At 39.4% G+C, this 68,552-nt stretch overlaps 2 protein-coding genes across 3 annotated transcripts; one reads left to right on the plus strand and one right to left on the minus strand.

Moving 5' to 3' along the window:
- Positions 1-6,809: 6,809 nt before the first annotated feature.
- CYP2R1 (cytochrome P450 family 2 subfamily R member 1) lies at positions 6,810-16,444 on the minus strand. 2 transcript variants are annotated; one of them, XM_017525611.2, is made up of 5 exons: positions 16,082-16,444; positions 12,456-12,597; positions 8,837-9,469; positions 7,923-8,252; positions 6,810-7,100 (listed from the first exon to the last, which is right to left on the minus strand). In XM_017525611.2, exons 1-5 carry the CDS (start codon positions 16,304-16,306, stop codon positions 6,925-6,927), a joined length of 1,506 nt encoding a protein of 501 aa, XP_017381100.1. In that variant the 5' UTR covers positions 16,307-16,444; the 3' UTR covers positions 6,810-6,924. The 2 variants fall into 2 exon arrangements, with proteins under 2 accessions (XP_017381100.1, XP_037593434.1); XM_037737506.1 differs by lacking the exon at positions 16,082-16,444 and adding an exon at positions 15,657-15,733.
- A 2,041-nt stretch (positions 16,445-18,485) lies between these two features.
- LOC108302186 lies at positions 18,486-37,113 on the plus strand. Its single transcript, XM_037737568.1, has 6 exons — positions 18,486-18,532; positions 33,134-33,596; positions 33,646-34,205; positions 35,645-35,708; positions 35,992-36,130; positions 37,073-37,113. The coding sequence occupies exons 1-5, from the start codon at positions 18,486-18,488 to the stop codon at positions 36,085-36,087; spliced, it is 1,230 nt and encodes a 409-aa protein (XP_037593496.1). The 3' UTR covers positions 36,088-36,130; positions 37,073-37,113.
- The last annotated feature ends 31,439 nt before the right edge of the window (positions 37,114-68,552 follow it).

The following is a 68,552-nucleotide window of genomic DNA, read 5'->3' on the forward strand; positions in this document are numbered from 1 at the left end:
TTTATATTCTTATGGTTATTTCAGCGATAAGTTACAAATATTAAGTGTACTCACTTGTTGAATCAGAAATTAGATTTCTAACATTTGAATTAGTAGCTTACCATTGATTGATGAGAGAGAAAAGGCATCCCTATTGCATAGCTCCAATGCATCTGTTACAATGTAATTTCAAAATATATATTTTTCCAGTATGGATTACTTACTAATTCATGTTAATTTATATTTTTCCAAAAGTGCCACATTGTCTTTTTACTGCAGCTAACTGTTCCAAATAATTGAGTTGAAAGCATAATGAAAAACAGTCTTATAAATTGTAAAGTGTAAGATAAATTATTGGGTGTGAATAAAGTCTCAGGATTCAAAATCAATGTGCAAAAACCACAAGTGTTCCTATAAACCAATAATAGACAAACTGCCAAATCAAACAGCAAAAGCTCTTTAGTTTAATGAGATCCCATTTGTCAGTTTTGTCAACTGGTATTTCTACCTTCTAGATCCTTGAAGAATTCCCACACTGTCTTTCTCAATGGTTAAACGAATTTACACTCCCACAAACAGTGTAAAAGTGTTCCTATTTCTCCACATGCTCTCCAGCAACTGTTGTTTCCTGACTTTTTAATGACTGCCATTCTAACTGACATGAGATTGTGGTTTTGATTTGCATTTCTCTAATGACCAGTGATGAGCTTTTTTTCATATGTATGTTGGTCATATAAATGTCTTCTTCTTCTTCTTCTTCTTTTTTTTGAGACTGAGTTTCGCTCCTGTTACCTAGGCTGGAGTGCAATGGTGCGATCTTGGCTCACTGCAACCTCTGCCTCCTGGGTTCGGGCAATTCTCCTGCCTCAGCCTCCTGAGTAGCTGGGATTACAGGCAGGCGCCACCATGCCCAGCAATTTTTTTTTTTTTTTTTGTATTTTTAGTAGAGACGGGGTTTCACCATGTTGACCAGGATGGTCCCGATCTCTCGACCTCATGATCCACCCATCTCAGCCTCTCAAAGTGCTGGGATTACAGGCGTGAGCCACAGCACCCGGCCCTAAATGTCTTCTTTTGAGAAGTGTCTTTTCATATCCTTGGCCCTCTTTTTGATTTTTTCTTGTTTATGTAAATTTATTTACATTCTTTGTAGATTCTGGATATTAGCCCTTTGTCAGATGGATAGATTGTAAAATTTTTTCCCCATTTGTAGGTTGCATGTTCACTCTGATGATACTTCTGCTGTGCAGAAGCTCTTACTTTAATTAGATCCCTTTTGTCAATTCTGGCTTTTGTTGTCATTGCTTTTGGTGTTTTACTCATGAAGTCTTTGCCTATGCCTATGACCTGAATGGTATTGCCTAGGTTTTCTTCTAGGGTTTTTATGATTTTAGGTATTATATTTAAGTCGTTAATCCATCTTGAGTTAACTTTTGTGTAAGGTCTAAGAAAGGAGTCCAGTTTCAGTTTTCTGCATCTGGCTAGCCAGTTTTCCCAATACCATTTATTAAATAGGGAATCCTTTCCCCATTGCTTGTTTTTGTCAGGGTTGTCAAAGATCAGATGGTTGTAGATGTGTGGTGTCATTTCTGAGGCCTCTGTTCTGTTCCATTGGTCTACATATCTGTTTTGGTACCAGTATCATGCTGTTTTGGTTTGTTTTGGTTACTGCAGCCTTGCTATATTGTTTGAAGTCAGGTAGCATGATGCCTCCAGCTTTGTTTTTTTTTGCTTAGAATTGTCTTGGTTATACGGGCTCTTTTTTGGTTCCATATGAAATTTAAAGTAGTTTTTTTCCAATTCTGTGAAGAAAGTCAATGGTAGCTTAATGGCAATAGCATTGAATCTATAAATTACTTTGGGTAGTATGGCCATTTTCACAATACTGATTCTATCCATAAGCATGGAATGTTTTTCCATTTGTTTGTGTCCTCTCTTATTTTCTTAAGCAGTGGTTTGTAGTTCTCCTTGAAGAGGTCTTTCACATCCTTTGTAAGATGTATTCCTAGGTATTTTATTGTCTTTGTAGCGGTTGTGAATGGGAGTTTACTCATGATCTGGCTGTTTGTCTATTATTGGTGTATAGGAATGGTCATGGTTTTTGCACATTGATTTTTGAATCCTGAGACTTTGCTGAAGTTGCTGTTCAGCTTAAGGAGTTTTTGGTCGGAGATGATGGAGTTTTCTAAATATACTATCATGTCATCTGCAGAGACAATTTGACTTCCTCTCTTCCTATTTGAATACACTTTGTTTCTTTCTCCTGCCTGATTGCCCTGGCTGGAACTTCCAATACTATGTTGAATACGAGTGGTGAGAGAGGGCATCCTTGTCTTGTGCTGGTTGTCAGAGGGAATGCTTCCAGCTTTTGCCCATTCAGTATAATATTGACTGTGGGTTTGTCATAAATAGCTCTTATTATTTTGAGATACATTCCTTCAAAACCTAGTGTATTGAGAGTTTTTAGCATGAAGGGGTGTTGAATTTTATCGAAGGTCTTCTCTGCATCTATTGATAATCTTGTGGTTTTTGTTATTCATTCTGCTTATGCGATGGATAACATTTATTGATTTGTGTATGTTGAACCAGCCTTGCATCCCAGGGATGAAGCCAACTTCTTTGTGGTGGATAAGCTTTTTGATGTGCTGCTGGATTCTGTTTGCCAGTACTTTATTGAGGATTTTTGCAACCATTTTCATCAGGGATATTGGCCTGAAATTTTCTTTTTTTGTTGTGTCTTTGCCAGGTTTTGGTATCAGGATGATGCTGGGCTCATAAAATGAGTTAGGGAGGAGTCCCTCTTTTTCTATCATTTGGAATAGTTTCAGAAGGAATGGTACTAACTCCTTTGTACTTCTGGTAGAATTTGGCTGTGAATCTGTCTGGTCCTGGGCTTTTGTTTGGTATGCTAGTAATTACTGCCTCAATTTCAATACTTGTTATTGGTCTATTTAGGGATTCAACTTCTTCCTGATTTAGTCTTGGGAGAGTGTATATGTCCAGGAACTTATCCATTTCTTCTAGATTTTCTAGCTTATTTGCATAGAGGTGTTTATAGTATTCTATGATGGTAGTTTGTATTTCTATGAGATCATAGGTGATCTCCCCTTTATCATTTTTTATTGTGTCTACTTGGTTCTTATCTCTTTTCTTCTTTGTCTGGCTAGTGGTCTATTTTGTTGATCTTTTCAAAAAGCTCCTGGATTCGTTGATTTTTTTTGAAGGGTCTTTCATGTCTCTATCAACTTCAGTTCTGCTCTGATCTTATTTATTTCTTGTCTTTTGCTAGCTTTTGAATTTGCTCTTGCTCCTCTAGTTCTTTTACGATGTCAGGGTGTCAATTTTAGATCTTTCCTGCTTTCTCTTGTGGGCATTCAGTGCTGTAAATTTCCCTCTAAACACTGCTTTGACTATGTCCCAGAGATTCTGGTATGTTGTGTCTTTGTTCTCATTGGTTTCAAAGAAGTTATTTATTTCTGCCTTAATTTCACGATTTACCCAGTAGTCATTCAGGAGCAGGTTGTTCAGTTTCCACGTAGTTGTGTGGTTTTGAGTGAGTTTCTTAATTCTGAGTTCTAATTTGATTGCACTGTGGTCTGAGAGACTGTTTGTTATGATTTCTGTTCTTTTGCATTTGCTGAGGAGTGTTTTACTTCCAATTATGTGGTCAATTTTCGAATAAGTGTGATGTGGTGCTGAAAAGAATGTACATTCTGTTGATTTGGTGTGGAGAGCTCTGTAGATGTCCATTAGGTCCACTTGGCCCAGGGCTGAGTTCAAGTCCTAAACATCCTTGTTAATTTTCTGTCTTGCTGATCTGTCTAATATTGACAGTGGAGTGTTAAAGTCTTCTACTATTATTGTCTGGGAGTCTAAATCTTTTTGTTGGTCTCTAAGAACTTGCTTTATGAATCTGGATGTTCTTGTAATGGGTGCATATGTATTTAGGATAGTTAGCTCTTCTTGTTGCACTGATCCTTTTACCATTATGTAATGCCCTTCTTTGTCTTTATCTTTGTTGGTCTAACGTCTATTGTATCAGAGACTAGGATTGCAACCGCTGCTTTTTTTGCTTTCCATTTGCTTGGTAAATATTTCTCCATCCCTTTATTTTGAGCCTATGTGTGTCTTTGCACATGAGATGGGTCTCCTAAATACAGCACACCAATGGGTCTTGACTCATTATTCAATTTGCCAGTCTGTGTGTTTTAATTGGGGCATTTAGCCCATTTACATTTTAGGTTAATATTGTTATGTGTGAATATTATCCTGTCATTATGATGCTAGTTGGTTATTTTGCCAGTTATTTAATGGAGTTTCTTCATAGTGTCAATGGTCTTTACAATTTGATATGTTTTTGTAGTGGCTGGTACCATTTTGCCCTTTCCATATTTAGTGCTTTCTTCAGGAGCTCTTGTAAGGCAGGCCTGGTAGTGACAAAAATCTCTCAGCATTTGCTTGTCTGTAAAGGAATTTTTTCTTCTTTGCTTATGAAGCTTAGTTTGGCTGGATATGAAATTCTGTGTTGAATTTTTCTTTAAGAATGTTGAATATTGGCACCCACTCTCTTCTGGCTTGTAGAGTTTCTGCAGAGAGATCTGCTGTTAGTCTGATGGGTTTTCCTTTTTGAGTAACCTGGCCTTTCTTTCTGGCTGCCCTTAACATTTTTTCCTTCATTTCAACCTTGGTGAATCCGATGATTATGTGTCTTGGGGTTGCTCTTCTCCAGGAGTATTTTTGTGATGTTCTCCATATTTTCTGAATTTGAATGTTGGCCTGTCTTGCAAACTTGGGGAAGTGCTCCTGCATAATATCATGAAGTGTGTTTTCCAACTTGATTTCTTTCTCCCTGTCACTTTCAGGTACACCAATCAAACACAGGTTTGGTTTTCTCACATAGTCCCATATTTCTTGGTGGCTTTGTTTTTTTTCATTCTTTTTTCTCTAATCTTGTCTTCATGCTTTATTTCATTAGGTTCATCTTCAATCATTGATATCCTTTCTTCCACTTGATCGATTCAGGTATTGATACTTGCATATGCTTCACAAAGTTCTCATGCTGATTTTCAGTTCCATCAGGTCATTTATGTTCTTCTCTAAACGGGTTATTCTAGTTAGCAATTCCTCTAACCCTTTTTCAATGTTCTTAGCTTTTCTGCATTGGGTTAGAACATGCCTCTTTAGCTTGGAGGATTTTGTTACTACTCACATTCTGAAGCCTACTTCTGTCAATTCATCAAACTGATTCTCTGTCCAGTTTTGTTCCCTTGTTGGCGAGGAGTTGTATTTCTTTGGAGAAGAAAAGGTGTTCTGGGTTTTCAAATTTTCAGGCTTCTTGTGCTATTTTTTCCTCATCTTTGTGGATTTACCTACCTTTCGTCTTTAATGTTGGTGACCTTTGGATAGAGTTTCTCTGTGGACATCCTTTGAGCTGATGTTGATGCTATTCCTGTTTGTTAGTTTTCAATCTAGCAGTCAGTCCCCTTTGCTGCAGCTCTGCTGGAGTTTGCTGAAGGTCCACTCCAGACCCTGTTTGCCTGTATCACCAGCAGAGGCTACAGAACAGCAAAGATTGCTGCCTGTTCCTTCCTCTGGAAGCTTCATCCCAGAGGCGCACCTGCCAGATGCCAGCCAAAGCTCTACTGTATGATGTGTCTGTTAACCCCTGATGGGAGGCATCTCCCAGTCAGGAGACATGGGGGTCAAGGACACACTTGAGGAGGCAGTCTGTCCCTTAGCAGATCTTGAGCACTGTGCTGGGAGATCCACTGCTCTCTTCAGGGCTGGCAGGCACAAATGTTAGTCTGCTGAAGCTGTGCCCACAACTGCCTCTTCCTGATCTTGTCAAATCCATATTCTTTATAGAAGTCATTGTTGTGTGCACTGACTCTAAGGCTGCAACTATTCATGATCCATGTTACGAGAGCAGGTACCCATAATTAACAACTTTAGAAGAAATGGTAATGTAAAAATAGCTGAGTTAATATACATTCCAGTTTGTTTAGGGCAGTCACAATTTACCCTTGTTGTCCTGACAGAATTATGAATTTACTCTCAAGTGTTCCAGTTTACACAGTTGCCCTGTCTCTAAAGCATGCTTTTGGATTTGAATATAATTACCTTTAGAAAAATAACAGTAACCCATGGAAGTGCCTAGAGACCTTTAAAATATGTAAAATAATTCCATCTTTAATCCTTGTGATTGGTTTTAGAAAGAAGTGGTGCCAGGGAAAATGTTCTAACAAAGATTCAATAGCCATGTATCATTTTAAAATTTAAATATATTATTGTAATGTCCTATCTACTTAACTGCTGCTATGAAGATGAACACTTAGGGTCACACAGACCCTCATTTAGACACAGTTCTTGTGAAGACAGAGCAGGAAGCAAGATTTCAAAGCACTGGCAGGCTCTACATTAAATACATATTTCTTCTACCATCTGTCACCATATCTAAAATACCTCTATAATCCAAACTCATTTATTTGGGTTTTAATTTCTTCTGTAGTATTCTATTAAACTGGACTGGTACCATAGAGTTCATTAATGACAATACCTGATCAGAAGGGAGCTGGTTTCTGGAACCAAGGCTTCCCAGGACAGAGCCAGATGGAGTAGTACCAGGTGAGTACCAGATGAGAAGTACCAGGTACTAAACAAGATGCTCTGCTTAGGGTGTCCCTGACCCTTCTTAGCATTTTAAGCAACACCCATTATTTGCACCTTTGTGTCTCTCAACAGAGAATCTTACCCCAGAAGTTATAAAATCTTGAAAACAATCACAGCTAATGCTTGTTACTGCTCTCATACTATTTTAAGACACATCTGTGTTCATTTGGCTTTATAACGCTGTAACTTTTATTCTAATACACACATTGATTAAATTAAACAAAGTTCAGGCATAAGGCAATATACAACCTTGTTCCCTAAAACATCCAGGCACTTTCAGCGTCTTTCAGCACAGATGAGGTATGGTTGGGGCTGCAACGTCATGCCTAACCTGGGCTTCAGATTTGGAACTAGTTCATGTGGAAAATGCAAATGAAACCTCTGAAGCAATGCTGTAAAAAACAAAAACATTTCCATCCGAGCCAACTGTTCTCCAAGACAATGTCTTCTCCCTAAACAGAAAAAGCAGATATAATAATTTTTTAAACCTCCAATATTTACCAAAATTAATGTCTAATATTTGGGTGTCATTCAGAAAATCTGGAATTTAAAGAAAGTGAGAGGGAATTATGTTTATTGAAGGATTTTCTTAAATCTCAAATAATAGAAATTGACAGTTCAGCTCCCAGAACCCATTCCTTTACTTCCTTTTGTCAGACAACGGACTTTTGTAAGACTTTAGTTCCAACTCCCACTTCCCTTGTATTGTACAGCAGAGCCTAAAATACGCCATGAAAAATCTAATTTGAGGTGAGATATTTTGCTCAAGAAAAGACCACTTCATTTCAACTAATTGTGTAGTCTTCACCATTGAAGGGGAAGAGTTCCATGGGTTTTGTGTACCTTTTCAAAGAAGAAGCAATATTTTCCTAGTTGAAGAGGAGGTACAATAACCAGAAGCCAAGAGAGTGAGATTCTAGTTTTACTTAAGTGACTGTGTTTTTTCCCTCTCTGGGTCTCAGTTTCTCAACCTACCTGTCACTGACTTCTCAGTTCACAAGTTTTGACTATAAGCCAAAGAGCCACAGGCAAAAAGAGTTTTAGAAGAAGCCAGAAGTTCTCAAAAGTTTATCTCTTGTTAATAAATTATGGCTTATTTTAAGCAAAAGCAGGTGTTAATTACTTCCAATTAAATCATTCTCTCCTGTTCAGTGCTATGTTTTTAGATTTAGAATATTTAATTCTATAGCAGGATGCTTCAGATTAAGATGCTATATCTAATGAACTACTATTATCCTTTATTCTAAAGTTATGCCCTGTGAAAGTTTGCTTACCTAGGGAAAAAGGAATCAAAGCTTCCTTCTTGGCAAAATATCCACTGTTGTCCAGAAATCGCTCAGGATGGAATACTTCTGGTTCTCTCCAGTACTTTTCATCAAAGTGTACGGAATAAAGATTTGTAATTACTGTTGTACCTTTAGGAATGGAATAACCACGTACAACTGTATCTTCAGAGGTTGCATGGAAAATCCCTAATGGAACTATGTTACAGAATCTTAAAACTTCATGCAAAACTGCCTCAGTATAAGGCATTTTGCATTTGTCGTCCCAAGAAGGCTTCCCACTGGGGCCCATAATTAAATCAATCTCTTTCTGAACTTGTCCTGTCAGAGAAAAAGTATTCGAGTTATTATGCAATTCTTAGAATTACAGCTAAAGTTATTTCCCTTTGGAATAAAATAAAGGATAACCTATAACAGACAACAGGATATAGATATACCCAGATTCAGATTTTTTATTATCTGGGAGTTCCACTGAAATATATGCTAATAGTAGCCAGTGCTCTGGGTAGCTGTACTGTGCAAAACATATTAGAAGTAATAAGAATAAACATTAAATAAATCTAGAATTAGAGTAACATCACTCTCAGTAAGAAAAACAGTAGAGCATAAAATTAATTTTTTAATTAAAAAAAATCAGAGTTCAGGTTCCAGCTCCACCACTTGCAGATACTCAGCCTTTTTCCTCATTTATAAAATAGGCATAATAAGACCTATTTCAGAGATTTTTTTTTTACATGAATTGAGATATAGATTTGAAAACTTTTTTGTAAATATTACATATTTCTACCCTTGGCTGGCACAGCAGGAGTTCCTAAAGAAAACGTATTGTGCATGGCCAAGACTCAAAAACATATATGAACCCTACATGTAAGGACAGACCCTGAGATTATCAAGAGAATCCTCACCTTGAATATTAGGATAAAGGGCCATGAAAAGAATTGCCCACCGAAGCACATTGGTTGTAGTTTCCGTTCCAGCAATGATGAGTTCACCCACTGAGAAAATTAGGTTTTCTTTGGAGAAAGTAGACAATGGGTCATTTTTACCTTGATCCATCTCATCTAAATAAGCATCAACAAAATGCTGAGGTAACTGAGGCTTTCTGCTGACTGAAGCTTTTTCAATAAGTCTGGAGAGAAAATTATAGACCACAGCTGCATTTCTAAAGAGCTGTTGATGTTTTCCAAAAGGTAGGATGCCAATCCATGGAAAGGCGTTATACAAGAAGACTGAGGCACTGGCAGCTAGTTCCACATTTTCACTAAATAACTCAATCATGTGCTGAAAATCAGTGTCTTCGTAAGTGAATCGTTCTCCAAAAATAATCAGATTGGTTATGTTTGAAACAGCATTTGTTATTAATTGTTTAAAGTCAAAAGGTCTACCTTTGTATGTTTCAATAGCATCAATGAAAAATTTGGTTTCTTCTAAGATTTTAGATTCAAAAGACTTTTGGCCATATCCAAAATATCGAAAGCTGTTTACAGCTATTTTTCTGTGATCCACCCATCCTCGGCCGTATCTGGAATTGAGTAAGCCTGAAAAAACAAGGTATTAAAATATTGTATAATTTCTACTTCTCTGTATCTAACAGCTGAGAGGGAACAAAATTTTTTAAATGGATGGTTAGTCATTCTTCTCCAAATTATCCTCCTATATAACTACATGGTTGGGTCTTGTTCTCAGTAACTCATTAGCCAGAGTATTAAAACAGATAAAGTTTTTCTATTCCTTATCTGGGGACTGGCAGAAAAGACTTATAATTTTACCACTGTAAGAAGCTAGTCAGTCTTGTGTAATTTAACCTGGTAAAATAGGCCCAGGGTGACTATATTCTCCAACTTTTACTATAAGCCTAATTTACAAAAGACAAATGACCACGTGTTCTATGGGCAAAATTTTTTCTTAGACTAAACAAATACCTAAAAAATCATCCTTCTAGAATTATAAATTTTCCGCTTAAAAGAGAATGGCTTTTAGAACATATATTTCTTCCTCTTAAAGGGATATGGTAGACAACAAAGTAACTATGGCAGAGACAAGGGTACTCTGAATGAGTTGTCAATTTAGTGAAATGCTGAAGTCAAAAGGACAAAATGAAGCTCAAACTTTTCTAATGCTGATATTGCCTACCTTAAAATTTCAGAGTCTTCACAGTGTATCTGCTGTTTTGATGTGGCTACTATGGAAAATTTCCCCCTTAAATTAATTCAACATCTTCAGTGCACATATTTATGTAATATATACTTTACTCAAAATTTCACTCATTACTGGCTATCTATGATAAATCTCACATTGATATATGATTCTCAATGTTGGAGGTGAGGCCTGGTGGGAACAGATTGGATCATAGGGGCAGATCCCTTATTAATGGTCTTAAAACATCCCCTTGGTAATAAATAAGTTCCCACTCAGTTAGCTAATGCGAGATCTGGTTGTTAAAAGGTTTAGGTCCTCCTGCTACTCACTCTCTTGCTCCCACTCTTGCCATATGACATGCTGGCTTTCCCCAATGCCTTTTGCCATGATTATGAGCTTCAGAAGAAGCAGATGACCTCAGCAGAAGCAGATGCCAGCACCACGCTTCCTATAAGGCATGCAGAACCATGAGCCAATTAAATCTCTATCCTTTATAGGTTACCCAGCCTCTGGTATTTTTTTTATAGGAACACAAAATGGACTAATACAACCCAAAATGAAAAATGTTACAATCTCTTGTGTACATAAGGTGCATACAAAATTTATATTCTAACAACTTTGTACAATAGTTTTTGAATCTAGAGCTTATTAAAAAGTTATCATATGTAAGGAAGTCATTAGTGCTATGTAGCAATCTTATATTCCCATAGTCCCTTCTTTTTCTATACTCCCAGATGACTATTCATTCAACAAATATTCATGTAACATGTTTTTGTGGAACACCCACTATGTTCCAGACAATGTTCTAAGTGTCAGAAATATATCAGGAAACAAAAGAAGCAAAGATTCCTACTTTCTCAGAGCTTACACACTGATAGGAGAGACAGACAAAATAACAAATAAATTATATAGCAAGTAAAAAGATATAGGGTAGTCAGCAAAAGCCTCACTGAGAAGATGACATCTAAGTAAAGACTCACAGGAGATGACGGAGTGAAACAAGGAAATACCTGAGGAAAGACCACTGGAGTTAGAGGGAACAGCTAGTGCAATGGTGCCAAGATGAAACCAGCCCTAGAGAAATACGTGCACATGGAGTATATAAACAAGAAGATACAGAGGAGCACTGTTTATTATAACCCTACACTGGCCAAGCTGTTGCCTGGGCATGAGGCTGGATCTACCCAAAGGGCAACATTTTTCCATTCACACAGTGGGCTTAATAGTGGCCATGATTTTCTACTTCCGAGGTCAGTACATAGTACCTTAAAACAACACACATAATGTTCTGCTTAAAAAAATCTTAAGTTGAATGCTTTATCTTTATGATAAAAATAGTCTAAACAATAAATTTACAGCTTTGAAAAATATATACTTTGTCTCAAATATTACTTATCTTTCATTTGCATCATCTTTTTAAAGGTCTTCTATAATTGTGGCTTCTTCTTTGGTCTAATTGTTATTTAGAAGAGCATTTAAGAGGTTAGAGGTTTGTTTTTTATTTATGTTACTGTTTTCAAGTATCATTATACTTGAAAATTATAATGATATAATAATAAAATTAAAATCATAATGGCCTGAGAATTCAGTTTTACAATTGGTGTTTTCTCTGTATTAGTTGATTTGCTTTGTGATGTAATATGGGATTTTTATTTTTGTCTTTTTAACCAATGTCTTTATTTTTAGCCCATGTAAGCAAGATATTAAATTTTTCTTTGAAATTAAATGTGAAACTCACATTAGAGAATTTGGGATACCACTTTAGTAAAAATTCTTATACTATTAACTATTAAAACCACTGTATGTGATTTGAAAATTCCATTTTAGGGGGTCTGTTGCTGCTTTCTTCTTACCAATTTTGTCAACTTGCAGTCTTTCCCCCTTGTTGAATATGGAATCTCCAACACTGATCAACACTAAACAATATAGAATGCTAGTCCTTTACACAAACTGTGCAACTCTGCGCTTACTAATCACAGTGCTTAGCAGTCAAGAAAGCTGTTTCAAGTTCTGTAACCTTATAAGTAAAATGATAGTAAAAATATCATCAAGTACTCAAGATGGGTTCAAAAGGGCACTTCTGATTCAAGTCCAAGTGTGTGTTTATTCCTAACTTACTTCACAAAACCTGATGTTATTAGGTGCTGATTCTTTAAAACATTATTTATAGTACTTATTAGAGCTGACATCAATAGAATTAGCAATGTACTAGTCTAAAATATGAATGTAGTTCAGCCTGAAAGGTCCTCAAATACTAGGTTCTATAAGTAAATAGTTTCTTGTTAATCAGTACAAAATAATCCAACTCTATGTACTAAAACTTAAAATAAGAAATGTGATTTAAAATAACTTAGTAAATCACTAAATTGGTGAAAATAAACATACCTCCCATTTTTGTCATCTTCATGAATAAAGGAAGGCATGGTCTGTCTGCAAAAATTTCACTTTGATGAACAAGGCATTCCTTAACTATATCATAGCCATTTAGAACCACAGTTGATATGCCTCCAAGATCTAAACTGAAGATCTTTTAAGAAGAGGAAAAGAAAAACAACATTTAAATGGCAGAATATATTGAGAAATATAACCATGAAAATCTACAAGTGGTAACTGCAGCTCTTCCAGGATTTGTTAGGTCCCTGAAAATGTAAGCAGTTATTACTCAACTGACAATGTTCAGAGTATCCTCCTTCTACAAGACATGTAAAATTGTGATTTCATTATGCATTCAGTGCCTGAAGTCACAATCTTACCAACAGTATAATGAAAAGGGTATTGGACTCAGGAGGCCTGAGTCTAGTTTAAGGTTTGACATTAAACAGATAAGAGACTCTGGGCAGAACACTTAACCTATTTGGGCTTCAGTATTGCCAAAGAAAATATATTTGATATACCTCTCTTTTATGATTCATTCCATCCCAAACTGTTCAATGATATCTAGGAATCTCCTTTTATTTACAAGATGAATGAGGCTAGTGAGGGAGAGGATTGTCAAAGACCTGAGAGACAACTTTGAAGTATAAACATATTGTAACTAAGCCCATTTGTATTTGGCTCTCAATTCCACAAAGTTAATGGAGAGGGCCCTAAGGGAACCTGACCTTGGAGGAAAGGCATTTACCACAAAGGCTAGGTGGCTGCCTTTCAGTTAAGGGGAAGGCAAACAGGATCCATTCCATGCCTTGCTGGAGTTGTCTGCCCTGTGCCTCACCTCAGGCTCACTTACAATTTCACACCTCCTGCAGTCTATTCTAGCTAACCCAATATAAGGGCCTAGTCCAGTGAAGGAAGTTCAGTAGAAAGTTATATCAGCAAAGGTCATGAGGTCTGCCAAGTGGTAACAACCAACCAGCTGAGTAATGGGGCCACCAGCGTCTTTGGCCCAAGGGTGGGCCCTGCCAACTGAGCAGTAGGTATATCCAAAACCTTGGGAAAAGAACAGGGACTGCCTGCCATAAGCAGTGGTATTAGTCAAAAGTGACAATGGAAGAGTTCTAAGTAAAAGGGAATGGCTACTAGCCGAGCAAAGTGGGGACAAAGCAGTAATGTAGTCCTATTAAAGGAAAGTCTGTTTGCAGAAGTCAACTTTAGCAGAGACAATAAAAAGATGGGATTTTACAAGAATAGTAAAAGAGCCATGAACTTAAAGTTGTATCACTATGAAGGCAGAACAGAGGGCAAATGTATTTCAGAACAGAGCTTCAGGATAGAGCTTCAAGCTGTGGACACCAGGGATTACAAAAGTCAAGGAGGAGCCATGGCTTGAGAAAGCTGTTACACAATCCACCTTTACTCAAGAATCTGAGACGGTCCTCTATTTGAGGGTAGAACTGGAGAAATTTTTACTTGAACTAGTATCTATTTCTGTATACACGGTTTTCAAGGACTTTTGGTAAAGGTTTGTAAATCAAATTGTGAAAACTTAAACTGCTTTGATCTATCCAAGATTAGCTTATATATTCTTTGATTTATTTAATAATTTTTAGTGCCAATTATGGGCTAATTATAATGCTAGTAGAGATGTAAACAGGAATACACAAAACATTTTCCTTGCCCTCTTCTAGATCACTCCATGATCTTCATGTCTCTTTCCCTTGCCCAAACCAGCCCTACCCATAATTTTTCACTCTCCCAATTAATGACCACTCCATACATCCTTCAAGTTGTTGAGGCCCAAAACTTTGCAGTCACCCACACTGACTCATCATTTTCTTCCAAACTCCACATCCAACTGCTCAGCAGCCATGTTGTTTCTATAGTCTGTTTCTAATCAGACTATTTCTTATAACCTGCAGGTGACTGGTCTAAGTCACCTGCATTTCTCCCTTACGTTATAACCACAACTTTCTAACTAGTTTCCCTAATTTCACCCTTGTCTTTTTACATGTAATTCTCAACATGGCATTCTCTTGCTTCATGACCTTTCTTCTTGCTCTTCTCTTAGTCTAGAATGTTCTTCCTTTTGATATTCCCATAGCTTGCTCCTTCATTTCCTTTAAGTCTTTGTTCAGATGCTATCTTTGTGGCAAGGCCGGTTCTGATTAACCAATTTAAAATCTGACCCTCCCCCCCCCAGCATTCTCCATTCCTTTATCCTAATTTAGTTACTTCCTACTCTGTACTCTTCGAACATATTATATAATTTACTTAATTGTGTTTACATTTTGTCTATCATCCTCCCACTAGAACGTAAGGTACATAAGGGCAGGAATCTGTTTTGGTCACTGCTACATCTCTAGCACTTATGACAGTGCACAGCACATGACAATAGAAATATATGTTGAATTAATTAATAGTTGTGGATACATACATTTAAGCATATTATAACATCACGGTCTAAGTGCTAATAACAGACAAATGTGCAAAGTGCTGTTGATGAAAACCATTAAATGACTGCCACGCTTTTCTACCTTTGCTTGGTTTGTTTCCTCATTTGGAATGCATCCCTTAACTGCCATACTATCCTAACCATACCAAGTCTTTAGGGACCATACTACATGATATCTTTCTTGGGGCACTCTTTTTCTCTCTACTTTGAACCACACAGCACATGCTGAGAAACTCCGGCAGGAGCCTGGCCTGTAGTTGCATATAAATAAGTGTAATTCAAAACAAAATAGAGGCGCTCTGGCCAGGACCCTTGGAAACTGCTGCCCTCTCCAGACGTCGGCACACCCACAACCAAGCGGGGGTCGCCTTTTCCTCTGCCAGTCACTGGGCATTTCCGTGCTGCTTTCTCCTCCGTAGAATGGGGAGGAGCGAAGTACCGACCTCACCGGCTGGTTTTGAGTTTTAAATGAGTCACCAAGTTGGCAGTGACAGTGGCACACAGCAGGCGCCTTTTAAGCATCTGCTAAGGGGACGTTCCCAGCCAGTCAGAACGGCATTGGCGTCTGTGCTGTAGGACCCCCGCAGCGGATTTTAGTCATCAATTCATTCACACGTTCACAATCAATTCCCAGGCCCCGCTTCTCTGTCAGGGGTGTTCCCCTGCGTTCTCCATCCCCACAGCAAACGCCTACACCAGTCGTTCGTCGACTGCTAACACCGAAGAACCTGCTATTAACCATCTAGAACTCAGTAGACCTTGATTTTCCGACAGGCCGCGTGCAGCTTCCACAGAGCTGCACGGCCAACTCGCAAGCCGCCCGCGCCTGAGGGCCGGCATCACTCCCGCACCTGAAGCTGCGGCACCGCCCGCGAGCCAAACGGCGCAGGCGCAAGAGCAAGAGCTCGAGCGCTGGCGGGAAAATCAGGCCTGGATCGCCTTGGGGCCTTGGCCTGGAGTGGGGCACCGGCAGGGGCGGGACTTCCGTCCCAGGGGGCACGGCGTCGCGGACTTCTCCCTCCCAGACCCGGGAAGTGGGTTTTCCTCAAACGGCAGCCGGCACACGGAGAGTTCCTGGCTACTCGGGTCAGGAGCGGCCGTAAGTCTAACCAGGAAGGCCCCAGCCAGCCCTGGCCAGCCTGGCGGGGCGGCCCTCCCTGCCCGGGTCCCGTCGGGACTGTACCTCTCCGTACACCTGGCTCTGCTTTCTCATGTAGACATGGGGAAACTCCGCCGAGGTGGCCAGGGAATAGATGTTGCCGATAAATGGCAGCCCCGGCGGCCCCGGAGGGAAGCCCATCGGCCGCCTCTGCTTCAGGAGCTGGCGGACCCCCAGCGCGAAGAGCAGCAGGAAGAGTGCGCCGCCGAGCGCCGCCGCTCCCTCTTCAGCTCTCCAAAGTTTCCACATCGGCCGGGGCTGGTGCTGCGAACTCTACCGCAGCCTTGAGACCCGGGCACTCACTGCAACCCTGCCGCACTCCCATTGGTAGGATATCCTCAGGTTCTGCCCTAGCTCCGTGGCCATTGGCTGGCTGAGTTAGAGCTCAAGCCCCCGCGGGACAACTACTCTCTAGCTTTGCGCGGCTTTGAGTCGGTTCTGCGGGGCTGGTCGCGGGTGCTGCGCTTTGGAGGTCGCACGGCTCTATGCAGGTCATTGAGCCAGGAGGCAGTTTTCCAGAATATTTACACCGGGGCATACGATGTGTCTGGATGGCCTCACTCACTGGGGCTAGGCGGATCCTACTTCTCTGTGGCCAGCCCTTTCTTAAACTGTCTTTAAGTACCAGGTCTACTTAATTCATTTTGGACTAGGAAAACTGGAGAGATGATCAACACTGCAGTCTAGCTGAACCTGATAGTTTTCAGAATTTCCAGTAGAAAATTGACCCATCAGTAGTAAAAGAAAGTAATTTTACTGTTTTGTCTTGTTTTACTGTTTCTCCTGTTCACGTATTTTGTGTGTGATCTTTTAAAATTGTGATGATTGAGCAGTTTACCTATATTTGACCCCTCTCTGGTCTTTCCAGACTGATTACTTATTGGCAGTCACGGGATTCTTGTCTGCACTTGTTCACGAAGAGTATTTACTATTTTTCTGCCTCTACTGCCTGGAGTTAAGCAACTGATTTCATAATTATTCTTGCTATTTCAGTTTTTATTCCTGTTTTCTATTCGACAGCTCCTTGCAATGCAGGACTTACTGGGTTTGGGACTCAGATTCTAACAGCTGCCCTCTAATTGTGATTTAGCAGTGGCATGAGTTTTATGGTCCACGTTAGCTTATGGCTCCTTCATACAACAAATATTTGTTGAATGTCTACTGTGTTGCCATGTCCTAAGCAATGGAGATACATAGGTGAATAAGAGTAACAAAGTCTCAACTTTTCTAGAACTTACATTCTTAGGAGAGGGAAGAACAATAACGTGGAAATAATAATTTTAGATAATCATAAGCAAATGAAAAGTGTCTTACAGAAAATGCCTGGTGGTTGGGGAGATTATTATAGCTGTTGAAGGATGTCAAGGAAAGTTTAATTAAGAAGATGATGTTGAAGCTGAGATCAACTGCTAAAGAGGTGTATTCGTTTCCTACTGCTGCTGTAACAAATTACCACGAATTTAATGGCTTACAACCACACAAATGTATTTTCTTACCATTCTTGAAGTGAAAAGTCCAAAATGGGTCTTCCTGGGCTGAAAGAGAGGTGTTTGTAGGGCTTCATTCCTTCTAGAGATTAGGGGAGAATCTATTTCCTTGCCTTTTTCAGCTTCTAGAGGCTGTCCACATTCCTTGGCTTTCATCCCCATTCCTTCCTCTTGAAGGCCACTAATGTCAGTTCAGATCCTTCCCACATTGCTGTCTCTCTGACTCTCTCTCTCTTTTACTTCTCTCTTCCACTTGTGATGATCATTGTGATTATATTGGACCCATCTAGATAATCCCCATCTCAAGATCAGCAGATTAGCCATTTAACTCCAGCTGCAACCTTAATTCCTCTTGCCATGAAACCTAACATATTTACAGGTTCTGGGGATTAGTATGTGGACCTATTGGGGGAGGGGAGCATTATTCTGCCTACTGTAGAAGGGAAACTTGAGGCAGACATGGGGGAAAATATTTCAAGCAGAGGAAATACCAAGGGCAAAGGCTTCATATACTAAGCAAACCCTGTCCTCTGACAGTGTTTCCAGTTTCTCCACATCTCCCATGCAGGGACACTGTGGAAATCAGCAAGTTAGTTAGGCCTTTGAGTTTTTTTGTTTAACTGGTTTGTGACCATGCCTAGGGGCTGAAGTTACCCCCACAGAGTATGTGTCACAGAATCTCCAGCCACAGAATATCTACTTACTGCCTATTACAAATGCCTATTAAGAGATTCCTTAAAATTCTTATTAATAATCTAATAAAAAAATAATTATGAGAGATCATTGCTCTAAACCTTGTCTCTAATTTCTTACCAAAGGCCAGTGGAGATGACACAGGATGGATATTGGGACAGTGGGTGGGAGGCAATGCTGTTGAGGCGCCAGGAGCTGTGGAATATCACCTATGGGATGCCTGAGGTCAACCCTGCCTTTGCAGCACCATGAAGCTTACAGTTTTTGGTCTGGCCACAGCTGTTATGCAGTACAGGTACTTGGTTCTGGAGTGGGCCCCCTGCCATCATTTATTTTCAGAAAGGATTAATTTTCATTACAAAAATATCCTCCAATTCACTTAAATTAAAGAGCATTCCTTCTTTGGCATTCTTCCCCTGGCTGCATAGCAGAGGAGAGCTGAGTTACCCCTGATGCAGACTGACTGCACTGATGAGATGTTTCCTACTCCACCACACGCCAGCGCGCTTGAGAGATAATAGGTGGGGGATTCTCAGGAATAGCTATAAGTCTTTCTGGACACAAAGCCTCCCCTGAAACAGTTTATTATGTTCCCTTAGCTCACAAAGAGAAATACCCCCTCCCACTCCCTGCATTTCCTCTTTGAGTGATAGAAAACAATCAACAATGTTTGGCTTTTATCATGACAGGAAGGTTTGGGGAAGCAGGAAGTGAAGGATTTCACTGTTTCATGACTGATATCTTATCTGCAGTACTCAGGGTGGAATAGGTGAATACCCTGTACAGGGCTCTGCCATTTCTATGTGCAGAACATTAATGGTTTTAACAGAGAACAGCAATGTTGTGCCGGAATCAGAGCTTCTTTCTGGGCCTTTGGGAATTGAACTGAAGTTCCAGAATTCATCCTGAGGGGCAGTATCAAGTGAAATTCTTGTGGGCTCCCCTTCTGTTCTTGAATGGCCGCAGCCCTGGCCTGGGCCATGGATGTTGTCCCAGAGAGCTCCCAACACAGAGTGATGCAATCAGTGCAAATGTGCCTCCATTGCATGTTCTATTATGTGCACTATCCGTCTGTTTCATCAGAATAGAAGGAAGGGAGAGTCAGAGCAAGTGCCAAGCTGAGCCATATTGGAGCCTGAGCTAAAAGAAAAACATTGATAGTACTGATGCTGCCTTATTAAAAATCTGATGTTTTGTTCATAATGGGTTTTTGCCTCAGTTTTGATTTGAAAGTGTTGCATTAAAGTATCATCTTGATTCTGAGCTTCTTGGAGCCCTCTTAAATTCTGTTCCCAAGGTGAATTATTCACTTGCCTTATTTTAGTCCTCATGCTGGGAGGTAGGGTACCCAAATGAAGACTTTGATTACAAAATAGTGAGTAGAAACTGTGTTTGTGCTCTTGGGCACTTCTGGGTGAGATTAGGAACCTTATGAAAGTCTCCCTGTGACCACTTTAAAAAGTCCTCCCCACCCCACTGCCTGAAGTTCAGTCTTTACAAATTAATTTATCTGAATTGAACATTCCCTGTAGCAGGCTAAGTTGGAAAATGCAATCCCTGGTGGAGGGAGAGTACAGTAATAGGAAGTTCCTAAAACTGCTTATGCATGCATGAATTTAATCCCACATTTGTAGGCAAGACAGAATGGGAGACATGATGATACTGATTTATTGGAGGTGGTTGCATGGTGACGATGACGGTGGTGGCTGTGGGGATTTAAGAAGAGGTTGCAGAAGGGGAAAGGAAGTTTTGCGGAGAAACTTCTTTTCCTTCACAATTTTTCCAAAGGCTAGATCAATTTAGAGAAATCACATTTCTCAGAACCAGGAGTTATTCTTGCCACTTTCTAGAGATGCTCAGCTAATCAATCCTTGCCACTTCCTCCCATCCAGCTCCCACTGAGCCATCTTCTGTTCTTCATATATTGCATTCCTTTCCTTGGGTTTCAAAAAAATAGAAATCTGAAAGTGCATGAACAGTTCATGATTTTGTTGAAGACCCTCTTCCAAATGTAGTAACAGAGAGTCAGAGGAAGTTTAATGTTCTGTCCAAGGTCACACAAGACAGCACCAGTAGAACCAGAATTCTGGGCTCTTGACTTGCCATGCATTCTTTCAGCCACTCACCACAAATGTATTGGGCACCTACTAGATTAGGTGCTGGAGATATAATGGTAAGCAAAATCAGTCATGGTCCCTATGTTCCTGGGGTTTACAGTCTACTGATGGATGCCAAGACCAGTCAAATAATCACGAGTAAATTTATTATTTATGTTTTCATACATTACTATGTTTTCAAGATGCCAAACATTTCTGTTTTCTGAAGTAAAGAAACAGTTCTACAAGTGTACAAAACACAGGAAATGTGATCAGTCTTGGGGGTCAGTAATTATAGTCTGCACCAAACAACCAGCTTATACCCAGGGACTTCCCCATGATTGTGTTCATGGAAGATGTTACTAAAATTCTTCCCTACCAACTGGTCTCATATGGGACACTGAGTGAAGGGAAAGGAAAGTAACAAAACTCTCTATTTAAAATTCATGAATATCACTCAGAGAGACATTTAAGTCTTAATTTAAAGCTTTCTTACTTTTGCTTTCAAATGAGTTTCATAAACATTCTTATATTGTGCTTCTGAAAACAGTAGATTTGAAGAAGCAAAGTAAACAGTAGATTGAATTGTTGTTAGAGATAACCACACCAGCAATTCTGGAGACAGCTGACAATCTGATAATAAAAAAGGAAACTATAATTATAAAATATAGATGTAACAAACCAAGAAGCACAGAACTCTGAGATCATTAAGGGTAGAGAATATCAATCCCACACATCTCAAAGCCTGAGAGCATCATGTGTATGACAACAGAACACATTAATTCATGTTCTCATTAAATGAACAGCCTCATCAAAGAAAATTAAAATTATATAAGAACATTCTAATTTAAGAGTACATTCTAATTTTAAGAGTACTTCTTAAAAAAGAAAAGAGAGAATAATCAAATAGATGCAATAAAAAACGATAAAGGGGATATCACCACAGATTCCACAGAAATTCAAAACATCATCAGAGATTATTACAAACAACTCTATGCACATAAATTAGTAAACCTGGAAGAAATGGATAAATTCCTGGACACTTGCATCCTCCCAAGCCTAAACCAGGAAGAAATTGAAAACCTGAATAGACCAATAACAAGGTCCGAAGTTAAGGCAGCAATTAAGAGCTTACCACCCAAAAAAAGCCCAGATCCAGACAGGTTCACAGCCGAATTCTACCAGACATACAAAGAGGAGCTGGTACCATTCCTTCTGAAACTATTCCAAATAATCCAAAAAGAGGGAATCCTTCCCAAATCATTTTATGAGACCAACATCATCCTGATACCAAAACCTGGCAGAGACACAGCAAGAAAAGAAAACTTCAGGCAAATATCCATGATGAACATAGATGCCAAAATCTTTAATAAAATACTGGCAAGCCGATAGCAAGAGCACATCAAAAAGCTTATCCACCATGATCAAGTAGGCTTCATCCTGGGGATGCAAGGCTGGTTCAACATACGCAAGTCTATAAATGTAATTCACCACATAAACAGAACCAAAGACAAAAACCACATGATTATCTCAATTGTTGCAGAGAAGGCCTTTGACAAAATTCAACAGCCCTTTATGCTATAAACCCTCGATAAACGAGGTATTGACGGAACGTATCTCAAAGTAATAAAAGCTATTTACAACAAACCAACAGCCAATATCCCACTGAATGGGCAAAAACTGGAAGCATTCCCTTTGAAATCTGGCACTAGACAAGGATTCCCTCTCTCACCACTCCTATTCAATATTTTACTGGAAGTTCTAGCCAGAGCAATCAGGCAAGAAAAAGAAATAGAGGGTATTCAAATAGGAAAGGAGGAAGTCAAATTGTCTCTATTTGCAGACGACATGATTATATGTCTAGAAGACACCATCGTCTCGGCCCCAAATCTCCTGAAACTGATAAGCAACTTTAGCAAAGTCTCAGGATACAAAATCAATGTGCAAAAATCACAAGCATTCCTATACACCAGTAACAGACTTAAAGAGAGCCAAATCAAGAACGAACTACCATTCACAATTGTTACAAAGAGAATAAAATAGGAATACAACTAACAAGGAATGTAAAGGACCTCTTCAAGGAGAACTACAAGCCACTGCTCAATGAAATAAGAGAGGACACAAACAGATGGAGAAACATTCCATGTTCCTGGTTAGGAAGAATCAGTATCGTGAAAATGGCCATAATGCCCAAAGTAATTTACAGATTCAACGCTATTTCCATCAAGCTACCAATGACCTTCTTCACAGAACTGGAAAAAAACACCGTAAACTTCATATGGAACCAAAAGAGAGCCCGCATAGCCAAGTCAATTCTAAGCAAAAAGAACAAGGCGGGAGGCATCACACTACCGGACTTCAAACTATACTACAAGGCTACAGTAATCAAGACAGCATGGTACTGGTACTAAAACAGAGCTATAGACCAATGGAACAGAACAGATGCCTTGGAGGCAACACAACATATCTACAACCATCCGATCTTTGACAAACCTGACAAAAACAAGCAATGGGGAAAGGATTCCCTGTTTAATAAATGGTGTTGGGAAAACTGGCTAGCCATGTGCAGAAAGCAGAAACTGGACCCCTTCCTGACACCTTACACTAAAATTAACTCCAGATGGATTAAAGATTTAAACATAAGACTTAACACCATAAAAACCCTAGAAGAAAATCTAGGCAAAGTCATTCAGGACGTAGGCATAGGCAAGGACTTCATGACCAAAACACCAAAAGCATTGGCAACAAAAGCCAAAATAGACAAATGGGACCTAACTCCACATTAGACAAATAGACAAACTCCACAGCTTCTGCATGGCAAAAGAAACAGTCGTTAGAGTGAATCGGCAACCAACAGAATGGGAAAAAATTTTTGCAGTCTACCCATCGGACAAAGGGCTGATATCCAGAATTTACAAAGAACTAAAACAGATTTACAAGAAAAAAAACAAGCCCATTCAAAAGTGGGTGAAGGATATGAACAGACACTTTACAAAAGAAAACATACATGAGGCCAACAAACATATGAAAAAATGCTCATCATTACTGGTCATTAGAGAAATGCAAATCAAAACTACATTGAGATACCATCTCACACCAGTTAGAATGGCGATCATTAAAAAATCTGGAGACAACAGATGCTGGAGAGGATGTGGAGAAATAGGAACACCTTTACACTGTTGGTGGGAGTGTCAATTAGTTCAACCATTGTGGAAGACAGTGTGGCAATTCCTCAAGGACCGAGAAATAGAAATTCCATTTGACCCAACAATCCCATTACTGGGTATATATCCAAAGGATTATAAATCATTCTACTATAAGGACACATGCACACGAATGTTCATTGCAGTACTGTTCACAATAGCAAAGACCTGGAACCAACCCAAATGCCCATCGATGATAGACTGGACAGGGAAAATGTGGCACATATACACCATGGAATATTATGCAGCCATCAAAAACGATGAGTTTGTGTCCTTTGTAGAGACATGGATGAACTAGGAAACCATCATTCTCAGCAAACTGACACAAGGACAGAAAATCAAACACTGCATGTTCTCGCTTATAGGCGGGTGTTGAACAATGAGGACACATGGATACAGGGAGGGGAGCATCACACCCTAGGGTCCGTTGGGGGCAAATAGAGGAGGGACAGCAGGGGGTGGGGAGTTGGGGAGAGATAGCATGGGGAGAAATGCCAGATATAGGTGAAGGGGAGGAAGGCAGCAAATCACGCTGCCATGTGTGTACCTGTGCAACAATCTTGCATGTTCTTCACATGTACCCCAAATCCTAAAATGCAATAATTAAAAAAAAGACAAAAAAAAATAACGTTTGTGTAAAAAATAAAAGCAAAGACTGGCAAGATGAATTATTGGGGACATAAAATACAAGGTACCATGAATTAAAATGCTGCAACTACAGAAGCAAATGGTGATTAGAGCCCCCATCCACATAGACTGGGTATGACATAAAGAGAAAACGTTAGTGACAAAACAATTGTGAATTATTTTTATTTAATAATTTGATTTTGTTGTTACTTTATTTAAAAAAAAAAAAAAAACTGTTAACTATAGTGGTTCTTCTTCCATGGCAGGGATCAGCAAACTTTTTCTCTAAAGGGCTACATAGTAAGTATTTTAGGCGATGTGAGTCTCTGTTGCAAACTATTCAACTCTTTAACTGTATCANAAAAAAAAAAAAAAAAGAATACAGGGAAGTGTATATGTATTTTTGAAAGATATGGCCAAATTTCCAAAACAGAAAGAAAAAATCCTTAGCACTTGAAGAATTAACTTTGATTATTTAGAAAATGTTCTTTGGGAGCCCTAATACCCTGATGATGATGAAGGGTGCCTCCTAGCAGTGGCTTGCAAATTTAGTGGGGATGCCTCCGACCCCTCTCTCCCTGGTTTTACAGGTCAGTACCCTCAGAGGACACAAGAAGAGAATCATCTGGCCTTTGCCTCTGAACACCCCCAAAATTTTTAATCATTGTGGAATGTAAATTGAGAAATTCTTTAGTGTCATTTGTGGAGGTTGTGTACCTCTCAGATGTGAACAACCTGGGCCTGTATCTGGGTACTATATCTTGGGTCATAACACTCAGATCATGTTCTTCAACAACTTTGAAAATTGTCTTCTGGTCTTCAGAAGGGACATTTGCAGATGGTTGGTGGTACAGAAGGTTTATTTCTCTGGGGTTTTAGAGACTGGCATTTTAAACATCAGATAGAAAATAGAGCATTTTCTGGGCCTGCAAGAGAAGGTCAGTTAGACTTTCCACAGGAATACCCAGCTTTCTAATTTCTATGCATCCTCACACCCACCCTCCCCAGGCCTGCTCCAGAGTGCCTCTGTTCCAGAGCTTTATCCGAATGCTCTGGCCCGTAATTCCTCTCTGCCTGTGAGCCCCTCCAGCATTTACACTTCTTGTCACCTAGCTCAGCATTCATCTTGCAGGGCTTTCTCTCTTACATTTATCATTTAATGAGAATGGCCCTAGACTTCTGGAAGATAGGATCCCTATATTACTCTTCCTCTAAACCTTAACACCATCACATGTGGTTAGGCACATCGTGGGCCCTGAATCCATCCTGGGTGATTGGCTGGGTCTACCTGAGATAGTCTCTCCCATCAATACTCCTCCTTAGAGGGCCCTCTGTGGGTATTTCAAGCCAGTTTTTAGGCTCTAGCAGAAGATGTGTTTTGCCTTGTGGTGGGGATTCATCAGACAACCGCATTGGGAAGCTTTTGTCTACAGAAACACATGGTGCTATCCACAGAAAACTTGTTCACAGAGAAGCAAGGTCCCAGACACAATGCAAGCCTCTTTTAAAGAAGAAGGAATAATCCCTACTGGTCTGAAGGACATAGAGCTCCTCACCTCCTTTTCCTGTCTCTTCTGAGAATTGTATACTTCTCCTCTCCAGGCAATGGGGCAGTAATTTTCCTGATTATGCCTCACACCACAATGACACATTCTTGCACCTTTTAGCTATACTTCTGGAAGGCATAGCATGACCTGATATTATAAAAGTAGTGTTGGGTTCACATGGCACAGGCTTTACAGCAACATTATAGAATTTCGAAATTGGAAGAAATATCCAAAAACTGTATTTTACATTCAGATGTGGAAGTTGAGCCCTGAGAGGACAAATGACTCACTCAAGGTTACACATTGAGCTGGTGGCAGAAAAAAAACAACATAGCGTATTTACTCCTAGGGCTGTGATTTTTCTTTCTTTCTTTTTTTTCCAGGCTGTCTCAACTATGTGAGAGTGAGTATAAACCTATTCAGATTGGATATCTAATACTGTTCAATCTGAAATTGAGTTGTTTTTTTTTTTAACCCATATAACTGAAAGCCATGCTACTAAACACTATAACTTAGCCTTCACTAGCTTCCTTTTAAATAATACCTCTGACATATATGTCGCCATGGTAATGATTCCTTAAGATGTCTTTCAGGAATGGCAGTCCCTGTCCAGTTCAAACCAGTTGAAACCCTCTGGATGAGCCTGCACAGATGTCTGAAAGGTGACCTTTTGATGTCAGAGGACCCAAAACTCCACCCTTATTTTTTTGAACATATATCCTGTGAAGACCCATGAACTTTGACTATGCTTAGTGCAGGATCAGTGATTACCTCATTTTTCCCCACTGCCAATTATCTTTCCACATGCTTTATATCACCGTGCTTCTTTATTTAATAAGTATCCCTAAGTCTTATTTTCAGGAAGCTGGATTTGAGAGCTGTTCTACTGTCTCCTTCTCTGGCTGTCCTGTGAATAAATTTTTTCTCTACTGCAATACTTGTCATTTCAGTAATTGGCTGTCTGCATGACAGGTAGAATTAAAATGGTTTGGGATCAAATCTAAGTCAATTTGTAGATGTTTGAGTTCCAGGTTAAGCAATACAGGTTGATTTATTTAAGCCGATTTGTCAACACAGAATAAAATAAGTAGAGAAAAATTTCTGCTATTGCAAATTTCTCTTTAATGAATTTAGTTATTTAAAAATTTCTATGATTTACTCTGAAATAAGTGGGGAAATACATATTTTTCTCCTGTAAAACTGGAAGTTTCCCACACAGTATCTGGATAATTTATATTCTGTCGTGATGTCTTTCATTACAAATCAGTCTGGTCCAAGCAGAAAGACCTGGCTATATTTTCTCTTCAGTACATTCATTGCCCTAGGGAACCAGGTGTCTTAGCAAATATAGCAGGAATATGAGAAGTCTGTGGGCTAATACATTTTAGTTAAAAGCCTATGGTGAATATTATTACTGAATTCAAGTTTAATAATTGATAAAACATGAATATCTAATGTTTGGTTTCCAGTTTTGATTTGGTAATTTTCATTATACTTATGTGTTGATATCTTTAGAACACAATCTTATAAGTAAATACAAATTATCGCTGGGTTTCCTTGTGGTAAAGCTATTTAAACAGTGTTATAATAAACATCCTCTTTCATACAGTATTCTCTATGTGTGAAAGAATTTCCTTGGTATAGATTTCCAAATACTGAATTATTAGATTACTGCCAAATCACTAAGCAGAATCCTCATCTAGGTACCCTATTACCTGGATTCAATAGTCTACCCCACTCAAAGAGAAGTAGTATAGTTCTCTTTATTATTATTATTATTTTTTTTTGTTTTTCACCAGCTGCTCAAGTATTTCTAAGTAATATAGTTCTCTCTGATAATAATATATTATCATATATATAATATAATAATAAAATATATATAATTATATTATATTATATAATAATATAATGTATATATATATAATATATATATAGTTCTCTCTTGCCCTAATATAGGGCAAGCTAGCAATCATTTTATTTCCTTTTTAAGTTCTCTCTCAATAGGCCCTTTGATAGAAGACTTTTGGCTCTCTCCTTCAAAAACCATAATCTCTGTACAATTTGGAACACTCCAGTTAATTAGAGATCTTTAAACTGTCAATGTAGAGAAAGGGCCAGGCTTTATATTGTCTTACACATGGATTGGTATAAAAGCAGTATTTTAACCTAAGCTCTAAAGTACAATTTTACAGTAATTATTATCCTAGGGCAAATGAAAATTTTGAAAAAATGCATTTTGGCTATGTGATATTAATTTCAGAACTTCATAATATGGTCTCAGCTATGAATCTAATAATATCCTAGAACTTACATATAAAGTTAAAATCAATTTAAACCACTTATTTTTTCTTTGTAAAAATTTGTGTGTGAGAGAATATGTATATGTGTGTGTGGTGTGTATTCTGGCAATAGTGGTATTAAATTTCTGAAGAGAACAAAAATTTGTTAAAAATATTATATAAATAATCCTCTCAGATTATTTTAGAATATATTGGAAAATAGAACCTCTATCTTATAATTAAATATTGAGAATTAGCCATTACTGCCCAAATAAAAGTTATGAAAATAGTTAAATACCAAACTACAAGTAAGATACTTATGGGCGTAATACGTTTACTTTAGTTATTTATTTATTTAAAGAAGGGGTTTCACTCTTGTTGCCCAGCCTGGAGTGCAATGGTGTAATCTTGGCTCATTGTAACCCCTGCCTCCCAGGTTCAAGTGATTCTCCTGCCTCAGCCTCCTGAGTAGCTGGGATTATATAGGTGCCTGCCACCACAACCAGCTAATTTTTGTTTTGTATTTTTAGTAGAGATGGGGTTTCATCATGTTGGCCAGGCTGGTCTTGAATTCCTGACATCAGGTGATCCACCCGCCTTGGCTTCCCAAAGTGCTGGGATTGCAGGCATGGCCACCGTGCCCATCCATACATTTACTATTTAAAAAGTTCTTAAAAACATACCAGACAACTTTGAAATTCCAAGAAATTATTAAACAAAGGCCATGAGTAGATATATAATTCATTAAAGAGGAATTAACAATGTGTAAACAAACATGAAAAGGCACAGCTTCACTCATAATAAAAAAAAATGCAAAATAAAATATCTCTGAAATCACAGCAACTTAATTCAGAAAAGCCAAAAACCAGACATAACTCGGGTATATATCAACAGGAGAATCAATAAATAACTCTTATATTCATGCAATGGAATACTACTCAGCAATAAAACAGGAGAGGGAAACCTGCTGGTATACAAAACAATATGGATGACTCTCAAAAACATGCCAAGTGAAAAAATGTGTATCTCAAAGCATACATACTGTATGAGTCCATTTATATGGAGTTCTGGAGCTGCCTTTAGTAAACTATGATTTATTAAAAATTGAAAATGGTATTTGCCTCTGGGAAGGTGGGGGCAGGTATTGGGGGCAGGGTTTGATGGAAAGGGGCATGAGGCAACTTTTTGGCATAATGATAACATCCTATTTTTTTTTTAGGTTTACATTTTGTAGGTGTATGCAGTTTTCAAAACGCATCCAACCGTATGCTCAAAATTTATGCATTTCATTGTATTGAAACTTTTTCCCTAAAAAGGACCAGCAAGTGAATATTGAACCCTATTTAAGATATGCATACTAACGTGTGTAGAGGTGAAGTGTCCTGCTGAATGCAGCTTACTTTGAGATAAGTTAAAAATAATATGCATTAATGCATATACAGAGGGATGAATAGATATCTAAATATGTGTTAAAGCTAATATAGCAAAATTTTAAAGTCTAGGTATTGGTTACATGGGTATTCATTGTATGATTTCTTCAACTTTTCTGAATTTTTCAATTTTTTCTTAGTAATTTGCTGGCAAACAATCTCTGAAGTGCTATTTTGCCTATTAAAATAAGAATAATATTTAAAAAAATATAATGAGCAGAAAAAAATTTTAAACCCACAATAATGGCCATGATGCCATGAAACAAATACTTCCTTGTCTATTGATATTTGATATTGATAATAAAATATCTAATTGATTTTTTTTGAAGAACAATTTAGCAATTTCTATCCAAGCCACAAAAATGACCTACCTCATCTAATAATTCTATATATAATCTACACCAAGAAATAATCTCAAACATGGAAAACCCTGAAGAAAGATGTTCATTATATCTTATACAGGAATAAGTTAGAAACCTAACTGACCAACAACAAATCAATAGATAAGTTTCTATCCCTGTTGTCACAGAAAATTTGAGATTCTAGTAATAAAATTACAATGAAATAGTAAAATAGATATAGTAAATGACTGATGAGGGAAATGAAATTATGAAGTAAAATACATCTACACTTGAAATATTATACATAGTTAAAAGGCATAGCTATGAAGACAATGCAGTTTCACTGAAAATGTCTGTGATGTGATAGGTACAAAGTAGACAAGTGTGTATATATACGCCATAATTACAGCTGTGTGAAAGTGGTACATGTCTGAAGCTGTTTGTAGTGGATGCTGTTGTGTACTGCCCAAATCTCGCTTTCAGGACTGAGGCTTGCATTACTCCAGCCCTATTGGAGTATGGTGGCTGAAAGCTATCAGATGAGTCAATTTCTGAGAATGGCTCTCAGCCAGAGGGAGTTGTGTTGATCAAGGTCTAGATCCTTCCTGGGAAAAATTCTCATTGAATGGATGGTTGAGGGTAGGACCAGCTATATAAACTGCAAAGTCCAATGAAAAATGAAAATGTGGGTCCTCTTGCTCCAAAATTATTAGGAACTTCATGAAAGTAACAGCAGAACATTAAACTAGGCATGGGGCCCTTCTAAGTGTAGGGGCCCTGTGTGATTGCACAGGTAATATGCCAATGAAGCTGGCTCTATTTCAGTGAGGCATAAAGGCTCAGGCCCCTTGCCTGAAGCTGGTACAACTCTGAAGTTCCAGCCCAGCTCTAGAGCTCCCTGTGAGATAGGTCTTTCCTGTACAGTTCATCTTTTCTCTCTGCCCTACTTTCTTCACTCCCTTATAGGTGTTGATACCAGGGATTCCTCTCAATTGCCTTTTGCCACACAAATCTCCAACTCAGAGTTTGCTTCCCAAGAAATCTTACATAACACACTATTGTTAATGCAAAATAAATGAGCATAAAATCCAGGAAGGAAATACAGTAAATGTATAAGAATAATTTTTTTTCTCTTCTGAATTTTAGAGTATAAGTTTTTAGTTTATAAGTTTACATGACATTCAAAATAAAAATAAACTCCAATTTAAAAAATGATTGTTTTAAGAAAATACACAAAAGAATTGAAAGCACAGACTCAAATCGATAATTGTATACCTGCCATATGCTACAACATGATGAATCCTGAGGACATTATGCCAAGTGAAAGCCAGAGAAAAAAGGACAAATATTGTAGAATTTTACTTATATGAGGCACCCAGAATAGGCAAACTCATACAGACAGAAAGTATCATAGAGGTTACCAGGGACAGGTAGAAGGAATAGTGGGGATTATTGTCAAATACCGTTTCCATTTGGGATGGCAAACAAATTCTGGAAATGGATAATGGTGATGATTTGCACAACACTGGGAATATAATTATTGCCACTAAACTGTATGATTAAAAATGTTAAAATGGTGTTAAAAGGATTCTGTTCCTGCTTACAATTTAGAAAGCAGCAAAGGCATATCACTCCCACCCTAACAATGAGAAAAAGCTGAATAATCTACAAAACAATACTTTTTTGGGCCCTCCAGAAAGCTGAAGTCACAAGGCAAACTGAGTCACAAAGTATACTGATTCAGAAGGGTAAAAAGCTCCTCCAAGAAGAAATGGATCACATGAATTGTTTCAACTTTGGAAGAAGAGGTGGCACTTGACAAAGCTGGTAAGCAGGACTGGATGTGAGTGAAGGAGTGTGTGGGCATCATCAAATTGGTTGAGAGATTGGTCGAACAAAAAGATTGGGGAAGGTTGGATTCACCATCTGTCTGCCTGACCACTTGAGCTGGGTCATTGGTCTCTTTCGCTTGGGGCCCATGGTTCTCAGGACTTCAGGTCCAGACTGGAATCTGTACCATTGGCTCTCAGGCCTTCAAACTACACCACCAGCTTTCCTGGGTCTCTAGCTTGCAGATGAAAGATGGTGGGACTTCTCACATAATTGTATAATCCAATACTTTATAATAAATATAAATTACACACACACACACACACACACATACACACACACACTGTATCTCTGGAGAACCCTGAATACTGCATATATCAAGACAAAAAGTGCAATAGATATGGACTAAATTGTGTCCTTCCAAAATTCATGTTGGAGACTTAACCCCCAATATGATGGTATTTGGAGATGGGGCATTTGAGAGGTAATTAGGTTTAGATGAGGTTGAGAGAGTGGGAGCCCCCATGATGGGATTAGTGCCCTTAGAAGAAGAGATACCAACAAGTTTACTTCTTCTCTTTTGCTGCCATTTGAGAACACAGTAAGAAGGCAGCCATCTGCAAGCCAGGAAGAGAGCACTCACTGGAAACCTAATGGTTGGACAACTTGATCTTGGACGTCCCAGCCTCCAGAACTGTGAGAAATTATAGCTACTTAGTCTATGGTATTTTGTTATGGCAGCCACAGATGACTAAAACAGCGATATGATTAAAAATGAAAATTAAAAATACAAAAAAAACACAAAATATTAGCATTTTAATGAAGACATGACAGGAGATGGCATTTACACGAGCTGGCCTCACTCACCTCACCCGATTCCTGGCCCTGTCAGAGCCTATTTCACGTTTAGATGTTATTTTGTTTGTCCTGGATTTTTTTTTACTCATTTTTATCATTAAAGACATTATGTTAAAATATTATTCTGGATTTCTGAGATTCTTGGCACCCCTTTAAATTTTGCAATGGAAACAAATGCCTTACTCATCTCACCCCAGTTCTGGCCTTGAAGGACACCTTTACCGTATAGAGAAATTGATTTTGTTCACCAAATAAAACGAAGCTAGTCTTTGCCCCAGCAGTTTGCTTTCCCAGCTAAGAAGAGATCAGATATAAAATGCAGATGTGTTCTGGATTTATTCCTGGTTGGGGGATTGCACCCAGGCAGCAGCAACAAAAAACGGTTTTGATTTGCTGGGTCCGAACCTAATTGATCCCCGCAGGTTTCCCTGTTGCTCGCTATGCTTAGGTCTGGCATGGTCCACTGGCTTCTGACAGGGTGGCTTTTATTTTGGAAGTCTGAGGACGCACTGGACGGTCAGCACATGGGGATTTCTGGTTGAGCAGTTTTCAGGGAATGAAATCAGTTCCCATGCGCTTTTTCTGGGAGCATTTGCTGAGCGCCAGCCTTAGAAAAGTTTGCCCTTCTGGGCCCAGATCGCACAAGGAGCAAGCAAAGCGTCTAAGAAGCGCCCCCTGCCGGCAGCGAAAGAGCGGCGGCCAGCGGACCGGAGGACCCCGGGGCAAACCCGCCGCCCAGGTGCACGGGTCCAGGGGCTCCACGGCCGCGGGTGTCAGGACCTAATATACCAGGCCGAATCCTTCGGCCTGACCAGGTGGCGAGTCTTCTAGATCGCGGTAGCCAGGTCCGGGAGGCGGCAGGACTCGCTGTGCCTCTGGACCTACGCTCGGCTCCGGGGCCCGATGCCTGCAAAGCGTCCATTTTGGAAAGATGTTTCACTTGCAGGGAGGGCAAGTGTGTACAGAATGATGGTCAGTGTGTCCGAGACGTGAATGCCAACCAAGACTGCGTCCGTTGGTGGCGTGTGTGCGGGCCCTTCGTGAGGGTGCTTCTGGCAGTCACAGTCCGCGAGTTAGCGAGGAGACGGCTGGGAGGCGGCGAGACCCCGCTCACCCGAGGGCCGCGCATTTCTAACACCTTAAGTAGGGTGAGTTCGTTAGCATCGGATGAGAGTGCATATCCTTAGCTGAGTACAGACACCTGGTAGCCTTCGGGCCTGCAGAGCCCCTTGTGTTCCGTTGGAGGGCGCTGCAGGACGGGCTGTGGTGCGTCCGGGCTTTTGCCTCAGGCAGTCGGCAGCAGGTGAACTGTCCTGGACCGGCAGGCACAGGGCATCTCCACAAACAGAGCTCCTCGGCGCAAGGCCGCTGTGCAAACGGTTTTCAGAGGGGTTGCCCTCGCCGATGGAGGGGCAGGAAGGCGTGTGCGTGCGTGCGTGCGTGCGCGCGCGTGTGTGTCCGCGTGCGCGTTGGGGTGGAGCGGGCTTGTTGGAGGCTGCAATGAGAGGTGGCTTGTTATTCGGGGAGGGGGCACCGCAAAGGGCTTCACTCCCCCCGGGTGAGCCTTCTGGAGGTTGCTGTCCTGTTCAGATCGCCAGTCTCAGTGGTACCACTGCTGGAGAGCCCGCTGGGGTCCGGGTCCGCCCACTGTGGGTCTGTCTGATCTTTCCGTTAGCCCAGCCGGTCGTCTGCATCTCCCCTGGACTCTCCCCTTTGGTTTGGAGGCGCTGTTTCAACGGCTGTCAGTCTCTCAAAGGGTAAATTCAGTTCCAGTCATTTTTTCAGTGGGCCCTTATTCCTAATCCTCCCTCTCCTTTCAGCTGCTGGGCACCTCTCTCGGAGGCGAGCTCCCTGCTTGGGGCGGTCACGGTGCCATGGCATACCTTGCGTGGAGAGGCCTACTTCGGTGGCAACCTGAGCTGAGTCCAACACTGCGGTGGCGTGTGTGCCCCTTGGGGAACAGTCCCTAAATCAGGGTAGGGCAGCAGGTGATCACAAGGAGATGGGTTTGTCCAGGGGTCTGGCCTTCGAGGAATGGATGAAGTACCCCCATCTACGTTTAGGTGAAGCTGCAGAACTCAGTCCCTACGGATGGCAGGAGCTGACTGCGAGCAAGAGCCTTGGGCTCTGTACCTGTCATTAAATGTCCTTGGGACTAGGAACGTGCAGAGGAAGTGTTTGTGTGTGTGTGTGTTTCTCTGGGCTATAGCAATAACAACCTTGCCCTGGGAAAGAAAACCCCAGCTCTCTCAGTACCTAAAGGGGCAGTGAGTCCTCCGTCTTCAGCCATATTGGGCAGAAAGCCTTCCTGGTAGACTAGACCCATAGGATGGGGCTAAGGCCCTTCAACCCCAAGCGAAACCTCAACACACTCAGGCCTGGACATCTCTCCCTGTGCTGTCAAGCTTCCAAACCATTTACATTCATCAATGCCTTCAAACTTGAAGACACCCCACTGGGGCGATGAGGTCTAGAGAGTGTCCAGTTACTTGCTTGAGGTTACACAGAAACAAGGAGTACAGGAAGCCTGGCCTATAGCCTTTCTGCCACACTAACTTCTTGAGAAGGGCCCCAAAAGACATGAGGAACTCTAGGAGACACTCTAGAGAGCCCCCTGAACAAACAGAGCTGTGTGGATCCCAGAGATTTAAATTCCTGTGAAGAACAAAGGCAAGGCGGACTACAGGAGGGGCAACTGAATCCCCCACCCCCAGCTGTACATGTTGTTCTAGGCCCTGGGGAAGGGTACAGAGTGCATGGAAAGATATTTCATGGGGAGGTGTGAAGAAATGGAAAGACTGGAAAATGGGGCCTGAAACCGGAGGAGGCTTGGGGACTCCTAGTTAGGAAGTGCCTTTGGAAAAGTTGTGGAAAATGCCAGGGGGAGCCCAAGACATCATCTAAACAGTCCAGGATAGATGGGAAGAAGGATCTAGCCTGGTGGGCATGGTAGGGAAGAAAGCAGGTATTCAGAGCAGAAGCTCTGTGCAGGAATAGGTACCATGCTTTTTGCCTTTAGCTCCAGGTGTGAACATGCCAAAAACTTAGCTGAAGCTGGCTTGGTCCCCCTCACTAGAAGGTGAGGAAAGACCCTAATATACCAGGTATCTCAAATGACTGAAAAAGGATGTGACAGTGACCTCAGCTGGGTATTGACTGGTTGTACCTAATGGCGGGATCATTTTTCTTGTTACAGAGAGCTGTCAGAGGCTCCCAGAAGTTCTCTCGCTTCCTGGCTCTCAGTCTTGGTCCTATGCCAGGTGGGCAGCCTCCAGGCAGCACCATTCAGGTGAGACAGCTTGGAGCCAGGGGCCCCTCTGCTCCCACTGCCCCTGGGACCAGACAGCTCTGTGGCTCTGAAGTCATGCGTGGCTCCTGGTTAATCAGTGCCCACAGGTGGACCCGGACCTCATGCCCTATCCCCTGAGAGTCACAGTGGCCACATCCTCAGGGGAAGAAACAGAGACCAGGAAGCCTGGTTGCTTATCCTGGGGAGGGGCAGACAGGGACTCACAGCCTGTTGAGTTTGCTTCTCCTCCACAGGTCAGCCCTGGAGCTAGCAGTTCAGACTGGCCACACTCAGTGAGGAGGAAGCGTGCCTCCCACTGGCTGCATTGGTGCAGGACTATGTGCAGATGAAGACCAGTGAGCTAGAGCAGGAGCAGGAGATAGAGGACTCCAGGTGGGGCTCCCCAAGCACCCAGCACAAGGCCTCCTCTCCTGTAGCATACCAAGAAGGAAGATCCCAAGAGGTAGGAGAGAACACACTGGCAAGGGGTCCAGCAAGCTGATTTTTTCAGGAGGACTTGGGGACCAGCCTTTCTCAGACTTCAGGGGAGACAGAGGTCCCAGTGCAGCTGGGAGGACTATGGTTAGATACAATAAAAACCTCCATTTCTGAAAGCTGTTAGAAAGTGAAATAGGAGGTATGGAATTGCTCACTATGGGAATTGCTCTTGCAGTACTGGGAGACCCCCCAGCATTGGATGGGTTAAGACTGGTAAGGGCGAGGCCAGAGATAGACCTGGTATGTATCAGGAGATTTTAGAAATTTGGCTCCACCTCATTAATCTGCATATGACATTCTTTCACACCTGCAAGGAGCCTTCATTTCACATTTGCAAGGTAAAGGTGAGGCCCTTGCAGGGGATGGGGACAGGTAGAGCAGTGTCTGAGGTAGGTTTGAACCTTTAGATGTGTGGCATCTGCCGAGATGTGCATGTTGTCAGGAAGCCAGGGAGAGAACCCTTCCCCAGATCCACATCCCTGTGCACCTTGAGCCTGAGCAGAGACCAGCCTCTGGCCTGGCCCAGCACTACCTGGGCAGAGGCATGTGTTGCACCTGCATTTGCTTTGAGAGCCCCTCTGTAAAGCATGAAGGACTGAACAGCATGTGGAATGCCAGAAAAAGTCACCCCTCCCCACCTAGCCCTTTCCATGTTGCTCTGGCCCACTGCACTTCTCAGCTCTCCTAATGGAGGATGTGTGAGCTCCTCTCCTGCCTGCCCCTCCTGCTCCCACTTGACATGCCCACTGCCTAATTCAGCCTTCTGAGTGACTGCTCACAGGGACAACCCCTGATATATGGTACTGTCTAGCATGTTCTTTCCCTGTAGCCTGACAGCCCCAGATCTAAGGAGTGTGGTCATCTCAGCACTTGAAGAACAACTCACATGTTCTCTGGCATTGACTTCACAGCTGAAATGCCTGGCAAGAAAAGAGACATAGCCAGTGGCTTGCAGAGGGGCCACCCCCAATGTGGTGTACCAGGATAACATCTGAACCCCATTCAGTTCTTCTGATTTTCTTTCTTGATTCTTGGGGTCTTGCTATGTTGCCTAGGCTGGGCTTGATTCTCCACTTTAGCCTCCCCACTATATGGTTCCTCTCTGATTGCTCTTTAGGCTGGTATTGGAGACTTTGCTTGTGTTATAGAATATTAGGGACTTCAAGGTGGGATAAGAGAGAGTGGCAGTCACAGTAAGGATAGGTATTCGAGAGTGTGAGGGCAGCTCCTGAATACTGGTAGGCACATCCCTCATTTCTGGTCATCTGTCTAATGTAACTATATCTAAAAGGCCCTGAGCCATGGTGGTCACTGCTCTGGCCCACATCCCAGCCTTGAGGCTATGCTTAGACTTAGAAGTAAAGTTAGCCCAGGGTGACTGAATCCCAAACTTGGCAGATGATTCCTATGAACCAGCTCAAGTAGTAACAACTGGTGTGCTGAGGAGCAGGTAAGCATTTCTGAAAGAGGATGCCACAACCTTTTTTTCTGTGCTTCATCATGTAACTAACACTTTGGGGACTTTTAATTTTCTCATGGAAGTGTGTTTGATGCCTGTCTTTGGGGTATAGCTTCTAGAGACTCCCTACATGCCACACAGTGGGCCTGGGAGTAATTCTCACTTTCACTGTAATTCTTCCAGCCTTTGTCATTAATCCTTTGCAGGCATTGAAGAAACTGTAATTTTTGGATGGGAATAGCAGGATTTCAGCATATGCCCGATAGGCAGGAACCAGGAATCTCACTCGGTTCTGGGTTTTCTGTAACATTCTTTGGAAGACTCCTAGCAAAGTTTGGCATGATAATTTTCTCCAGTGACCCTTGTGATCCTCTTTTTTTTTTTTTTTTTTTTTTTTTTTTTTTTTTTTTTTTTTTTTTTTTTTTTTTTTTTTTTTTTTTTTTTTTTTTTTTTTTTTTTTTTTTTTTTTTTTTTTTTAGGAGAAACACTTAATTGGTTAAGCAATGCAACTCAGACATTAGTTCTTTTTATGAAGGTCCCAGGGGTTAGGCTCCTCTTCTTTGGCCTCCCCTAACCTTAGAGACTCATCATCCTTTCTTTTACATTACTATCATGGTCCTATGGGGCAGGCTCCTACAACCAGTCTCTCTGACAGGTCTTCTCGTGTTTCTCCACCTTGTGTCAGCATCACTGCCCAGAAGACAGCCTGCAATGTTGTCATCTGTGTATCTCATCAATTGGCAGGCCGTTGGTTGACAGTACAGGGACCTTCAGACCTAAGCAGTTGGACACTCTAGGAAGAAAGTGACTGGCATGAGTGAAACAGGGCAGGGGCCTATATGCTGAGTCCCCCTGGATGTAAGTCATGCTGTGTGTTAGTTGATGGGAAAGGAGTGGGCAAGGCTAACTTTTCTCTGTGGTGCTGAGTTCATCCATCTAAATTTAAAACACAGATATTAAAAACTGAAATTCAAGATGTGTTAAAGATTAGACCTGAAGCTATAAAAATGCCAGAAGAAAACCTAGAGAAAACTCTTCTGGACATTGGTCTAGGCAAATAATTCAAGACTAAGCCCTAAAAGCACAAGCAACAAAAGAAAAAAAGACAAATGGAACTTAAGTAAACCAAAAAGCTTCTGTACAGCAAAAGAAATAATCAGCAGAGTAAATGGACAATCTGTAAAAATGAGAAAAAATATTTTTAAACTCATCTGATGGGAAAAATAGAATGTATGAGGAACTTGAAACAACTCAATAACAACTACAACTCATTAATTAGCGAGCAGAGTACCAGGAATGGACATTTTTCAAAAGAACATATTCTATGTACACATAAAAATTAAAATATAAAAAATACAAAAATTTAAAAAGAAGACATGCAAATGGCCAAAAGCATATGAAAAAATGCCAAACATCATTAATCATCAGAGAAATGCAAATTAAGATTACAATGAGACATCATACCAGTCATAATGACTATTATTAAAAATGAAAAAAAATAACAGATGTTAGCAACGATGTGTAAAAAATGAAATACTTATACACTATTGGTGAGAATGTAAATTAGTACAACCTCTATGGAAAACTGCACGGAAATTTCTCAAAGAACTAAAAATAGAACTACCATTTGATCTAGCAATCCAAAAACTTGGTATCCACCCAAGAGAAAAGAAATCATTATATCAAAAAAAATGCATGTCTAAGTTTATCACAGTAATATTCACAAGAGCAAAGATGTGATATCAAACTAAGTATCCATAAACAGATGACTGGATAAAGAAAATGTAATAAATATACACAGTAAAATACTATTCAGCCATAAAAACGATACTATTCAGCCAAAAAAAAAAAAAAAAAATCATGTCCCTGCAGCAACATAGATGGAACTGGAAGCCATTATCTTAATTGAAACAACTCAGAAACAGAAAGTCAAACACTGCATGTTCTTACTTATAAGTGGGAGCTAAATAATATGTGCACATGGACATAGAGTATGGAATAATAGATATTGGAGACTCAGAAGGGTGGGAGAGGGGTGAGGGATGAGAAATTACTTAATAAGTGTAATGTACACTATTTGAATGATAATTATATTGAAACCCCAGACTTCACCACTATGCAATATATCCATGTAACAAAATTTCACTTATACCCCTTAAATTTATACAAATTTAAAAAATGGGTCTTTCAAACTGTGGAACATGATCCTTGATTACACTATTCATCCTCTTCTCCCAGGCTATAGTGAAACTGAGCTTGCCACTTCTTTTGATTTGTAAGGCAAGCATTATGCTATACATTGGAAAACTTTCCACAGAAAATATGCATATTACATTCTTTTTAATGTTGCAAAGTATCTTCTTGGTCTGAAAGCTGAATAAGCTTATTCTGATTCCTTTTATGTATCCTACCTTTTTAAAAATAAACTTTTAATTTTGGAATAATTTTAGAATCACAGCAAATTACTACAGAGTTCCTGTGTACTGTTCACATACTTTGGCCTAGTGTTAACATCTTACATAATCAAGTTACATTAGTCAAAACTAGGGGATTAGTGTTGGTATGTTTCTATGAACTAAACTCTGGACATTATTCAAATTTCATTAGTTTGTTTTGCTAATGTCTTCTTTCTGTATCAAATCCAGTCCAGGATACCACATTGCATTGGAAACTAATATGTCTTTTTAGTCTCCTTTTGTCTGTGACAGTTTCTCAGGTTTTCCTTGTTTTAGTTTATCTTTTTTTTTTTTAAGTGTCCTTGAGAGTTTTGAAGAGTTCTGGCCAGGGTATTCAAATAGGAAAGGAGGAAGTCAAATTGTCTCTATTTGCAGACGACATGATTGTATATCTAGAAGACCCCATCGTCTCAGCCCCAAACCTCCTGAAACTGATAAGCAAGTTCAGCAAAGTCTCAGGATACAAAATCAATGTGTAAAAATCACATGCATTCCTATACACCAATAACAGACTTAAAGAGAGCCAAATCAAGAACAAACTTCCAGTCACAATTGCCACAAAGAGAATAAAATACCTAGGAATACAACTAACAAGGAACGTAAAGGACCTCTTCAAGGAGAACTACAAGCCACTGCTCAATGAAATAAGAGAGGACACAAACAGATGGAGAAACATTCCATGTTCATGGTTAGGAAGAATCAATATCGTGAAAATGGCCATAATGCCCAAAGTAATTTACAGATTCAACGCTATCCCCATCAAGCTACCAATGACGTTCTTCACAGAACTGGAAAAAACCGCCTTAAACTTCATATGGAACCAAAAGAGAGCCCGCATAGCCAAGTCAATTCTAAGCAAAAAGAACAAAGCGGGAGGCATCACACTACTGGACTTCAAACTATACTACAATAGTTTATAACAAGGCTACAGTAATCAAAACAGCATGGTACTGGTACCAAAACAGAGCTATAGACCAATGGAACAGAACAGAGGTCTCGGAGGCAACGTATCATATCTACAACCATCTGATCTTTGACAAACCTGACAAAAACAATCAATGGGGAAAGGATTCCCTGTTTAATAAATGATGTTGGGAAAACTGGCTAGCCATGTGCAGAAAGCAGAAACTGGACCCCTTCCTGACACCTTACACTAAAATTAACTCCAGATGGATTAAAGACTTAAACATAAGACCTAACACCATAAAAACCCTAGAAGAAAATCTAGGCAAAACCATTCAGGACATAGGTGTACGCAAGGACTTCATGACCAAAACACCAAAAGCATTGGCAACAAAAGCCAAAATAGACAAATGGGACCTAACTCCACATTAGACAAATAGACAAACTCCACAGCTTCTGCACGGCAAAAGAAACAGTCGTTAGAGTGAATCGGCAACCAACAGAATGGGAAAAAATTTTTGCAGTTTACCCATCTGACAAATGGCTGATATCCAGAATTTACAAAGAATTAAAACAGATTTACAAGAAAAAAACTAACAAGCCCATTCAAAAGTGGGCAAAGGATAAGAAGAGATACTTTACAAACGAAGACATACATGAGGCCAACAAACATATGAAAAAATGCTCATCATCACTGGTCATCAGAGAAATGCAAATCAAAACAACATTGAGATACCATCTCACACCAGTTAGAATGGCGATCATTAAAAAATCTGGAAACAACAGATGCTGGAGAGGATGTGGAGAAATAGGAACAGTTTTACACTGTTGGTGGGAGTGTAAATTAGTTCAACCATTGTGGAAGACAATGTAGCAATTCCTCAAGGACCTAGAAATAGAAATTCCATTTGACCCAGCAATCCCATTACTGGGTATATATCCAAAGGATTATAAATCATTCTACTATAAGGACATGTGCACACGAATGTTCATTGCAGCACTGTTTACAATAGCAAAGACCTGGAACCAACCCAAATGCCCATTGATGATAGACTGGACAGGGAAAATGTGGCATAAATACACCATGGAATATTATGCATCCATCAAAAACGATGAGTTTGTGTCCTTTGTAGGGACATGGATGAACCTGGAAACCATCATTCTCAGCAAACTGACAGAAGAGCAGAAGATCAAACACCGCATGTTCTCACTCATAGGCGGGTGTTGAACAATGAGAACACATGGACACAGGGAGGGGAGCACTACACACTGGGGTCAGTTGGGGGGAAATAAGGGAGGGACGGTGGGGGGTGGGGAGCTGGGGAGAGATAGCAAGGGGAGAGATGCCAGATGTAGGTGATGGGGAGGAAGGCAGCAAATCACACTGCCACGTGTGTACCTATGCAACAATCTTGCATGTTCTTCACATGTACCCAAAACCTAAAATGCAATAAAATAAATAAATGGGGGGGAAAAAAGAATTCACATTGTTACATGTATCAGTAGCTCATTCCTTTTTATTGACAAATAGGACTCTATTGTGTGGATATATGACTGTTTGCTTATCCAATCACCTTTTGAAGTAAATATTCATTGCTTTAAATTTTGGACAATTATGAGTAAACATACCAAAATATTTTAATATAGTTTTTTTTACATAAACATGATTTTTCAATTAGGCAGTCACTAATCTACTTTCTGGAACTTTAATATAAATAGAATTATAAAATGTGTGGCCATTTGTGCCTGGATTCTTTTACTTTCCATTATGTTTTCAAGGTTTGTCCATATTGTAGAATGTATTAATACTTTAGTCCTTTTTAAGGCTGAATAATATTTCATTATATAGCAATATCACATTTTGTATATCCATTTATCAGTTGATGGACATTTGAGGTGTTTCCAGTTTTTGGCTAGTGTGACTATGAGAATAATGTGCTTATACGTCAACATTCATATATAAGTTTTTGTGTGAACATGTGTTTTTGGTTCTCTTGGGCATATACCTAGAAATGGGATTGCTGGTGTCATAAGTCTATACTTAACTTTCTAAGAAACTGCCAACCTGTTTTCCAAAGTATGATTTTGTGCAAATCTTTTTTATATTATGTCCTGATCCACAAGATGCAACAATAGCTTTCATTAGATAGAATAATTGTGAAATACATGTACTTTGTTTAGTGTTGACTATGTGCTGGTTACTGTTGTAAATAGTTGACTGATGATTTTGATCCTCACAACAAACTGTGAGGAAACTAAAACCAGTAAGGTTAAATAATTTGTTACAAGTCATAAACTAGTAAACAGTAAAGCTGAGCTTTAAAATCCAGGTAATTTGGCTTCAGGCTCCATTTTCTTAAGTAGTATTTCTACTGCTTCTAGTTAGTGAGCGTGTGAAGACCTAGCATGGGGGCTGGAATACAGTAGGTGCCCTAACGTGTTAGGAGGTTTTAGGCTTGCTCTTTCTTACACTTTCTCCTTCCCTTTCAGTCAGTTCAATTTCTGGTGGCTGGTTCTCCCCATTCCTTCCCTTTCTAAGGTGGAGGGTAGATCTCAGGTAGAGCAGCTGATCACCAGCAGATGGCAACAAAGACTGTCCAGATAAAAGCTAAGAGCTCTTCACAGGATGAATTAGTTTGTAAAAAAGAAAACTGAAATAGAGCTCATGGAAATGTTTCTCATTTCTGATAACCAAATTCACAGGAAGCTAAGTAAAATCCTCAGGTTTTATTGATGCTGAAATTCCTTGAAAACATTTGTTGAAATCCGGAGTGATATTGAAAATAATTGATTGAGGATAGTGAACATCCTCATTATGTTTATAAACTCAGGAGCAAAGGCCTTTATTATGATATTAACAGTGGGATTTTTTAGATGTATCTTTTTTCATGATAAGAACGAACTCTTCATTCTAGTTTTCTGAGAGTTTGTATTAAGAAGATTCTTAAGTTATATCAAATGCTTTTAAAAAATCTTTAGATGATCATATGGTATTTCTCTTTTTATTCTGTTATTGTGGTGAATACATTGATTTTTGGAGGTAAAGCCAATATTATATTCCTTAAATAAACACCATTTGGTCATGATCATCATTTTTTCCACATGGATTTTTTATTTACTTTTCTTGATGTTTAGGATTACTACAGCTATATTTATGACATATATTTGTTTGTACTTTGCCTTCCTGGTGATGTCCTTATAACTTTTTGTGGGATTCTACTAGTTTCATTAGATACATTGGAAAAAGTTTTTTCTTTCTTTTTTCTCTGAAGAAGTTTCTGTTTGATTAGTTATATTTCTTCCTTCTTGGAGCTTCCTTTGTGAGAGGGATTTAAGTTACATATTCAGATATAGGACTATTCAGATTTTCCATTTCCTCTTGTGTAAATTTTGGTAGCTTGTCTTATATAAGAAACTTACACATTTTATCAAAATTGTCAAAATTATTGGCACAAAATATTCATAATATTCTCTTATTATCTTTTAATGTCTTCAGAATCTCTAGTGGTATATCACTTTTTATTCTGGATACTGATAATATGTATTTTCTCTCTTCTATCTTGCTCAGTCTTGCTAGGGGATTGTGAATAGTATTAATCTTCTCACAGAACCAGCTTTTGGCTTTGTTGATTTTCTCTATACTATTTCATTAATTTCTATTGTTATTATTTTATTATTCTCCTTTTTTGGATTTAATTTGTGTCCTTTTTTCTAATTTCTTGAGATGTCAGCTGAGGTAACTGATTCTCAACCTTTCATTTTTTCAAATATATATATTTAAAGCTATAATAACTTTTTAAAAATAATGGTTTTTAACTACAGCTCATGAATTTTGATGTGATATTTCAATTTTCAATTGAAAATATATATTTTTTTCTTTATGATTGTTTCTTCGATACATGGTTTATTTAGGTATATACTGCTAAATTTCCAAATATTTTTCTATTATTGATCTTGAATTTATTTTCACCATGGTTAGATAAATACTGTCAGTGATTCCAATTCTTGGAAATTTATTGAGAATTGCTTTATGATTAGCATATGATCTATTTTGGTAAATATTCCATATATCCTTCAAAGATTGTATATTCTAGAGTTCTTACATGTAACCTTGTATATAGGCCGAGTAGGTCAAGATGCTTAATTGTGTTGTTAAAATCTCATATAAACTGTATTTTTTGACTGCTTTTTCTATTAGCTACCGAGAGATATAAATTATACAGTTATATAAATTTGTCAAGTTCTCCTTTGAGTTCTTTATTTCTGTTGTGTATATTTTGAAACTATGCTATTAGGTGTATTTAAAATTTAGGATTTTTTTTTTCTCACTGTTGACTTGATCTACTTTCAGATCTTGAAATGTCCTTTATTGCTAGTAATGCTATGTATATTAAAGTCTGCTTATCTTATACTATATAGCTACACTATGTGTATTATGTTAGTGTTTTTATAGTATATCTTTTCCCATTTTGTAACTTTCATATTTACAAACAGCATATACTTAGCATTTTTTTAGACAGCCTGACCATTTTCATCTTTAATTGAAGTGCTTAATCCTTATACATTTAATATAATTTCTGATATAGTTGAGTTTGTCTTCTACTTTCTGTTTGTTTTGCTTTTGTCTCATCTGGTCTGTTCCTTTTCTTTTTTTCTTCTTTTTTTTTACTTTAAATTCTGGGATACATGTGCAGAATATGCAGGTTTGTTACTTAGGTATACATGTGCTGTGGTGGTTTGCTGTACCCATCAACTTGTCATCTACATTAGTTATTTCTCCTAATGCTATCCCTCCCCTAGCCCCCCATCTCCTAATAGACCCCAGTGTGTGATGTTCCCCTCCATGTGTCCATGTGTTCTCATTATTCAACTCCCACTTACGAGTGAGAACATGTGGTGTTGGTTTTCTGTTCTTGTGTTAGTTTGCTGAGAATGATGGTTTCCAGCTTCATCCATGTCCCCACAAAGGACATGAACTCATCCTTTTTTTTTTTTTTTTTTACAGCTGCATAATATTCCATGGTGTAAATATGCCACATTTTCTTTATCTAGTCTATCATTGATGGGCATTTGGGTTGGTTCCAAGTCTTCGTTATTGTGAACAATGCTGCAATAAACATATTTGTGCATATGTCTTTATAGTAGAATGATTTGTAATCCTTTAGGTATATATCCAGTAATGGGATTGCTGCATCATGTGGTATTTCTGTTTCAAGATCCTTGAGGAATCGGCCACACTGTCTTCCACAATGATTTAACTGCTTTACACTCCTACCAAAAGTGTAAAAGCATTCCTATTTCTCCACATCTTCTCCAGCATCTGTTGTTTCTTGATGTTTTAATGATTGCCATTCTAACTGGCATGAGATGTTATCTCACTGTGGTTTTGATTTGCATTTCTGTAATGACCAGTGATGATGAACTTTTTTTCATATATTTTTTGGCTGCATAAATGTCTTCTTTTGAGAAGTGTCTCTTCATATCCTTCACCCACTTTTTGCTGGGGTTGTTTTTTTCTTGTAAATGTGTTTAAATTCTTTATAGATAAATGTGTTTAAGTTCTTTATAGCCCTTTGTCAGATGGATAGATTGGAAAGTTTTTCTTCCATTTTATAGATTGCCTGTTCACTCTGATGATAGTTTCTTTTGCTGTGCATAAGCTCTTTACTTTAATTAGATCCCTTTTGCCACTTTTGGCTTTTGTTGCCATTGCTTTTGGTGTTTTAGTCATGAAGTCTTTGCCCATGCCTATGTCCTGAATGGTATTGCCTAGGTTTTCTTCTAGGGCTTTTATGGCATTAGGTCTTATGTTTAAATCTTTAATCCATCTTGAGCTGATTTTTGTATCAGATGTAAGGAGGGGTCCAGTTTCAGTTTTCTGTGTATGGCTAGTCAGTTTTCCCAATACCTTATTAAATAGAAAATCCATTCCCCATTGCTTGTTTTTACCAGGTTTGTCAAAGATCAGATAGTTGTAGATGTGTGGTGTTATTTCTGAGGCCTCTGTTCTGTTTCATTGGTCTATACATCTGTTTTGATACCAGTACCATGGTGTTTTCGTTCCTGGAGCCTTGTAGTATAGTTTGAAGTCAGGTAGTGTCAAACCTCCAGCTTTGTTCTTTTTGCTTAGGATTGTCTTGGCTATACAGGCTCTTTTTTGGTTCCATATGAAATTTAAAGTAGTTTTTCTAATTCTGTGAAGAAAGCCAATAGAGCTTGATGGGGATAGGATTGAATCTATAAATCACTTTAGATCTTTCTGTGAGAGTATTTTTTTAGATGTGATTAACTTCTATAATCAGTTGACTGTGTAAAAGAGACTATTTTCCATTAGCTGGTGGGCTTGATTCAAGTATGGCCATTCCTTGATAGCCACGGAAAATTAGTTCTGGGACCCCCAATGAATATTAAAATCCATAAATGCTCAATTCCCTGATATAAAATGGCAGGGTGTTTGCATGTAACCTATGCATATAATCTTATAGAACAACAGGTATATTAATATTTATATTTAAATAAGCTCTAGATTACTTATAATGTCTAATACAATGTAAATGCTATGTAAATAGTTGTTATATTCTATTGTGTAGGGAATAATGACAGGAAAAAAGTCTGTACATGATCAGTAGAGCTGCAATATTTTTCCCAAATATTTTCAACCTGCCGTTGGTTGAATTGACAGACATGGAACCCATGGACATGGAGGGCTGACTATAGTTGAAAGGCTTTAAAAGGAGAACTGAAGCTTCCCTGAAGAAGAAGAAATTTCACCTGTGAACTGTAGTTTTAGTACTTGCCTGAGAGTTTCCAGCCTCAGGCCATCCTCCTGATGGCCTCTTCTACGGATTTTGGATTTGCCAGGGCAGCCCTCACAATTCTGTAAGTCAATTTCTTTACTATAAAGTAAATCTCTTTATATCTATATATATGGATATATCCATTTATATCTATATATACATATAGACATATACACATATACATATACATGTATGACAGAACCCATAGAATAAATAAAATATTCTAAAATTATCTAAATAAAATAATATATATGCATATATGGTTTAATTTTATTTATTCTACTGGTTCTGTTTCTCTGGTGGAATCCTACCTGATACAATTACTATACCAGATTAAATAATTATCTCTTTTCTTTCACATCAGGCAGTAAATGCCGTTAAAGCAGAAATGCTGTCTGGTTCATCTTTGTATTTCTAGTGCTTGGAATATACTTATACTATATCCTCTAGCTGACCTTCTGGAAAAAAAAGAGTATAATATATGCTCAAAAAAGTATTGAATAATAAATCAGTTTCTACTGAGATTGAAGAATATAAGTGGCCTAATATGAAAATCCTCAATACAGCTGTGGGGGACCTTGCTTAGTGCACTATAGGATTGGAGAAGGAATGGGCTAAGAACCTACTAGGGGCTTCTAGTGCTTTGGAATACCAGATAGTAACAATTCACTCCTTAGAGAAATCATTCATTTGGCATGTCACTAGAATACCTGTTAAGTTTTTATGGTTGTCACAAATATTGAAAAAAAGTAAGCTGATTCTAGGAGTTAGTAATTTCTGTACTAAAAATGAAGGTTCAACAAAACACTACTTGCATAGTTCAGTGGCAATAAACTTTGATACTTAGAGGAAATGTAAAATGTTAATGTATCAAGTAGCCCACAATTGCATGCTCTAGGAGTCTGATTCCATTTTTAAATTTCAGTGAGAACATGAAAATAGCATTTCAACTGATTCAGCACAAAAGATTACAATAACCTAATATGATAATTGCAAAAGAATGAATCAGAATCTTGGCTTCTATTAAGGAACAGACATAACTTTGTAGGTATTCCAAAAAGAAAGCCAGAAAAAAATCTGATGAGAATAGAGAATGACATAAATTTTTTTTAATGCTAAAGACTGAACTATAAAAATCCCTCTTGAATTGTGCCCCAAACCTATGTGTTCCAAAAAAAGCTTGAAGGCTTACTCCATCTGTACTATCTGGGTACTTGTAAATACATATATCCCCAGGCTCCATCCTATGCCAACTGAATCACCAGGGGCCAGGTCTGAGTATTAAATATTTACCAGGTGATTCTGATGCACAATCACTTTTGGGAAATAGCACTAAACTGCCAGTCCTTAAGTCACATCCTTCCTTTCCTTCATCTCATTGGTTAAGGTCAACTTTCTGTAGGAAGCTGTCTATGGTTTCTTTTACCTACTGGCAAAATTTCTGCGGTTCCTTTTGTTTACTAAATCCCTTAATATGGCATTTAATCAGAGTATATTAGTTTATGGAACCGTGAACTTGGGATTGGAAAATAGTGGAGAAGAAGCAACACACTTAATTTCTTCACATATTGGATCTTTGGATCCCACTTTGCTACATTAGTTCAATCATTCTCTCACATAGAACAACAGGCATATTAATATTCAAATGCAAATCTGAATGTAACCCACATCACTAGCAAGAAAGATCCTAGCATGTAGTTAGTTTCCTGGGAAGATGTCATAGCTCACTTGGATTGAACAACAGCTAAGGATTTTCCAACCAATAAGCTTGATAAAATAAAGTTCCTGACCTAATGCTTTCAAAAGAAGTTTAATTAACAGTACCACCTTAGGCTTAGAACAAAGGTCTAGTCCTCAGGATCCAAAGTTCAAATGCCAGTTGTACTATTAAATGTGATTTTAGGAAATTTGCTTCACTTTTTCACATCTATATTTTCTGATTAGTAAAATGAAGATACAGTATGTCATATTGAAACAATAACAATAGCTAATAGCCATTAGGTGCTATGCTAAATGAAGACAAATGGGACAACAAAATGAATTGTTTCTCATCCATTGAAGAAATGTTGGCAAGGTGTGGTGCCTCATCTCATGCCTGTAACCCCAGTGCTTTGGGAGGCTGAGGCAGGAGATTGTTTGAGTCCAGAAGTTCGAGACCAGCCTGGTCAACATAGTGAGACCCTTGTCTTTACTATACATATGTATATATGTTTAACCTGATTTGGCGATCAGTACTTGTAGTTCCAGCTACTCGGGAGGTTGAGGTGGGTGAAAGTATTGGATCACCTGAGGCTGCTGCACTTCAGCCTGGGTGACAGAGCAAGATACAAGACCTTGTCTCTTAAATAAATGAATAAATAAAAAGAAATGTTTGTGATCATGCAACTACCACAGCTTTCAGTCATTGTAGGGATTAGCCTGACAATTACATCCATAGGAAAAAATGTATAGTTCTGGTAAAATATTTTTTTTCAGAATCAGGAAAAAGGAAAACAATAAAATGTGAATATCCTTGTTTTAAAAAATCAATAATATCATTATATTGAGATCTATCTATCTGAATTGAAGAAGGTATCTTTTGGCTGTGGCAGATTGTATTTTTCCAGTAGTGGCTGCAATAATATTTCCCATCTGTATGCTTTTTGAGAACCTCAACAAATTCCCATCAAGAGACATATATTCTTTTCTCTTAAACTTGCATAGACCTTTGTGATTAGCTCAATTAATGCACTATGAGACTTCTGAGGCTAGGACACTAAAGACAGTATAGCTTCTACCTAGCTCTGTCTTTCAGAATTCTTTCCCTTGGAATCCAAGTATCATTCCATGAGGAAGCCCAAGCCATATGGAGAGACTGGTTCAGAAGGAAACCAAGGCTCCTAGCCCTCCACTCCAGCTGACCTCCCAACTGATCACCAGGACCAACCAGTTGAATGAGCCACTTTGGAAGTGAATTTTGTGGCTCTTAGACAACCCAGATACAAGCCTTCCGCACCAAGCCCTGCTCAAATTGCAGATTTCTGAGCCAAATGAATGATTGCTTTTGTTTTATACCATTAAGTTGCAGAGTGGTATGTTATGTAGCAAAAGATTACCAGAACATTGCCTAATTTTCTAGAACATGTATACATTCATACCACATGTCAACATTTCTTTAATTACTGCATGGGGTGTTAGGATGGAGTAACTGGGCATCCAATTCAACTGCAGAATGTTATTCAGAGCAGTGCTAGGATTCCTGGTTGAAATTTATATAGTGGGTATGTTAATCTTTTTGTGCAGCTATAAGAAACTACCACAGACTGGGTAACTTTAAAACAATAGGAATTTATTTCTCACAGTTCTGCAGGTTGGAAAGTCCAAGATCAAGGCACCTGCATGTTTGGTGTTTGGGGAGGGCTGCTCTCTGCTTCCAAGATGACACCTTGTTGCTGCATCTTCCAGATGGGACAAACTGTGTCCTCACATGATGAAAGGGAGGGAAGGGATAAACTTGTGCTCTTAAGCCAGCTCTTTTATAAGGCATGAATCCATTTATGAGGGCAGAGCCCTCCTGGCCTAATCAATTCCTAAAGATCCTATCTCTTAATGCTTGCACTGGGGATTTAGTTTCAATATAAATTTTGGAGGGAACATTAACATTCAAACCATAGCAATGGGTATATTTGCTTAAGTCTGAAAAATATATGTATGGCTGTTCATTACAGTCCTATTTTTAATATCAAGTAAGAAAGAAAGACAAAGAAAGAAGGAAATGAAAAAGGAAACAATCTAAGTGATCACTAATAGGTTAAAAAGATATGATATATCTATATAAGGAATGCTATACAGGCACTAAAAGAAGACAAAAATGTAAATGTACTGACCTACGTTTTATGGGGAAAAATGCAAAATGATGTGTGTGGGAAGATCCCACTTGTAAAATATATAATAGATATTTCATTTATGTGGTTGCATAGGAGAAAGATTTCTGGAAGGAGATGAGTAATGATACTTTTGGGGTATGGGAATGTGGGATTGAATTGGGAAGTAGGAACTTATATTTCCTTTTCTATATTATCTGTATTTTTCAATTTCTTAATTTGAGTATAGGTTTTATAATAAAAATGCTTTTCAAGTGCACCAAAATAGTACAGATTACCTATAAAGTGTAAGAATTAACTTTTTGTGTGTTCTTTAAAAAGGAAAAAGATACCCTAAGGGACATCTGGAAATATTAGATATGCATTTGCCCTCTCTGGATGATCATATTTGTACATGACAGCCATCTCACATGGAGCTACTCACTCCAATGTATTTGATGCGAGGCAGCCCTGAATTTAGTCTGGGATAGTAAAACTCTTTAAGAAAAAGTAAGCAATTTGATCAAGGCCATTCTACCATAAGAATCTGAAGTACTTTAGGTGAGGTGGCTCATGCCTGTAAACCCAGCAGTTTGGGAGGCTAAGGTAAAAGGATCGCTTGAGGCCAGGAGTTTGAAACCAGCCTGGGAAACATCTCTAAAAAAATATATTTAAAAAATTAGCCAGGCATGGTGGCACATGCCTGTAGTCCCAGCTACTTCAGAGGTTGAAGTGGGAGTATTGCTTGAGCCCAGAAGGTTGAGGCTGCAGTGAGCTATGATTGCACCACTGTACTCCAGCATGGGTGACGGAGTGAGACCCTGACTCAAAAACAAATAGGCAAAAGAATCTGAAGAACCATAAACGAAAGAGTAAAAAACTTTAACATTTAACTTTTTCACAATAATGCCAAGTGTTCCACAGACAACATGGTTACTTACCTCATTCTTAAAATAAAATACATTATCATAGTAACTGGGACAACCCTATATGTTAATAGAGAAGAACAGTGTTGGATATGGCCCCACAGTCATTTACCCAACATTTTAGGATTCTCATATCAGTTCACTGGTGCATTGCTGGAGGTAAGGGTAAAAGTATTCTGATTTTCTAAACACATGTCAGCTATGTGTTAGGTTAAGTGGCCAGGGTGGAGATAGGTGGTGGGAAAAAGCAGTAATAGAGAATAAAATTTGCCTCATTGCATTTGTAACTCAGATGGAAATACCATTGATAATTAATTATTTGTAATATTGTCAAAGCAAGCATCTCAGTATAAATGTGATGTTGTCATATTATTATATTATGTTTCATAATAGGAAAGTTTCAATTTGAGATTAATCACTGTGAAGAAACTTTTATGAAAAATAGAAGACAAAACAGGGAGCATGCTAACAATTATCCACAAACCCATAATCAATGAAACAGACAGAAAGCCACAGTCTTCAATTAGCCTTATTAAATCTCAAGATATTAAACTTTCAGTGCATCAGTCTTCTTGCTCCTTCCATTAGAGCTCCAAGAGCTTGCATTTGCATGGCTGACAAGCCTGTGTTGAGCCCTCTGTGCCACATATTTTGCCTGACATTAAGGACAGAGAGGTAAAGAATGCTGTCCTTGCCCTCTGAGAGCTTTAACTCATGTCATTGTGTGGTTCATATCATGTCATGTTATGGCTTGTTGTATATATGTCTTACAGAAAGGCCTGGGTCTTACTCATATTTGTTCACTGTCTCTACCACAGTTATCAATTGTAATCACAGCAAAAGTCTTAAATGCTGATATGGTTTAGATTCGTATCCCTGCCCAAATATCATGTTGAATTGTAATACCCATTGTTGGTGGTAGGACCTGGTGGGAGGTGATTAGATCATTGGATCATGGGGGCAGTTCCTCATGAATGGTTTAACACCATTTGCCTTGGTACTGTTGTCATGACAGTGAGTGAGTTCTTATGAGATCTAGTTGTTTAAAAGCCTGTAGCACCTCCTCCCCCTCTCTCTTGCTCCTGCTTTTACCATGTGACATGCCTCAGTTCCCTTTTTTGCCTTCTGCTATAATTGGAAGCTTCCTAAGGCCTCCCCAGAAGCAGGAGCTGCTATGCTTCCTGTACAGCCTACAGAACTGTGAGCTAATTAAACCTCTTTTCTTTATACATTACCAAGTTTCAGGTAATAAATAGCAAGGCAAAAATGGACTAATACAAATAGTAATTTTCTTTCCAAAATATGGTCAGGGAATAAAAACAAATGAGAGTAGATAAAAAAGAATCAGAATTATTGGACAGAAGAAGGCACTAATGTTTTCTCATTGCCTGCCATGTGCCAAACTTTGTGTTAGGGGTTTTGTATATGTTCCCTTGTTAAATCCTTACTCCAATCCTGTGAGGCAGAAGGGAAATTAAGACTTGTAGAAGCCTTACAGAGGTCTAACATCTTCATTTCTGCCTATCCATTCTCCCCATTGCAGCTAGGTTGTTTGATGTGATCATTGATTTAACAGCTATCAATGGTTCCCCATTACCCTGGGAATAAAGTTCAAAATGCTCCACTGACTTTTAAGGAGCAAAGGGACCTGGTGCTTTTCTATATCTCCAGCCTAATTTCTTGCCTTGCTTTCTCTTGCTCTCTTCTCTGTAGACATAGAGCATTTCCTTCAGTTTCTTAAGCACATTATGCTCTCTTTCGTATCCTGGCCTTCCCACAGGCTATTTTCTCCAGTTGGAATGCTTTTCCTTCCTGTCTTCTCAATAATGTTGAATGAATGAATAAAGGGATATTGGAGAGAGTCAGGATAGGAGCTTGTTTTGAGGGAAAAGTAAGAGTGGATAAAGGGATTGGGAGTTAATCATAGACCTATGATAATAGAGGCATTTTTTTAAAGGTTTAAGCTGGTCAAAAGATGACCAGATCTTGGTTTCTTCTTTTTATTAGTTCCTTCTCCTCCTTCAAGCCTCAGCATTGGTGCCACTTCCTCTAGAATGCTTCTCTCACCCCCAAGATAGTTAAATCTCCTTGCTGTGTGCCTCACACCTCTATGCATTTCCTGTCTATAATGCTTATCACAACAGATTAAAGTTGCTTGAGGACAGGGCCTTGTCTTTTTTGTTGGCTTCTCTGTCCCCAGCACAGAGTAGTTGTTCTAAATATATTTGTTCATTCGAATTACAAGCAGTTACTCAGGAACACATATTTGATATGTGTTTCTCATTGGTTTTGGTGTTTTATTTTTTGGACCATTAGTTTCTTTCATGCAGTGTTATCCGTGGCTAGCAATTTTAGAAATTCCCATTCTTTCAGGTTGGGGAGTGAGGCTACTCTCAAATACAAAAAGACAGTCTCTAATTTATAACATAATTAAATAGCAACTATTCTGAGTTTTCTAAATGTCCCTCTGGGCACAGGCTCTGGAGACACATGTTCATTTTCCATTCTTTTACCTCGACTGACTCCCCTTTTCCCTTTACCTGACTGATTCCTATCTATTACGTCTTGGCAGAGCCATAACTTCAGACAACATGCCGCTAGACTATGTAGGTGGCAGTGCCATCTCAATGCCAAGCACAAGAGTACTTGACATATGATAACTAAATAAATGATGTTGAATGAATGTGTGGGTGAGTGAGTGAATGAAGGGATGTTGTGGGGAGATTCAGGGTAAGATCTTCTCAGGGGAAGGTCAACAGTAAAAAAGTTAGGAAGTTAATTACAAAGCTATAATAATAGCTGTGTTCTTTGATTTAAGCTGTGTTCTTTGACATTAAGCTATAATAAAAGTTGTGTTCTTTGACATCTATTTTCAAAAGATGCAGCCCATTTAGCATCCAGATCTTAAATAATAATTTTATATTTATATATTTTATATTATTCTTCAATAAAAGGAAGCAGGAATCCTTGAATAAATGAAGGACTCTAAGGCTAGGTCAGGGAGAATACAAAATAAATTTGGAGCATCTTATACTGCCAGAAAGTAAGGAAGTACTTAAGTGTCTCTAAATGTGGGCTGCATTTACTTACTGACTCTCATGTGACAAACAGAATATGGAAAGGGAAAAATAGTAACTTTGGTAACAGGAAAACCTGGCAGACACTGCCTTAACCAAATGATCAAGATAACATCACCAGTGATAAATATTAGTAAACGTTGTAAACTTCTCTATATGAGGAAATGAGAAAGACACCTCACTTCTGGGACATTCTTTCCCAAAACCTCTAGCCTCAATTTAGTCATGAGAAAACATCACTCAAATTTGGGGACAGTCTAAAAAATACTGACCAGCGTATTCCAAAGTGTCAAGGTAATGAAAAACAAGGAAAGACTGAGGAGCTGTTAAAGACTCAGGGGAGACTAAGGAGACGTGACAACTAAATTTCAACATGACATACTGGAAAGAAAAAGAACGTTAGTAGAAAAACTGGTGAAATCTTAATAAATTCTGTAGTTTGTTAATATTACTCTGTACCAGTGTTAATTTCTTAGTTTTGATAAAGGACCGTGGTGAAGGGTATGTGGGAACTCTGTATTACCTTTGAAACTCTTTGTAAATCTAAATTTATTTCAAAATAAAGTTTTTTTTGATGCCATGCAAGGCTTGGCTGCAGGGTTTGTTTGTAGAGAATACTAATGCTGGGAGCAGGGAAGCTTGTCTGATTTGGGATTCACGAAATCTTAGCCCTCTAGCAATGCATATATAATGCTATCTTTTTCTGCATAGCTTTTTTGATTTTTATGTAAGGATTTCACATCCTTAAATTCCTTTGACCTTCTCCATCAAGAGGAAGCATAGGAAATGAAGTACTTTAGTACTCCTTTAGGATAAAATGAATAACCTCACATATAATATTCAAAATCAGGCATCTGCGGAAACCAAAGTGTGGTCTCCGAAAGAGACTGATCTAATAGAAGACTGTGACATCATTAACACACTAAGGGAAGAATCTGACAATGGTGGCAAACAAATCCAGAAAAACGATAGCCAAACATCATATATTTGTTAGCTTATTTCTAGCAGGGCCCAGGGGAAACCATACCCTAGTGGTCTCTCATACACTCAACCAACAGGATCTTGCCTTTGGTAAAGATCAATGCCTCAAGGCTATTGCAATTTCTTTGTTCTGATTCTCCCTCTCTAAACAAATAATTAAGTGCAAAAAAAAAGGAAAGTGAGCATGTATTTGCTTATCATTGTGCTAGGTAATTTAAATGCTTTATGTTTTGAAATTATTTCAAAACACTATGAAATTGGCATTCTTGTCCCTTAATTTACATGTGCAAATCAGAGAGAGGTTAAGCAAACACACTTGATTACATAGTAAATGGTACAGCTGGAATTCAAACCAAGGTGATTCAATGCCTTGGCTCATGCTGTTCCTACACCCAGATGGCAAGTACAGTCTTCCCTTGGTATACATGGAGGACTGGTTTCGGAAATCCCTGTGTATACTGAAATCCACACGTACTCAGTTTCCAGAGCCCAATACCCAAGAATACAAAAAGTCTGCCCTCTGTATACGCAGGTTTCACATCCCGAGAACACTGTAGTTTCAATCTATGTTTGGATTGGTTGAAAAAAGCCCACATATAAGTGGACCTGTGCAGTTCATACTCATGTTGTTCAAGGGTGATAGGGACTCCTGGCAAAACTGCCCTCTGGGATTGCATTTTGGAAAGCACCTGGTTTAGAAGAAGGAAATCTCACTTTCCTAGTGTGACCCTATTTTATATTTTGGTTATAGGAATAGGCATGTAAGTGAAATTGGGTCAAGAAACACAAGGATTTGTTTGCTGGGAGACTCTGGGCTCTTCCTCTAAGAGGGTTTTCAGAGACATTCTTTTCTGCCTTCTGGAATATGCATGATGTCATGCTAGACCCCTACTTACTCCAATAGTGATGGCACTGTGTCCAAGAGGCTGAAGAGGAGACCAGAACCAGCAAACTCGACATAGAGATTTTTGGAGACTAACATACAGGGCCATCCAAGAGAGGGGAGCTGGGCAGAAAAACTGCTCCTATTAGTAAAAAGTATGCAGGTTATATAGCATTTTCAAATAGCAACTTCCACCTACCAAACCTTAGCTAGCAACCCCCATTTAACCCAAAGCAAAGCAGCTCGATTCCCTGAATTCCAAGGAATGGGTGGGGGTTGGATGTCCTTTCTAGATAAGGAGTGAACTGGATTTATCAGCTTGGAACCCTGAACACACATTCTTATTAGACCATAAGGTTGTTCTCAGGTTATGCTTGAGTTATTGCTGTCAGGTGCCTCTGCCCTACATATGAGAAAGGGTGCAGCACAGGGTGTGGATAAAGAAGCCAACTACCTCTAATTTTACTTTTTAATATGTGGACCAAAGAGGTCAAAATAAATGAAATCTTTGCTGTTCCCACCCTACCTCATGAGCTCATAGATCTCTTTTATTATTAACACAGTTTGAGTTGGATTTTCATTTATTTACAACTGAAATAATCTTACAGACAACTTCCAAACTAATTTTTCTGAAAGTTAGCTGGTGAATAAAGTAATCAGATAGCTTACTGTTCAAATAAAGAACATTTTGAGAGAAAGTGGGAATTATTAACAACTGTTCTGGGCAAACTGAGATATGTGGACACTCAACTCGTGAGGCATAAGCTAGTTGCTATTCTGTCTGTGGATAAGCTTTGAAACTCTGAGCAATTAATTTCAGATCTCTGGATATCAATTTTTCTATATGTAAAATGAAATATGACATTCTGTGAGTTTAAGTTGTTTCTCTCTATACTATTCTGCACTCCCTTCTGCAGTAAGAGTCTGAAGTGCTATAATGTTCTGTAGAGTAGATATAACAACAACAACAGCAGCAACAACAATAATAATAATGAAAGTCAACCATTGCAGCAATAATGCATCACAAACCACAAAAATCTCAGTAGCTCACAATGACAGTTATTTTTCTTGCTGATCAATCTGCAGATAAGTTGTGGTTTGTTTGATCTCGGCTGGGCTGACTTGGCCAGGCTGAGGTTAGAATACCCCATGTGTTTCCATTTTTGTATCCAGGCTGAAGAAACAATGACCATTTGGGGCATACTCTCCTCATGGCAGAGGGAGGAAGCTCCAAGAGGTCAGAAGAAACCATTCAAGTACATTTAAAACCTTTCTGACATGACATATGTTACATCCACTCACATTCCATTGACCAAGCAAGTTGTATGGCCACGCTCAATGTTAACCATGAGCATCACCATTCGCTACTCCAAGAAAAAGACATGGAAAAGTCATGTAGTGAAGGGCTTAGATATATAAATCTATTATGGGGTAGAAGTAAAGAATTAATAATCCAATATAACATCCTCCATACACTTGGCACTCACTAGGTGCCAGGCTCTTAAGATACATGATATCATTTAATCTTCACAGCAAGTATATGGGACAGATACTATTAGTATTCATTGTATGAATGAGCATTTGCCGATTGTATACCTACTGGGCTATGTGCTATGGCTACTATGTAAAACAGTTCTGATATTCAGTTGGCTGGATATCAGTCAGGGTAGCTGGAGGACTCTGTTAGGCATGAAGAGGAAGCTGGAATTATTTCCTAAACTCAGGTCAGCAATGATGCACATCTGAACCCAGAACAACTGATGAACAAGAGAGCTTTGACTTACATAGAGATAGACCTTCTAGTGTAGATGCCTTTTCTCCCTTCACCTCCCACTCATCACCTGTGGGCATCACTCTTCAGGGTTACTTCCTATAGGGCACCACTGGATACCTTCTCTTTCCCTTCTCCCAGCATACAACTCAGTGGAAGCTTCACAGGTTAACACACTGAATGTTTGCTAGTTAGGATTTTGCTCCTCTGCCATTTTCATACTAATATTACAGAAGCACCAGTGAACAATAATTACAAACCACAAAATACATAATAATCGGAAGATGGTGCACTTGATGTCTGGAGGTTCTTATGATGGGATTCCTAGCACAAGGAAAAGCCTAATTAGGGGAAAATCTGGGACAAGGGCAATTTCCAGTCACTGTTCAAATAGTTTTCCCTCCCACTCATTCCCAAGACCATTTTGATGTCATAAGCCTGGAGACTCAAATCCTGAGTCTTTTGCCAACTCATTATCCTTTAAAGGGATGGGTGAGAAAACCTTTTTTTCTGTTTAATAAATAATGCACTCTAACAATTAATACAAGATGTCAGGGCACATAACTTTATTTCATCCAACATTTACTGAATATCTACTATATGCTAGGCAATGAGCTAGGTACAAGTGACAATCTTGCCATCAGGGTCACACACAGACCAGTGTGAAGAGAGGTACATATGTACAGATTTAACCTTAATAAAGAGTGCTCTATTTGAGATATAAACAAGTGATATGAAACAGAAGAGAGAATAATTCTTTTTTGAAGAGAGGAGCAGAAAGAGTAGATGCCATTTTATCTGAGCCTTGAAATCTAAGACAGAAGAGATAGAATAACATTGTAGGAAGAGGTTCAACATGTAAAATGGCGCAAAATAATAAAAGTACGACTTGTCTCTTTCAGAGTCCTGAGGCTGTCTGAGCAACTACTGTGGGATAGAGCGGTATGGGTTGAATTTTGTCCCCCTCAGAAAGGTATGTTGAAGTCTTAAACTCAGAATGTGACTATTTGGAAATAGGATATAGCATAGTACCCAATAGTTAGGTTTTAAACCTTGTTTCTCTCTCTCCCTTTCAGTAGTTACCAGTGTCAGTTGTTGCCATCTTTATGTCCATAAGTAACCAATGTTTAGCTCCCACTTATAAGTGAGGACGTGTGGTAGTTAGTTTTCTGTTCCTGCATTCATTTGCATAGATAATGGCCTCCAGCTGCATCCGTGTTGCTGCAAAGGACATTATTTCATTCTTCTTTATGGCTGCATAGTATTCATAGTGTATATGTACCACATTTTCTTTATTCGATTCACTGTTGATGGGCACCTAGGTTGATTCCGTGTCTTTGCTATTGTGAATAGTGCTGTGATTAATATACAAACGCATGTGACTTTTTGTTAGAATGATTTATTTTCTTTTGGATATAAACTCAGTAATGGGGTTGGTGGGTCAAATGGTAGTTCTGTTTTGGGTTCTTCAAGAAATCTACAATCTCTTTCCATGTGGCTGAACTAAATTACATTCCCACCAATAGTGAATAAGCATTCCTTTTTCTCCACAGCCTCACCACCCTCTGTTTTTTGTTTTTTTTTTTTTTTTCATTCTGATTGGTGTGAGATGGTATCTCATTGTGGTTTTGATTTACATTTCTTTGATAATTAGTGGTGTTGGAACATTTTTTTCATACATTGGTTGCTTGTATGTTTTCTTTTGAGAGGTGTCTGTTCATGTCTTTTGCTCACTTTTAAATAGGGTTATTTGTTTTTTGCTTGTTGAATTGGTTAAGTTTTTTTAATAGATTCTGTGTATTTGACCTGTGTTGGATGCATAGTTTGCAAACATTTTCTTTTTTTCTGTAGGTTGTCTGCCTGCTCTGTCAATAGTTTCTCTTGCTATGCAGAAGCTCCTTAGTTTAATTAGGTCCCATTTGTCAATTTTTGTTGTTGTTGCCATTGCTTTCGAGGCAAGTCCCCATGTCTTCATGGAAAGAGTTATAAAAATTAGTGATCATTTAAAATCTATCAGATCCACCCTTACAACTGGGGTAGGGGTAACCAATTTCACCCAAACCACAGGCTTCTAAGCAGAATGAACATCATAGAGCAAGCTGGCTAGAGGCTGAAGAGGAGGCTGAAATGTCGTGGCAATTATACATCAATAAAACTGGCCAAAATGAAAAGAAATTAGTCTGTAGGGGGCTTTGTATGACATGCTTTGTATGATGTGCTAAGCATACTTGATCTTCTAGGCTCATGATTCTTCATGGTTGATGAATATGATGCATTCCCATTAGTAACCATGATTTAAAAGTGATTTACTGCAATTGTGATTCTCAATATACAGAGTAGGGTGAGAAATGTTTCCTACAAGGCCTGCATCAGACACTCCATCTATTGGGGGGAGGGCGGTAGACCTACCTTAATTGTTACTCACAGTTCTAGGTGATGGGGAGTTACTGATGCCTTGACCCTAAGCGCAAGGGAGATTTTCTGCTTTGAAATTCAGTCTGAAGTTGCCCCTATAAGAGTTCTGGGTTAAATTCACATACACCTGCCTTCATTTCCCCCAGTGTGCACATATGCTGCTAGTTTGGGACTTTCCTGTTTCTAGCAGTACACTGTCTCCATAAGCAACATTTCTTCCTGAAGGCCAAGTCCTTGGGGCTCAGTCTATTCCTGGGTACTCACACATCATTCTCATTGCCATGGCTTTATCCTGCTTTCTAGCCTTGACAAGGACAGCTCCCATCCATCCAACGTGTTTTTGGATCTCAATTTGGTGAATGGCCACAATCCAATTCTTTTCTTTCCCAGAAGTCTCCTTCATACATACTCCATCTAGCATAGTCTCCAATACCCAAACAAATATGAACATAAACTTACTGGGCAAGAGGAGGGTGACATCTTTGTGGTGTCTGAGCTGTGGTTACGGTGTTCTGCCATGTGTACATATTCACCTCTGCTCTTGGGTTGAATACAACTTGTAAAAGAAACATGGGATTTCCCTTGTTTATGGTGTAAATAAATAAATAAATAAATTTGTTGAGTAAGTGAATTAATAATGGATAAATAAGATAACCCTGTGCAGCATCCCTCTAGGATGAAAAAGCATAGTGACATGGAAAATGTTCCCTGGTGGACAACTTCTTTACTCTTCACTCAAAGCCCAGGAAACTACTAATACAAGTGGCTGTAAAGCATCTTAATATTGGAACCTCTCCATACATGGTGGAGGATACCTGAGCCAAGAGGAAGAGTTGAGAACAATGAGAATGTCTGTTAAACTGGCTAGGAATAAGGTTCTGAGCAATCCTTTGGCATACTGGAGCAGAGCAGGGATGACAGTGTGGTGGATGGATGATAAAGAGAAAAAGTGTTGTAGAAGTGAGCAGGGAAGAGCCCCTTCATCACCTCACCAAGGGCCCTTCCTAATAGAAAATCTCACCATGGAGCCCACAGATTTGTTTCTGAAGGACCCCTGGCTGTGCCTCCCTGATAAAAAGTGGCTAGTTTACAAAAAGGACTTGAAGCCATAAGTGTCTCTGACTTAATTCAGTGGTTGCTGCTCCATTTGGATAGCTCATTTCTGCTCCCACGCCTCATTAGAGGCAGCTCTTGCTCACTTCCATTTGGCTAACAAGCATGAGCACTGGAGGAAATGGAGGTTATTTACAGTAAATTATTCAATTAGAACCAGGAGCAACAGCAGCTGCTACCGCTGTCTCACAGGCCAATCCCAGAACAGCTCAAAATGGCTAGGATTGTTTAATCTGCAGAGTCCATTAGAGCTGTCAACAAGGACAGCGTGGAAAGCAGTTGAAGGGTGTGGCTTGACTGCAGCATTAGAAGCAGTCCTAGTATGGAGGGGAGGTATCTAGGGGATGAGGGTTAAGGAGGAAGAGGCAGCAAGGCTGATCTGGCTGGCCTTCTTGCCTGCCCCTCAAGGACTTCTAACTCATTGTTTCTCACCACCCTTCGATGCACATTAGAATCTCCGGGGGGGTCCTTACAAAATGCTGATAACTGGGTCCCACTCCTCACCCAAATTCTAACTAAGTCAATCTGGGATTCAGGGTTAGGAAGCTCCCCAGGTAGGAGGGCTAAAAGGGAGTGGAGAGATTTTACTATTTCACAGTGGAAAGCTGGAAGGACTCCTACAAAACCCAGCTTCTTAGGTGAAGAAACAAGAGGAAAAGGTCTCCTACCTGGCTTAGCAACAAAGAGAGGACCAGAAACTCTTGAGTTCTCAGGTCAATTAATTTTTCCATTTAACACTCTTCTTTCACTTACCAGTCATGTGATCTTTGCCAAGTCTCTGTTTTCTCATTTGTAAAATGGGTATAGTCATTTATTCTACTATTTCTTACTTACATAGGGTCAATGTTAAAAACAAAATGCTTGTTCCTCAGTGCCAAAGAGAAGAACTAGCACTCAGACAAATAATTTTCTCAGCAAGACAATTTACTTTTATAGAAGGGTATGTCTCACAGATGGGCAATGGTGAGAGCACACCTGAACAGGGGAGCAGAAGCGTTCTTATCCCTGATGCAGGTAGCTCCTACTGCTGTGTTGTTCCCCTATTGGCTAAGGTTGAACCACATAGTCTAAGCTAATTCTGGTTGGATTTTAAAGTCAGCAGGAGTATAGGCCAGAGTGGCAGGGTGAGCAGTTTAGCAAGAAAGATGGTTACACAAGTAACTAAAGATGACTCAGGTTAGAGCATGTAACCAGAGGTGAGTCAGGAGGAGCAGATGACCCAAGAGTACAGATATGAACTACTGATTAGAGCTGGCAAGGAGGTTGTTTACTAAAACTGGAGGCAAGGAGAGGAAAGGAACAAGGAAGTTAAACTTTAAAATAGTTAACAAAGAACACAAAAACTGAACATACTGGCATACTGATTATTTGAAGAGAAATTTGGAACTCATTAATTCATTGCATTCAACAGTCAGAGTTGATGAAGATGTTCCTGAAGATAATGGGGAGAGAACAAAGAGCAGAGATACAGTTTTTAAGTGCAAGACTTTAGAAGAGTTTATCTAAATCAATAGTCCCCAACCTTTTTGGCACCAGGGACTGGTTTCATGGAAGACAATTTTTCCACAGACCAGGGTTAGTGAGGAGTGGTTTCAGGATGATTCAAGTGCATTACATTTATTGTGCACTTTCTTTCTGTTATTATTACACTGTAATATATAATGAAATAATCATACAACTCACCATAATGTAGAATCAGTGGGAGTCCTGAGCATGTTTTCCTGAAACCAGATGGTCCCATCTGGGGGTGATAGGAGACAGTGACCCCTGAAGTGTGTTGCCTATGTCCAGTGTACTCTGTAATCTCGTTTTGGTTGCTGTCACTGCAGAAAATCCTGCTTCACAAAGATAGGATGTTGAAAATGGAAGCAGCTTTTCAGTGCTATTTGGCAATCTCAGGATATCCTGCCTCAACTTTAATCCAGAATGTAAGGAGATTTTAAGTTGGCTCAAACATACTTTTAAGGTCACCATCATTTACTATCTCAAGCAGTTGATCCCCTTCTAGCATGGACAAAGTTGATTTACTTGCCTTATTCAAAATGGGTCACAGATCCATTCCTTTCCAGTTTGGGGGTTTTTGTGGTTGAAAAGTAATGCTCAGACTCTTTTGAAAGCTGAGATAGGTGATCATACGCCAGCTTGGCCTCTTTCAAAATCTCTGCTAATGTTTGAAACATGTCAAAAATCCCAATGTTCACTTGTCACCTCCATAATTCCAATTTGGCTTTGAATGCAGCCACTTTATCCACTGACTTGAAAATAGATGTTTTCCCCTGGCATGACAGATTGAATTTATTAGGCAGGTTGAATATGTCACCCAAGTTAGCAAGTTTTGTGACCCATTCTGTGTCACTGAAATGTGCTGCCAATGGTGACTGTTTTTCTAAAAGAAATCTCTGGAGTGGCTCTCATAGCTCAAAAACTCTGGCCAGTGATCTTCCTTTAGGAAGCCATCTTTTTTTATGTGTGTAAGAGAAGGTGTTTTTGTGCTCTGTGTCCATCTCCTCACAAAGCTGTATAAACAGATGTGAATTAAGGGCATGTACTTTAATGTGCTTGATAATTTTAATCACATTCCACAAAACATTGTTAAGTTCAGAAGACATTTTTCAGCTAGCCAGCATTTCTCTATGGCTGATGCAGTGCACAGACTCACATTCAGAAGCACCTCTTTGACCTGAGTAGTGAAACCAGAAATCTGTCCAGTCATGGCAGCTACTCTATCCGTGCATATACTGACACCAAATGACGAACCCACATATCCTGATATGTAATCATTCAAGGACTTGGATATGTCTGCAGCTGTGGTGTTGGTTGGCAATAAAAGTGCATGTAACACATCCCCATGCACATCCTCCTGAAAATATATTGCACAAAAACAAGTGTTGTTGCCTTGTTGTCAACTTGGTAGACTTATCAACCTGGATTTCATGCCATGGTGACTAACTAATCCTCTCTAACAATTGTGCCTTAATATCTTCTGATATTTCATCAATTCATCTAGTTATGGTGCTAACTGAAAGAGGAACACATGCCACGTTTTGAACTGCAGCCTCTCCTAAAAGTTCATGAAATGTCCTTAGCAGCAGGCAGGATCAACTCTTCACCATTAGTAAAAGTGGCTAATAGCCACTAAGAATGATGCTCTTGGTGCAAACACATTGGATGAAGTGGTGACCTTCAATGATTTCCACTGTCTGGTCTTAATCTGTTTTCATGCTGTTAATAAAGACATACCTGAGACTGGGTAATTTATAGAGAAAAAGAAGTTTAATGGACTCACAGTTCCATGTGGTTGGGGAGGCCTCACAATCATGGTGGGAGGCAAAAGGCATGTCTTAGATGGTGGCAGACGAGAGAAAGAATGAGAGCCAAGCAGAAGGGGTATCCGCTTATAAAACCATCTGATCTCATGAGACTTATTCACTACCATGAGAACAGTATGGAGGAAACCACCCCCATGATTCAATTATCTCCCACCAGCTCCCTCCCACAACACATGGGAATTATGGGAGCTACAATTCAAGATGAGATTTGGGTAGGGGTACAGCCAAACCATATCATGTTCTTTGTGTTCACATTTCTTTCTTTGGAAAATGCCAAAGGCTTATGTTTAATGCAAGGTATGTGGTCTCCATGTTTCAAAAAGTTTTGGTTTCATGGCTTCATTGGATAGCTGGTCACCACACATTATACAAAGCACTCTTAGAGAATGTGAATCACCTGTTGCAATGAGCCCATAATTTAAGTAGGACCTTGGTATTTTCTTTTAAATGCAGCTTTCTTTTTGTTGGCAGTCTTAGAGACTTCTGCTGCCTCATCACTGGGTCCTTCCACCTTTTCAAAGAAGCTCTCCAGTGATGTTTGATTTTTACTAATTTTGGCTGGAATTAGCTTGTAGGCTTACCAAAACTGACTGAGATAAGTGCACAGTGCAGAAAAGAGGTGCAAATGAAAGTCGTAAATAAAATAATGGGTGGGTCACATGCAGACTAAATAAGTGTCAAATTCTGACTTAAAGCCTACCACCAGATGCAGCTGTACAATTGAAGTACATCAACTCACTTGCCACTATGAAGCCTGCCATCAAATTCAGCTTAATTGTCACTTGCCACTCACTGATAGGGTTTTGATATGTCTGCAAGCAGTTGATTTATTATGGTCTCTGTGGAGTCAAATCTCTCTGGTAACATTAATCTGTATTTGCAGCCACTCACCAGTGCTAGCATTTCTGCCTTGGCTCCACTTCAGATAACCAGGCATTATATTCTCTTAAGGAGCGTGCAACCTAGATCCTTTGCATGTGCAGTTCACAGTAGGGTTTGCTCTCCTGTGAGAATCTAATGCCACTGCTGATCTAGCAGGAAGTGGAGCTCAGGCCACAATGTGAGTGATGGGGAGTGGCTGTAAACACAGATGCAGCTTTGTTCGCCCCACCACTCATCTTCTGCTGTGAGGCCCAGTTCTTAACAGGCCGTGGACTGGTACCAGTCTGTGGCCCAGGGGTTGGCGACCCTTGATCTAAATGGCAGGGGTGAGATAGAAATGGATGAAAAATAGATGTTCAAAGAACTCTACTCTTTAATTTTTTCACCAGAGAGTTGCAGCAAAATCTGGTCAGAGTGTTGTGAGGTCTGTGGTCAGGCTGCCTCTTTCCTTGCTGGAGTTAAATCTAGTCTCGTTTGTCTGTTAAGGAGCCAATGGCCATTTTGCCTCTTCATGAGCGGTCAATTAGTCCAGCACTAACACATACCTAATTTGTGGTTAACAAGGTTGTCAGATGAATGAGTATGTGAACTCTTGGCTCCTTATAGACTTGGTCTCTGACCTGCCTTCCTCAAACTCCTAAAAGGATAACCATGCTCATGAAATGCTACAATCCCAACCATCACACATCCTTGTACTAACATGCTTCACTGCCATACTTCAGTTTACTTTCAGCCTTAATGATTCCAAAGAGATTCTAGTTCTTGATCCAAATGACTAAGGCACTCTCTCATAGAGCCTGTAATTCATTCCCCCCATCCCTCCCTCCTTCTCTCCCTCTCTCTCCCTCCCTCTCTCTCCCTCTCCCCCCCTTTCCCCCCCCCACTCCCTCCTCCTTCCCTCTCTCCCTCCCTTCCTTCCTTCCCAAATGGAGTAGACTTCAGAAAAAAATTTGTTAGTCTGAAGCCCTGCACAGAGCAGGGCTTATCTATACATGATATGCTCTGTGTTGAATTAAACCACAGGAATCTTAGCTACATACCTTGGAAGTCAGTATATGAAGTCTTGTGTTGCTCTGCCCACTAAACTTTCATGCCCAGGGCACTTTGCCAACAGGCTCAGATGGGATACTAAAGGGCTCATGTAGTGACCTCATTTACCAGGACAGGAACATGTTTTGGTTTCCATGAACCCAAGAGTATAGCTACCTCTTTTGACCTCTTTGCCCCTATAATAATGAGATACAAGTTGTAGGGGAAAATGCAAACTGGGGATGGCTAGAAGAAGCCAGGGAGTCCCCTGGAGACTATCCAGACAGTAGCCACAGAGGCAAGGTCTGTATGCACTTGACACCAGAGAGGTTTGAGATTAGGAAACAACTATGGGCATGGGCTCCCCAGGCCAGATAGGAATGAAGAGGGAAGAAGAGGGAAGGGGAGGAAAACGAAGGGGAGGGTAAGGGAAGGGAAGGGGAGGGAGGGGAGG

This window comes from Cebus imitator, unplaced genomic scaffold (assembly GCF_001604975.1).
Source record: "Cebus imitator isolate Cc_AM_T3 unplaced genomic scaffold, Cebus_imitator-1.0 Scaffold39, whole genome shotgun sequence".
Lineage (NCBI taxonomy): Eukaryota > Metazoa > Chordata > Mammalia > Primates > Cebidae > Cebus > Cebus imitator.

What these genes read in the sequence shown, in the direction of transcription:
- CYP2R1 (XM_017525611.2), bottom strand. Translation starts at nt 16,306, where the DNA reads ATGTGGAAACTTTGGAGAGCTGAAGAGGGAGCGGCGGCGCTCGGCGGC. An exon ending in GAAGATGACAAAAATGGGAG is followed by an intron (nt 9,470 to 12,455) that starts GTATGTTTATTT and finishes TTGTTTTTTCAG; the next exon opens with GCTTACTCAATTCCAGATAC. An exon ending in CCTTTATCCTAATATTCAAG is followed by an intron (nt 8,253 to 8,836) that starts GTGAGGATTCTC and finishes TTTCTCTGACAG; the next exon opens with GACAAGTTCAGAAAGAGATT.
- LOC108302186 (XM_037737568.1), top strand. Translation starts at nt 18,486, where the DNA reads ATGAAGCTTACAGTTTTTGGTCTGGCCACAGCTGTTATGCAGTACAG. An exon ending in ACAGCTGTTATGCAGTACAG is followed by an intron (nt 18,533 to 33,133) that starts GTACTTGGTTCT and finishes CCCTGCCGGCAG; the next exon opens with CGAAAGAGCGGCGGCCAGCG. An exon ending in TTTCTAACACCTTAAGTAGG is followed by an intron (nt 33,597 to 33,645) that starts GTGAGTTCGTTA and finishes AGCTGAGTACAG; the next exon opens with ACACCTGGTAGCCTTCGGGC.